We start from the raw sequence: 72,089 nt of genomic DNA, 5'->3' as shown, positions 1-72,089 counted from the left end.
CCTAAGCAATATAATCAGGAAATTAAAATAAGTACAATATTATTTCATTTTTATATAAATGTTTGTGTATTTAAAGTATGCACTAAAGTATTAAACACGCATCATTTTGAAATGAGGGAATATGTGTGATTTTTATCTTCTTGCTCAACTGAATAGTCAGATTTTTCCCCAGGATTCCTGAATCATGAAAACTATTTCAAAGGTTTGGAAATCATCGTTCTGTGATAGACTCATTTTTCTCTTAGGAGGAGCAAGTGTAGGGGCAGAGGCCAAAGGGAAACAGGTGGCTTCTTTTCACACATCACTGGAAAGTTCCAGTGGGGCCAAGTATACAACCTGCCCGCATTGGACAAGGTTTGGGGAAGCAGGGAAGGACCTGTTCTTACCTGTCCTTACTCCACAGCATGCTGGATGCCACGTCAATTGCTGACACACCTCGTCTTCACCAGTGCAGAGCACTATACAGACATCTACATGGGAACAGACCACTTGGAACCCCTTGCCTTAGCCCCAGGTGCTGGCCGAGGGCAGCCCTTGGTTAAGCAGTCCTTTCTACTTTTTTCTTTCAGTTCAATACATAATAGAATTTAGAGATTATTACTGGTACAACAAAAGTCATTTACATCTTAAATACTTCCACTAAAAACAATGCATCACATAAAGAATCTCACTTGATATCAAGTAAGATCACTTCAAAGATGTGGGGAAATTGTGTGTGGAGGGGAACCCCAAAGGAATAAGACTGGGATGACTGAAGTGTGCTCACTCCCCACTATGCAGGGAGAGGAGTGGAGAAGGGGAGACTCACATCTACCAGGGGGCTTTATGGCCACCCTGGGAAGTGGATCTTCCCAGTTCCAGTTTGCAGCCTGGGAAGCTGGGCTCCCAGGAGTCACTTGCCCACTAGTGGGCACAGAAGTGAGATTCAATCCATTCCTGCCTGGCTCCTAGGGCCAAGCTCCTTCTGCTGTGCCACATGGTGAAACTGACTCTGACATGGAGACTGCATCACCAAATTTCAAGGAGTCACTCCTGATCTGAGCAGTTGCCTCCAAGACCACAGAGCATCAGGGTTAGTCCTTGAGGACCAATGAAGTAATTACAGGAAGATCTTGACATCAACAGGTGCTTCCAGTAAACCCATACAGAACGCTCAGTGAATGTGTGCTGTACATTAAGTGGATACTCACCTGTTTTCAGGAGTTTTTTTTATCTGATTTTGTCTCTGTACCTCTCTGAGCCTTTGTTCCCTCATCTGTAAAATGGGGCCCCTGGATCCAGCAGAGAAATGGATTTTATTCTCCAGTGTCCATGTCAATCAAGGAAGGTGGCTATGTGGACGCTGTGCTGAGAAGGCTCCCAATGCCTTGTCCAGGCTTAAAGAGAAAGAGCTGTGGCTGACCAGCAATGATGGGCTGTAAGAAGGGGGCCTGGTGGGATGTCTAGAGTGTACCTGCACACCTTAGAGAAATCAATGTGATCCTTCCTTCTCTTATTAGATGCTGTTGACTTATGATGAGAAGTTGGAAGACCCCTTCCCCACACACAGCAGTTTGGTCATTAAGTCCATACCTGCTGATTTCTTATGGTATATAACGCATAGAGGTAAGCTATGCAAGAGTTACAAAGGTGTAAAACAGGGTCATGTCCTTCATGTAGCTTATAGTCTAATAATGGAGATAAGACTTATATTCAAAGTACTAAAAACAAAGCAGTATGTGTTAAGCCTCCTGAGAAAGGTATATCCAAAGAACTAAAGGGGCTCAAAGAAAACAAGGCATTCCTTTCAATCAGGCTAATCAGAAAAGGTGAGTCCCGAGTGCAAGAAGCTTTTCTAGGCACTATTGGGATTGAGGGTGGTGGTGAAGCATTGTGAGAAGAGGAAAGAGTTGCCAGCCACAGTTCACAAGGTGAGAAAAAGAAAGCAGCTGAGGCTGGGTTTAGGCTGGTGAGGTGCCTAGGGTGTGAAATCCAAGGAGCACTGGCAAAACCCTGGAATTTTGTGTCTTAGATGTCTAACCTGCTTCATCCTAGTCCCAGCCCTGAAATGCAAGGTACAAAGTAGGAATGATAAATGGTGCATTTTAGCTGGAGGGCTGGATACATGCAAGGCAACAATCTATATTAAGCAGGAAAAGTGTGTGTGGGTATAGGGATAGGTGTACACAGTAGCAGAGGGCCGATCTTGAGGGTTGAGGAAGGAGTTTGGACTTGAACTAAAGGCCAAGAAAGGGATGTGACTATTGTTTCCTGGGAAAATTATTCTTGTGTGAGAGCACAGAATGGATCAGGATTCTGAAGGAAAGGGGTTGCAAGGGAGCACCATTAGGAAGCTATGGCAGTTGCCCAAGCATGGAGTAATCGGGGCTGGAAGAGGGCAGTGGGGAATCGAAAGGAAGGAACAAGTACAAGAGGTAGTTTCAAGGAAGCATGGGCAGTATTTGGCCATCAGCTTCATGTTGGGGAAGAGGAACAAAGAAGAAAGAAGAGTAAGATTTGATTCTGAGCAAATAATATTTTAGGAGATGAAAAAGGTATGGTGAAAATAATCCAGGAGAGAAGAAACTTTGAAGATTAAATAATATCAGATGCTGCAGAGGTTACAGACTTTGGTACCTGAGGAGAGTCAAGAGATTCATCAACAGGATCTGGGAAAGAGGCTTCAGGAGAGAGTTGGGGCGGGTTGGAGGCTATCGTCAGCCTTCATAGGGTTAAGGAATGAATTTTGGGGAAATGAGGGCAGGGAATTAAGACTACTCCTTTCAGAATGTTGGTGGTAGAAGGAAAAGATTAAGATGATTAGTGTTCAATATCAGTAAGACACTTTCCGTAGATGATTCCATCTATTTGTAGCTAGTCGGGAAGAAGCCCGAGGACAGTGAGAAGCTGCGGGATGGAGGGTAGCTGATGGAGCAGAGTAGCAGAAGGAAGGAGCAGGGGTCCAGGTGCAGGGCTGACCCAGGAAAGGAGGGGGAGAAAGTGGAGGTAGCAGCAGAAGGACCCTGGGTAGCAGTTGTTAAGACGTGTCCCTGCAGTGGCTCCTTAACTAGAATATCTTGTCTTCTTTCCTTTCTTCCCCTCTTCCCCTGCATGCACTGGCCCTGGTTTCTGACTTGCTGACTCCTTCATTCAAAGAAGTACAGCACTGCCTGTAGCCTGGACTCACCATGACATGGCAATCTTCTCCGGGCAGCCCGAAGCTCCTGCACTTCTAGGCTGAGGGTGACGAGGGCCACAAGGAGGAGGAAGCCCCCCAACTTCATGTTGCTGATGGAAGCCTCTGGTGTAAATGCAGCAGGGCTGAGAGCCCCTGAAATTTATACTCTCTGCTCACTGAGCTGGAATGCAAGACCCGGTGTGGGGCTAGGAACTCAGACCCAAGCCCTGCCCAGAAACTGACATTTCTGGGGAACTCAAACACTGGGCACCCTCAGTAATGAGATATTACCTAAGCCAGGCTCTGAGCCAAGGGAACACCCTCCTCTGATCGGCCAATAAGATGCCTGAACCAGGAAACCTTTAAGTTAAGGGTTAAAGATAACAATAAATCTATTATACCTAAAGAAGAATTTCACAGAAGAGCTCATTACAAATAAATTACTTAAAATGATGCAGACAAGATGGAAAATAGGTATAATTGTAATGCAAAAAGGTTTTCATCCTACCTTCTGTTATTAGTGTTTGCAATTTAAAGACCTTGTAAATATTTTGATAAATATTTTCTGGGTTACATCCTTGTGTACGTAACAAAATGGTATGGCTGAGTCAGATTTATATTCCTAAATCCCTATGACAACAGTTACCCTCTCCCTACCTCCATCCCTTCCTTTCTCCTTCCTTCCATTCTTTAAATATTCTTAATTAAATTGCTAATTAAAGCATGTGGTTTCTGATTAACTTCAGCAAAGGCTGTATCAATGAATTGGGAACATTTTTACTTTGATACATTATTTAAGATTCATAACAGCCCTTCAAGGTAGTTATCACCATCATAATGTCGGTGTGAGTCCTGCAAAAAGCAGACCCCAAGAAAGAATTAATTGTGCAAGAATTTTATTAGAGCAAAGGCCTGTATGAGAGAAAGTGGGGACGGAGGCTGAGAAAGGCCTGTGAGTCTGATGCAAGTGAAGGAGAGAGTGGGGGACACTGGGTGGGAGTGTCCTAGACGGCCCTGCAGGGTAGAGAACTTTTGGCAAGACTGTTGAGGAGTTCTGGAGCCAAGAGGGATGTTACAAGAATCCTGTGTGTCCCTTTTTGACAAAGTTTTTTGAGGCACAGAGGTTTTGATTTTGAGGAGTTCCCATTTATCTATTTTTTCTTTCATTGCTTGTGCTTTGGGTGTAAGGTCCAAGTTGCTACTTCCTAATACTAGGTCCTGAAGATGTTTCCCTACATTATCTTCTAAGAGTTTTATGGTGCTGTCTGTTATATTGAGATCTTCGATCCACTTTGATTTAATTTTTGTATAGGATTTGAGGTAGGAGTCCTCATTCATTCTTTTGGATATTGATAGTTCTCCCAGCCCCATTTGTTGAAGAGACTATTCTATCTCAGTTTAGTGGATTTGGGGGGCCTTATCAAAAATCAGTTGAGCATAGATCTGGGGGGTGTTTTTTGAACTCTCAATTCCATCCCATTGATCATATGTCTATCTTTATGCCAATAACATGCTGTTTGGAACACTGTGCCTTTATAGTAGTCTTCAAAGTCAGGAAGTATAAGTCCTCCCACTTCATTCTTCTTTTTAAGAATTTTTTTTGAAATTCAAGGCCCCTTTTCCTTTCAAATAAATTTGACAACTAGGTTTTCTAAGTCTGCAAAGTAGGTTGTTGGAATTTTTGTTTTATTAAATTCAGTTTTATTGAAATACATTCACACACCATACAATCATCCATGGCATACAATCCACTGTCCACAGTACGATCACATAGTTATGTGCTCATCACCACAATCTCTCTCTGAACATTTTCCTTACATCAGAAAGAACCAGAACAAGAATAAAAAATAAAAGTGAAAAAAGAACACCCAAATCATCCCCCATCCCACCCCATTTGTCCTTTAGTTTTTATCCCCATTTTTCTACTCATCCATACACGAGATAAAGGGGGTGTGATCCACAAGGTCTTCACAATCACACTGTCACCCCTTGTAATCTACATTATTATATAATTGTCTTCAGGAGTCCAGACTGCTGGGTTGGAGTTTGGTAGTTTCAGGTATTTACTTCTAGCTATTCCAATACATTAAAACCTAAGAGGTGTTATCTATATAGTGCATAAGAATGTCCACCAGAGTGACCTCTCGACTCCATTTGAAATCTCTCAGCCACTAAAACTATTTCGTCTCATTTTGCATCCCCCTTTTGGTCAAGAGGATACTCTCAGTCCCACGATGCCAGGTCCACATTCATCCCCGGGAGTCATATTCTGCATTGCCAGGGAGATTTGCAGTCCTGGGAGTCAGGTCCCACGTAGGGGGGAGGGCAGCGAGTTCACCTGTCAAGATGGCTCAGTTAGAGAGAGAGAGGGCCACATCTGAGCAACAAAAGAGGTACTCAGGGGGAAACTCTTAGGCACAATTACATGCAAGTTTAGACTCTCCTTTGTGGTAACGAGTTTCATAAGGGCATGTCCCATGATCGAGGGCTCAGCACATCAAACTGCCAGTCCCAATGTTTGTGACAACATCAACACCAGTCCAGGTGAGGATGTCCAACACATCTGCACCTTCCCCCAGATCCTCAGGGCTGGGGAGGGGGAAGCTGTAAATATATTTTTTATTATCTGCCCAAATTACTCTGGGATGTGTCACTATTTCACTCCAGCCTATGCTAACCTACCGTATCTCACTTCCTACTCAAAGTTCCATGCAATTGTGGTGTTTGAATAAATCGACTGTAGAGTTGTACTGTTTAGAAAATTTAGATCCTGTACCAAATAGATATCTCTTCCCTTGGTCTCATATGGAAGTTGAAGTTTTAAAACACAATCAGTTTCAATCTTTACCCTTTGGCCTGGCTTGCCCTGGTTGTAACCAGATCTGCTTCATTCATATCACTAATTGAAGTCTGGACTCTTTTTCAGCATTTTTTTTTTTTTTTTTGACAGTGGCTGTATGCACTAATACTGACATTCATATCTGCGAGCTCTAGCTCTGAGTTTCAGGTGTCTCAGAGATATGCATTGTTCCAGAGACCAATCAGTTTATACACTAAGGGATCAGCATCTCAAAGTTTAGAGATAGGCATTACAATTCAGGGATAGAGTTAACTGCTGTAAGAGCTTACAATCTAGGGACTATTACAATTATTATGTCCACGTTAGGCTATGTTCTAAGATTCAATTCTGAGTTTACACATTGTAGTTAGTCTATATTGGTGAGGTTGTTGGAATTTTGATTGGAATTGCATTGAATCCATAGATGAGTTTGGGTAGAAATAATATCTTAACAACATTTAGCCTTCCTATCCATGAACACAGAATATCTTACCACTCCCTTTGATATTTTTTGTAATGTTTTGTAATTTTCTGTGTAGAGATCTTTTACATCCTTGGTTAAATTGATTCCTAGTTACTTGACTTTTCAGTTGCTATTGTGAATGGAATTTTTTTTATTGCCTCTTCACTTAGGTCATTACCAGTGTATAGGAATATTACTGATTTATGTGCATTAATCTTGTATCCCACCACTGTGCCAAATTTGTTTATTAGCTCAGGTAGCTTTGTCATCAATTTCTCAGGATTTTCCAAATATAAGATCATCTGCAAATAATGACAGATTTACTTATTCCTTTCCAATTTAGATACCTTTTATTTCTTTGTCTTGCTGAATTGCTCTGGCTAGAATTTCTAGCACAATTTTGAATAATAGCAGTGGCATCCTTGTCTCCTTTCTGATCTTAGGGGGAAGGCTTTCAGTCTCTCATCATTGAGTACTATGCTGGCTGTGGGTTTTTCATATATGCCCTTTATCATATTGAGGAAGTTTCCTTCAATTCCTACCTTTTGTAGTGTTTTTATCAAAAAGGGATGCCGAATTTTGTCAAATTCTTTTTCAGTATCTATCGAGATGATCATTTGATTTTTCCCTTTCAGTTTGTTAATGTGGTGTATTACATTGATTGATTTTCTTATATTGAACCACCCTTGCATGCTAGGAATATATCTCACTTGGTCGTGGTGTATAATTCTTCTAATCTGCTTTTGGATTAAATTTGCAAATATTTTCTTGAGAAGTTTTGCATCTATCTTCATTAGGAAGATTGGTCTGTAGTTTTCCTTTCTTGTGGCACCTGTATCTGGTTTTGAGATTAGAGTGATATTAGGTTCATAAAATGAGTTATGTTGTGTTCTTTTTTCTTCAATTTTTTGGAAGACTTTGAGCAGAAATGGTGTCAATTCTTTTTGGAAAGTTTGGTAAAATTCCCCTGTGACGCCATCTTGCCCTGGGCTTTTATTTGTAGGTAGACTTCTGATGTCTGGTTGGATCTCTTTGCTTGTGATTGGTTTGTTGAGGACTTCTATTTCCTCTTGGGTCAGTCTAGGTTGTTCATGTGTTTCCAGGAAAGTGTCTATTTCCTCTAGGTTGTCTAGTATGTTGGCATACAGTTGTTCATAGTATCCTCTTATGACTTTTTTAATTATCAGGATCCACAGTAATGTCCCCCCTCTTATTTGTGATTTTTTAAATCTGAGTCTTCTCTGTTTTTGACTCTGTCAGTCTAGCCAAGGGTTTGTCAATCTTGTTGACCTACTCAAACAACCAACTTTAGGTTTTATTTATTCTCTCTATTGTTGTTTTGTTCTCCGGCTTATTTATTTCTGCTTTAATCTTTGTTATTTCTTTTCTTCTACTTGCTTTAGGGTTAGTTTGCTGATAGTTCTCTAGCCTCTTCAGTTGTTCAGTTAGATCTTTGGTTTTAGTTCTTTATTCATTTTTAATATATACCTTTAAAACTATAAATTTCCCTCTCCAGCACCACCTTCGCTGCTCCCCATAGCTTTTAATATGCTGTGTTCTCATTTTCATTTATCTCTAGATATTCATCTATTTCTCCTGCAGTTTCTTCTTTGACCCACTGGTTGTAGAGGAGTGTCTTATTTAACCTCCATGTATTTTTGAAAGATCTTGTTCCTTGGGAGTTATTGATTTCTAGTTGTGTTTCATTATGGTCAGAGAAAGTACTTCAAATAATTTCAATCTTTTTAAATTTACTGAGACCTGTTTTGTGCCCTGGTATGTGAACTATCCTGGAGAATGTTCCATGAGTGCTAGAGAAGAATGTATATCCTGGTACTTTGGGATGTAACAATCTACATATGTCTGTTAAGTCTAGTTCATTTATCACATTGTTAATAATCTCAGTTTCCTTATTGGTCTTCTGTCTAGTTGTTCTATCTATAGAAGAGAGTGGGGAATTGAAGTCACCCACTGTTATTGTAGAAATGCTTATTGCTCCCTTCAGTTTAGCAAATGTTTGTCCCATGTGCTTTGGAGCTCCTTGATTGGGGCAAGTTCTGGTTTGCTAATGCTGCCATTATGCAAAACACCAGAAACAGATTGCTTTTATAAAGGGGATTTATTTGGTTACAAAGTTACAGTATTAAGGTCATAAAAGTGTCCAAACTATGGCATCAACAAGTTTACCTTCACCGAAGGAAGGCCAGTGGTGTCCGGAACACATCTGTTAGCTGGGAAGGCACGTGGCTGGCATCCGCTGATCCCAGATTGTGTCCCAGCTCCTCTCTCGGCTCCTGTGAATTCTTCAGTGTTCCTCTTGGCTGTAGCTGTCTCCAAATTGTCACTCAGTTGCTCTGTGTCTGAGCCTGTGTGGCTCTTTTCAAGTACTCCAGTGATCCAATTAACACCTTTCCTGAATTGGCGGGGTAATACCTCCATGGAAATTATCCAATCAAATGTTTCACTTAGTTGATTGAGTCACATCTCCATGGAAACACTCAATCAAAGGATTCCAATCTAATCAATACTAATATGTCTGCCCCCACAAGATTGCATCAAAGATAATGTCATTTTAGGGGATATAATACATCCAAACTGGCACAGGGCATAAACATTTATGATTGTTATTCCTTCTTGTGAATTGTCTCTTTACTAGTATATAGTGTGCTTCTTTGTGTCTTATGACGTCTTTTCACTTAAAGACTATTTTGTCTGATAGTAGTATAGCTACCCCTGCTTTCTTTTGGTTGCAGCTTGCATGGAATATATTTTTTTCCATCCTTTCACTTTAGTCTCTTTGTGTCATAAGGTCTAAGATGAGTCTCTAGTAAACAGCATATTGATGTGTCATACTTTTTATTCCATTCTACAGTCTGTATCTTTTAATTGGGGAGTTTAATCCATTCACATTCAAAGTTATTACTGTGAAGGCTGTTCTTGAACCAGCCATCTTATCCATTGTTTTTAAATTGTCAGATCTTTAATTCTCCCCTCTCTTTTTTCCCTTTAAGTCCTTACTAATATTCTTCAGTTCTGTGCCCTTCTCCAGACCTCTCCTTTCCTTCTTTCTCAGCCAGTAGAGCTCCCTTTAGTATTTCTTGCAGTGCAGGTCTCTTGTTAACAAATTCAGCGTTTGATTTTCTGTGAAAATTTTAACCTCTTCCTCAATATTGAAGGAGAGCTTTCCTGGATAAAAAAATTCTTGACTGGCAACTTTTCACTTTCATATTCTTAAATATATCATCTCTCTCCTCCATGGTATCCACTATGTAGTCAGTATTTAGTCTTATGTGGTTTCCTTTGTAAGTGGTGAATTGATTCTCTCTTGCTGTTTTCAGGACTTTCTCCTCTTCAGCATTTGACAGTCTAATTAGTATATATATCTGAGTGGGTCTAATTAAATTTCTTCTATTTGAAGTTCATTGGGCTTATTTGATTTGCATATTTATATAATTTAGAATGGTTGGGAAATTTTCCCCAACTATATCCTCAAATACTTGTCCTAGACTGTAACTCTTCTCTACTTCTTCTCCGACACTAATTATTCTTATATTTGAATGCTTCATGTTGTCCTTCATCTCCCTAAGATCCATTTCAAATTTTTAATTTTTTTTCGCCATTAGTTCTTTGGTGCATTTGCATTCAATTGCTCTGTTCTCTAATTCACTTATTCTTTCTTCTGCCTCTCTAAATCTGCTGTTGTTTGTCTCTAGTTTATTTTTTTTCACAGTATACAATCAGTTGTTCATTGTATCATCATACAGTTGTGCATTTATCACCACAGTCAGCACTTGAACATATTGATCACTACAAAAAAAAAGTTTTTTAACAAATAATAAAAAAGATAATAAAAAGAAAAATAAAATATCATACAATACAATATGATAGTATGGTCAGACAACACCACCACTACCAAGAATCCCATATCCCTCCCTTTTATCCCCCTTTCATACCTATTTAGCTTTGGTAGATTGCCTTTGTTACAATTAATGAAAGCATATTGCAATGTTACTGTTGACCATAGACTCCAGTCTGCTTTGATTATATTTTTTCCCCAATACCATCCCCTTTCCAACACTCTGCATGGTTGACATTCATTTGTTCTCCCACATGCAAGAACAGTTTTATATTTGTATATTTAGTCACAATCTTTGACCACTCCAGTTTTTGTTAAGTTAAACAGTTCCAGTCTTTACCTTCTATCTTTACCCCAGGTGTCACACATGCTCCTAGCCCACCTCTTTCAGCTTTATTCATAGACATCCTTGTTCAGTATAGTTACAATGTTGTGCTGCCATCACACAGTATTATGTTATCAATTTCTGAGTTTACACAATCAAGCCAACTGAACATTCTGTAGTCCTTCAGCATCAAATGCCTGATCTCCACCCTCTTCTATCTACTGGTAGCCTGTGTTAACAGCTTTTAACTCTCAAAGTTTGCACATTAATGTTAGTTCATATTAATGAAACCATACATTATTTGTCCTTTTGTTTCCGGCTAACTTCACTCCACATAACATGCACAAGATTCATCCACGTTATTATATGTTCCATGTCTTTGTTCTGTCTTATACAGCTGCGTAGTATTCCATCATGTGTATGTACCACAGTTTGTTATTCCACTAGTCCTTTGATGGACATTTGGGCTGTTTCCATCTCTTGGCTATTGTGAATAATGCTGCAATGAAACATCAGTTTACAAATGTCCATTCATGTCTTAACTTTCAGTTCCTCTGAAATTTGATCTACAATACCCTTTACTTCCATAAGAGCTGCAATTTTTAAATTTACTGTTTCAAATTATTCTTTATGCTCTCCTAGGGTCTTCTCAATCTCTTTTCTGTCTGTATGGAATGCATTGAAGTTGTTTTTGAGATTTGTATGTACTTCTTTGATTAATTGCTCCAGATTCTATGTCTCCTTTGGCTTTCTAATTTGGTCATTTGGATTCTCAATATCTTCTTGGTTCTTCATATGCTTTGTGATTTTCTGTTGGCTTTGGGCATTTGCTTATCTTGATAAGGTTATTTTGAGATATGCAGGATTATTTGAGTATGTATATATAATTTGGCAGAGCTACAGCTTGCTGGAGTACACTTTCCTTGTACTCCCAGCAGATTGGGCTCTTGAGCCGCCTCTTTCTCTCAAGCCAGCTTTTCCCCAATTTTGCCTATGCACTATGCAGGCTCCAAACCAGGTGGAAATCCAATCAGTGCACCAGTTCTCTGTGTGCACTGGGAACCATCAGCCTTGGAGGTGGGGTTTGGCATCCACTTAAGGGCACAGGGTGTCATAATTCCAGGGCCTCCGAGTAGATGACTCTCAAGCTGCGGGGCCATGCATCTCATCCCCTAGCTCAAATGCACCCCAGACACTGTCTGCCATATGACTTTAGCCTCTGGGGTTGGGGAAGGGCTCCTGTGCTTGTGTGTTTCACCCTCATTTCTCCCTGCTTATAGGCACTCTTAATCTAGAGAACAGATTATCTGAAACACACTTCCCCACCTTGGCTTTTGGGGTCATTATGCCCTTTCCTTCCTCATGGGGGAGGTGTAACATTGAGCTGTGAATGCTGCATCCACTTGACTATCATCTCACAAGATATCTTACTTAGTGTGAGGTAGGGATGATGCCTGGGCTGGTTGGGGAAGAAAGGACCAGTTTGCAGCCTCTCAGAAGTCCCTTGTGTAGATGGTTGACTTCTCTTAGGGAGTGGAGTGCTTAATATTACATCAGGGGCTCAGATTCCTAATTCTGTGGTTACAGGGAAAGTTCTTTTCAACACCCTGGCATGCTTCATTTGTCAGTGTCTGAAATGCCACCAGTCGTAAACCACTAGTATCCCTGGGTGGGTTAAGGGGCACAGTTATATGTTGTTCACTAAGTAATTTTGTGAACCCTCATAATTCAATCTCTCCTAGCCCAAAGCTGAGACTGCCTGGTGTCCAAACTCTGTAACAGAGTCAGAGCAGATGGAAACTTTCAGAGGCCCTAACACTGTGAAAATGATAGTGGTATTTTCACAATACTAAACTTTGAAATATAATTTTTTTGAAATTGTGTAAAACTCAAAGGGATGTTGAAATTAAGCTAGGCTCTTTTTTTTTCTCCTTGGAGTTACCTGGAGTTAACTGGATGTGCAGCTATTTTCTGCTGCCAGTTAAATAGACATTTAAGCCTTGCTGGTTGATAGAGCATAAAGAAAGTTGATTTTCTCTTGTGAAAACTAAGAAGCTCAATGAGAGCCATGTCCAAATAGAAGCCCACCCCAATGTGAGCCATGGGAGTGATAATTCATAGATGCCATTTATTGACCACTCACTTGATCCCAGGCTTAGCTGTTCTCTGACTTCTCTCATGTAATCCTCCTAGCAAGGCTGTGTGAAGTTTGTCAGTTAGGCTCTGGTTGCACGTGACAGAAGGTGGCTGAAGCCAAAAGCAGGGATTCATTATGAAGATGGTAGGGTAGCTCTTGCATGGGTCTCTGTTTCATGCTCACATCTATTTCATCTCTCTCTCTGCTGACCATCTTCCTGTTTCTCAAACCACATGGAGGGGAAATTGCAGCTACTTCACCACCCCAAAGTTTCAGATTAGCCCAGAATGTACTAGATTTATTCAACACCAAATCCAGAATGTTGTCAAAGAGAATTTGGCCCAGTTTGGGTCAGGTGTACCCCTGAGTGATAAGACAACCACAGGTGCTACAGACCCTTTGTACAGCATACTATTCAAGGAGTTATGATAATTAGGGAGACACTGTACATGGTTTCCAACACAGGAAGGCATTATTATTACATTTTACAGATGAGGAAACTAAGGTGCAGCAAGGTTTCATAACATACTCCAAATAACAGTTAAATGGCACAACCAGAATCCAACTCCAAGGACAATGCTGCTAACTAGTGTACATTATTATCAGGCTAGGTCAAAATCCTAAGAAGCAATTTTCACTCCTCTCTGGGGCAAAGATAAATGGGCTTTTAAGGATGTGGAATTCTACTTCATGTACTATGCCGCTAATTACCCAGATTTCCTTAGCAAAGAACAACTGTTTTGAGCTAATCTGCTTGCTATAGAGGATTTTGTGTGCTCAGTCCAATAAAAGCTATCTGTCATCCAGCAAAAATTATAACTTATGCTTTAAGACAGTTGAGGTACAGCATGTGGCTTTTATTTCCAGCTTTTTACTAACCCACTCCAACATGTGGAAACAAGACCAATGCCAAGTATAGCACTGTAAATAGTTTAGGCTTTGGATGTGACAGATCTGGTTTGCATCTAGCTCTCATCTTTGCTAGCTGTGTGACCATGGGAAAATTAATTTCCCTTTCTGAGCCTCATTTCCCTCATCTGTAAAGTGGTAATCATAATTCCTATCCGATGGGTTTTTTGAACACACTAAATGTTCAAATATATAAATGTACAAATATATATTTCTAGCACATATTCCTCAAAATTGACAGCTATTAATTTTTATGAAATGTAATATATAATTTTCTATTCCCTACAGTAGACAGCTCATAAAAAGCATATTGGTTCAGGAGAAAATATTACAACTTAATACAAATGGGTCAGAATCTGTCCATATGTTAGCCTGCTGGAAATTCTAAGCTGGATCATGAAGACGCTCCAGGGCTTAAGCTGATATTATTGTCAGCGCCACAACTGTATGTGGGTTCCTGGTTCTTTCCATCTTAAGGTCAAAAACTTTAGCATATGACCCATTTCTGTCCAAAGAGTCACAAGCCAGGGGAGGGTCAATAAAGTCACAAATAATCTTATATTATTTTTCTATAATGTGGTGAAGATCAGAGCAATTGTCTAGAGTAGACTGATCCTACCCAAAGTGTTCCTGCTCTCAATGAGGCCCTTTGCAGTGTGAGGGGGTCACTATCAGCAGTGATTAATGAGTACTGAACTGCTCCAAATACCAGCAGAGCTGTGGGGGCAGACACACTGCTCCCTATGCTCTGAAACTAGAGGATGAGACCAAGGCCAAGGATAATGGCAGGGATTGCAGGCTAAGATGGGAAGCCTTCAGAATGTCAAGCAAGTGTCCTCCACCTAGATCTCCAGCTGGACCAGATGTTGAAAGTGTCTGAGCTTAGGAACCAGCTCTCCTGGGTTCCCATCCTGACTCCAACTTAGTAGCTGATGTGACTGTGGACAAGTTACTTAACTCCTATAAATCCCTGTTTCCACACATATAAAATGGACATGAGAATAGTACCTGCTCCAATGTTGGGGTGAGAATTCAAGCGGATAATTTCTATATGGAATTCAGCAAAATGCCTGGAACATAGCAAGCACTCAGTGTTAGGCTGATTAGCATAGTATTATTTAAAAAGGAGTTGTTAATTAAAACTAAATGCACCAGTATTTGGCCTCTGTGACACCACCACATCACCTTGGATAATTTAAGTCCTCTCTATGGGACTCAAGTTTCCTCATCTCTATAAAGAGCTTTTAGGAAGGAAGATCAAGATCAAGTTCCCTCCAGCTTAAAATTTCACTGATATGAGAGCTTTCTATGTGGACAATAGAAGACTTTTCTCCTTAAATAAAAGAGTTTTCAAACAAATTATGTATTATTGTTATTGTTGAATATTTCCTATGTGCTCAGCAAGACATCATAGTGAGTATCAGGGAGAGCATTATTATTTCAAGGGAATAATCTCTACATCAGCATAATATCTTAAAGAATGGTATGCACCAGCTTCATGGGTGTGAAACCTGTGCAGCTGTACAAGGTCTCCTTCTTAAAAGGGCCCTGCCTTTAGTTCAGTGCTCTGTTGTCACCATCTGGAAATTCTTAATAATTTTAAATTATTATTAATATTTTATTATTATTACTACTTTTATTAGAAAGGGGTCCTGCATTTTCACTTTGCACTGGACCCCAAAATTACATAGCTTATCCTACACCAGTCACAGAATTTAGCAGAGATGGCAATGGGAATCTCAAGTATTAGTTGAACAAGGAACCTCTCTGTGGAGACAAAGAAGATCCAGAACTCAGCAATCATAATATAGAAAGGAAAAATTGCCTTTAATCCCATCATCCAAAGACAACTTCTATTAAGTGTTTGTATAGCTCTTGTATATTGTTACAGATTATTTTCTCTCTGATATTTACATATTTTTTAAAACACACTGTCATTGTCACTATATAGGGGAGTTTAAGGAGACATGATGACTAAATGGGATGTTGTCTCCTGGGACAGAAAAAGGGCGATAGTAAAATCTAAGGAAATTTTTAAAAAGTATGGACATTAGTTAATAATAATGTACTGGTTCATTAGTTGTGACAAATATACCACAATAACTAGCAATGTTGAGTACTCTTCCAGCTCAGTCCACAGCTAGAGTGAAGCTTTAGAACAACATGCAGAGCATTACAGAGACAGAAAACACCTGTGGTTGTTGGTTGGTTTTGCACCTTCACATAGTGTGTGAATTTTAAACTAGCAAGTCAAGCTTTAGGCATGAAGCTGGGGAAAAAAACTATCCCCTCTTAAGGAGCTGGGTCTTTACTCAGCAAATTATTTAGTTTTTTTAAATGCTATTTTATTAAGATACATTCACATACCACACATTAATACGAAGTGTAAAATCAGTTGTTCACAGTATCATCATCACATCATCATACAGTTGTGCATTATCACCACAATCAATTTTTCAGAACATTTTCACTACTCCAAGGAATAGAAATGAAAATAAGAATAAAAATCAAAGTGAAAAAGAACACCCAAAACATCTCATATTCCTCCCCTCTAATATTCATTTACTTTTTGTCCCCCTTTTTTCTACTTATTTGTCTACTTATTTGTCCATACAGTGGTTAAAGAATGTGAGACACAAGGCTTTCACAATCACACAGTCACACCATAGAAGCTATATAGTTATACAATCGTCTACAAGAATCAAGGATACCAGAATGCAGTTCAAGTTCAACAGTTTCAGATATTTCCTGTATTAGCTATTCTAATACAGTAATAACTAAAAAGGGATATCTACGTAATGCATAAGAATAATCTCCAGAATGACCTCTCAACTCCGTGTGAAATCTGTCAGCCACTGAAACTTTGTTTCATTTCTCTTCCTCTTTTTGGTCAAGAAGGCTTTCTCAATCCCACAATGCCAGGTCAAGGTTCATCCCCAGGCATCATGTCCCATGTTGCCAGTGTGATTTACACCCTAGGATTCATGTCTCATGTAGAGGGGTGGGCAGTGAGTTTACCTGCTGTGTGGGCTTAGAGAGAAAAGCCACATTGGAGCAACAAAAGAGGTTCCTTGGGGGCAACACTTAGGCACAATTATAAGTAGGCTTCGTGTCTCTTTTGCACTAACAAATTTCATAAGGTCAAGCCCCAAGATTGAGGGCTTGGCCTCCTACAATGATAGTCCCCAATGCTTGCAAGAATATCAGAAATTCTCCAAGTGGGGAAGTTTAATATTTCCAATTTTCCCCAGTTCCTCAAGGAGGGGTTACAAATACATTTTTAGTCTCTGCCCAAATTACTCTGGGATGTATTGGGGCTTCATGCTAACCTGTACAAACCAATCAGATCTCACCCCCTATTCAAAGTTCCATGTAATTATGGTGTAACTGACCATAAAAATTAAATTATGTAGCATGCTACAGAAAATATACATTTTCCATCAAATAAACATATCTTCCTCTGGTCTCTTGTAGAAGTTGAAGCTTTAAAATACAGTCAGTATCATCCTTTTTACTTTAGTCTGTTTTACCTTGTTCTAAGTTCATTGGTTCACACCTCTAATTGAAGTCTAATCTCTTTTTCAGCTTCTTTAACATTTTCTTTATGGGGTAATGCTGACATTCATATCTGCCAAATTCTGGCTCTAAGTCTCAGGTGTGACAAAGATACCCAAAGTTCCATGGGTTGATCAGGTTATACACAAACAGCTCATCATCTCAGAATTTAGAAATAACCATTACATGTCATGAATAGATGTGACTGCTGTAAGAGCTTACAATCTAGAAACCTTTACCATAAGTCTTCCCTGATAACCTGTGCTTTCAGATTCAATTCTCAGTTTGCACATTATAGGTAGTCCACATTAGTGAGGCATTATACTGTTTATCTTTTTTTTTTTTTTTTTTTTTTGGCTTTTTTCACTCAACATGCTGTCCTCAAGGTCCATTCACTTAGGTGAATACCTCTCAACTTCATTTCTTCTTGCTGCTGCTCATTCCATTGAATGTATACACCACAGTTCACCACTCCATTTAGCAATTGATGTATCCTTAGTTCACCTCCATCCATTGCAAATTGTGAATAGTGCCACCATAAACACTAGTGTGCAATGTCCATTCATGTCCTTGTTTTCAGTTCTTCCAAGTATATACCCAATAATGACGGTGCAGCACCATATGGCAACCCCATGGTTAGCTTCCTGTGTAACCACCACACTGCTCTCCAGATGGGCTGCACCAGTGTACCTCCCTACCAACAGTGAATAGGTACATGCCTCTCTCCACATTTTCTGCAGCACTTGTATCCCTCTGTTTCTTTTCTAACCAGTTTTATTCACACACCATACAATCCATTCTACATAAAAGATCAATGATTCCCAATATAGTCACATGGTTATGCATTTACCACCACAATCTCTATGAGGAAATTTCCATTTCTTTCACAAAGAAAGAGGAAAAGTATTTAAAAAATGAAGAAGAAAAATATAAAAGATAGAAGAAAAATAAAAATAAAATAAAATACAATGAAAAGGTCAGACACCACCACCATCAAGAATCATATATCATATATCCCTAATAACCCTCTCTTACAGACATTTAGCTTTGACATATTTCCTTTGGTACAATTAATGGAAGCATCTTAGAATGTTACCATTAACTATAGACTCTAGTTCACAATGATTGCATTTTCTCCCCTGTACCATCCAATTTTCAACACCTTGCACTGTTGACATTCATTTGTTCTCCCTCTTTTAAAAACATTGTATTTGTACATTTAATCATCATCATTGACCACTCTAGGTTTCACTAAGTCATACATTCCCAGTTTTTATCTTCTTTACTTCTGGTGTCATACATGCGTCTAGCTTTCTTCTTTCAATCACACTCACACTCATCTTTGTTCAGAGTACTTACAATATTCTGCTATCATCACACAGTATTATGCTATCCACTTCTGGATCTATACAATCAATCCTTTTTACCCTTTAGTACTCTTTCAGCATCAAATGCCCCATTTCAAACCTCTTTCTATCTCCTGATAACCTGTGATCTCAACTCTCAGATTTCCTTCATCAGTGTTAGTTCATATTAGTGAGTCCATCTGTCTTTTTGTTTCTGGCTAATTTTGCTCAACATAATGTCTACCATCTACAATTTGACTTTTGGAATTTATATGTCATATGTTATTTTATCTTATTTTATTTTCCCTCTCACTCTCTTTTGATTCTCACTGATATTCTTCATTTCTACATTGTTCTCCAATCCTCTCTCTCCTGTCTTTTTCCTATCACCTGTAATTCTCTCTTTACTATTTATTGTAGAGCAGGTCTCTTTTTCCCAAACTCTCTCAGTGTCTGTTTGTCTGAAAATATTTTAAACTCTCCTTCATTTTTGAAGGACTATTCTGCCAGATATACAGTTCTTGACTGGCAGTTTTTCTCTTTCAGTATCTTAACTATATCATGCTACTGCCTTCTCACCTCCATGGTTTCTACTGAGAAATATGCAAATAGTGTTATTCAGCTTCATTTGTACATGATAGGTTGCTTTTCTGTTGCTGTTTTCAGAATTTTCTCTTTGTCTTTGACATTTGATAATCTGATTATTAAGGGTCTTAGAATAATTCTATTCAGATCTATTCTGTTTGGTGTTCACTGCACTTCTTGGATCTGTAATTTTAAGTCTTTCATAAAAGATAGGAAATTTTCATTGATTGTTGCCTCCATTATTCTTTCTACCCCTTTTACCTTCTCTTCTCCTTCTGGAACACCCATGACACATACATTGATGTGCATCATGTTGTAATTCAGTTCCCTGAGACCTTGGTCATATTTTTCCATTCTTTTCCCTGTCTGTTCTTTCTTGTGTAGGATTTCAGATGTCCTATCTTCTAGTTCCTGAATCCTTTTTTCTGCCTCTTCAAATCTGCCGTTGTATGCCTTTGTTTTGTTTTTTATCTCTTCTATTGTGACTTTCCCATGAGTTCTGCCAATTTTTTCTTCAAACTTTCAAGTTCTTCCTTAGGTTTGCCCAATGTCTTCTTTATATCCTTTATCTCTTTGCCATATCTTCCCTCAACTCATTGATTTGATTTTTGAATTGGTTTAGCGTATTTGTTTGAAGACCTTTAATTAGCTGTTTCAACCCCTATATCTCATGTGAAGTGTAAGTTTGTTCCTTTGACTGGGCCATATCTTTGTTTTGTTTTTTTTGTTTGTTTGTTTTGTTTTGTGTTTGAGTGTGATCATAATTTTTTGTTGTCTAGGCATCTGGCTTCCCTGATTATCCCAATCAGATTTTCTCAGATGGGCCCAGGTCTCAGGAAGAGTGTGTAATCAGTATCAAGTTTCCTTGAGGATGAGACCCAGAAAATTGTCAGACTTTCCTGTGAGGCCTCTAGATGCTGTGCTCTTCCTATCCTGCTCAGCAGGTGGCACTTGTCAGCCTGCAACTCCCCACCAACATGAAGAGGTGCATTGCCTTTAATTCTCATTAGACCCTGTCTCTTCCAGGGGCTGAGAGTGCCAGAAACCAAGCTTAAGCTTTTCAGGTTTTTTGAGTTCTAGGGTTTGAGTTCTCTGCAGGAGTGCAGCCACTTGAGCTGGGCCCTGCCTCTCCCTTTTCTTAGGGAAGATAAGCCCTTTAGGTTTATTTCCTACACTTGGCCTCTTCCTTTGTCTCTCTAACTATCTTACCTGCACACTTGCCTGGGTCAGTCCTGACAACTGAAAATGCCTGAGGCTTTCTCTAATGAACTACTTAGAATGAGGGGAATAAAAAGAGAAAAAAGAAAGAAATCCCCTTTTCAGAGCCAGTCCAGCCCCCCAGCACCCCCCAGTTACCAGTCAAAAAGCAGAGTTGGTGCCCAGTTCTATGTGCCCCTTTTCTTGGGACACAGCCCTTTTCCAGTATTCTGAGCTCAGCCTACTCCAGAAGCCTCTGTTTTTATTTATTTATATATTTTGTTTCCATCAGCCCTGCTTTCTCTCTGCTGGGAAAAACCTCTGAGTTCCTTTCCTGCTTGCTCCGGGTTTCTCTGTGCTCATAGCTTGTATTCAATAGTCCAAATTTGTCAATTAAAACCACAGTTGGAGCTTGGTTGAGCTACCTTCCCTTTCTCCTAGTAGACTGCTTCATTTTCCCATAGGGAAGCATTCCAACTCTGCCTGTCATGCCAGTAGCGGAGGGGTCAGCTCCACAGTTTGGGGAGCTTTAGTTACAGTTCTATGCTGCAATCTCAGCTGTTTCACCCATTCCAGACTGGGTGTATGATGTGTCTCCAGTCAAAAATGTCCCACAGCAGTTGTTCCAAACTATTTACTAGTTGTTCCAGAGGACTAACTGAATTCCATACCTCCCTATGCCACCATCTTGCCCCACCTCTTGATGATTTAGTTTTTATGAGTACTGCTACAATAACAATAGTTTACATTTTATATAGCACATTTCAATTTAAAATCCTCAATTATGTCAAATCTCAATGAACCTCCTTACAAGTAAGACCTCATCTTAAAGATAGTGATAATTAAATGGAAGGAATCTTGAAGAAATATTGAAGAAAAATGGGATCTGAGAGATATAAGCATCTTCTGTTAACATTGTTATGGAGAAAGCCCAGTGGACCCCTCAAAGCAAAAAAAAAAAAAAAAAAAAAGGTCCTTTTAAGATTTCACCTTATCTTTTGAAATTTGAAATCCCCACCAAGGCTGACCCAGATAGCCAAATCAGCCCCAAGTTCACAACCTTTGTGCCAATACAAAATAAATCCACCTGCCTTAAAGCTGCCCCTATACAGTACACAAACCCTCTTCCTATCAATCAGTCTAGCTAACTTCCTTTGTATGTTTATAAAAATCATTTACCTCCTTCAGAACACTGAACCTAATTCCGTTCTGACTTTCTTTGTTGCTGCAAAACTTTGGGGTCCCGAATAAAATGCCATAGTCTGCAAACTTATTCTGACTCATCTTCCACAAGTTTAGGGCTCCACTGAGATACAGAAGATGCCCCCTGGGGCTTCAGGCTCCAGAAACCACCAGGGGGGGTGCCCAAGAGAAAATTCCCTTTTGTGTCTGCTGCCTGATTGCAGTGATTCCACATCCTCCCAGATAACCCCTTATATATCTGAACTCTGCCATTTTCATGGAGTTCAACTGCCTTTAACTCTGGACTTTGATTTAGGTACATTTGGCTTGGGTTTGGTTTCTGTTCTATTGTTAGACCTTCCACATGGTTCTATTTCATTTCTCCATCCAGCTTTAATTTTCTGTCTTTCTCCCAAGACATATTGATTGGGAATCCATAAGTCCTGCTGAATGACTCCCAACCTGGGTCACGTGGTGAGGGGCTTGCCAGTCCTCTCACTCCTGGGTAATGAGACTCCTTTCCAACCCACTATGCTGCTTGTGCTCAGTTCCAGACACCCACCTGGAATTTCTACTCACTGGGAGATTCTGCTAAGGTCACAGCAGTTTCCAAATGGCTGACCCAAAAGGCCCAGGGCCTGAGAGACATTTCACCTGACCACACAGCATAACAGGGCCTTCGGCTCTCACATCCTTCTCCACTCCTAAATTCCTGCTTCTTACATATACTCGTGCCATGGACTGTCTCTTCATGGCTGGACCTGTCTAAGGATGATTTGTCTTGGAGTAACTTAGAAGTTAGGAATTAAGAAATGATTATGATTACCAAATCATTATATAGATATTTATTTTTATTTTCTTGTATATTAGAATAGCTGGTGGGAAATACCTGAAATTTCTGAACTATACTCCAGCTGCCTTGATCTCTGATAAAGATTGTATAACTATATAGCCTTTACTCTGTGATAAAAAAAGCTTGAGACTGACACCCACTTGTACCCCCTTAACCTGTTTTGCAACTTTAAGAGTTTTATAATCACTAAAGACAGCCCCTAATGTTTATTAATGAAGGGTCTTGAATCAGCGCAGAACTAAGTCACCCCAATACTAAGCCTACATGCTAGACAGAGCTGGATCTAAAAAACATTGACCTGAAATGCACAGTAGCTGAAACTTTAACTTATAAGTGACATATACCTCATTATAAAACTGAAAATCACACCCATCCTCATATTAAGATGACTATTTTCTTACATGCATTCTATGACTAAGCATGTAATCAATCTGTGTATGCACAATTATTAGATCATCTCTAAACTTGTCATCTGAAGCCACTGTGCTTTTTATCCTAGAACTTGCCAATCTTTTGATACTATAAAGCTATCAGAGTTACTGAAGTTCTGGGAGACAGATTTTTAGGCAGATAGGCCATCCAATCTCCTGCTTCACGCATAGCAATAAATTCTTTCTCTCTGAAAACCTGGTGTCTCAGGAATTAGTCATGTGAGCAAATTGGGAAGAGCACCTGCTGCTTTTGATCAGTATCATTCCTAGTGGCCACTTTAAGAAACTTGGTAGAAACAAAATTGTTCACCTTAGAGGCACTTTAATAAAGAGGGTTGGTTGGGGATCCAAGATTGGAACTTGGAGGCTGCTAGAGGGCAATCAACCTTCACAATAGCTTCACTTAGTGATTCATATAAGAAATAAAAGGCCACAGGCAGACCAAAGGGGAAAGAACTCCAAACCAAACCTATACCTCTTCCATCTTCCTGTTGCCTACACCTTCCCCCATAGCTGCCCTAACTTGTTCCTCTTGACTCCCAAAGAGAAAATGATCTGTTCCAGCCTCCTATAAAGATTAAGCCTTCTATGGACTCTGGCTGATGCTAGAGCAGAATTTAAACTTTGGACCTGTGTGAGTTTGAATGTATTATGTCCCCCAAAATGACATTATCTTTGATGCAATCCTGTGTGGGGCAGACTATTAGTGTTGATTAGATTGGAATTCTTTGATTGAATGTTTCCATGGAGATGTGACTCAATCAACTGTGAGTGAAACGTTTGATTGGATAATTTCCTTGGAGGTGTTATCCTGCCCATTCAGGATGGGTGTTAATTGGATCACTGGAGTCGTATAAAGGAATTCACAGACAGAGGGACACAGAGCAGCTGTGAGTGACATTTTGGAGAGCGACTGAGAGACACATTTTGCCATTGGAAGCTGACAATGACATTTTGAAGAGGAACTGCAGCTAAGAGAGGACAAAATGCCCTAAGAGTAACATTTTGAAGAACACCATTTTGAAACAACCTGGGAGCAAGCAGACAACAGCCACATGTCTTCCCAACTAACAGAGGTTTCCCAGATGCCAATGGCCTTTCTCCAGTGAAGGTACCCTTTGCTGATGCCTTACCTTGGACATTTTATGGCCTTAAGACTGTAACTTTGTAACCAAATAAACCCCCCTTATAAAAGCCAATCCATTTCCGGTATTTTCCATAATGGGCAGCATTAGCAAACCAGAACAGGACCTGACCTGAATGAAGAATTATAATGAAAGATCCCCCCAAATAATACCAGCAGTTATTCATAGAGGAATTTAGACTTCCTTTGGATGCATATGATCCAGGGCTACCTAACCTATATCAGCATGTACGTATGTTGGTCAAAACCTCAAATGCTAAATTCATCCTGGGTGGCAAATCTGGTTGGACTGACCCAGAAAGGGATCTATTAAGAGTCCTCTTTCCACAAGAAATCTATGAATCAAATAGGTGATAAATAGGGCAAAGTTTTTCTAAGATTATAACTGAGAAATGAAGATTTAACAAATAACCATGATGATGAGTCATTATACAGATGCTTTCTTCTTACTTTCAAGTATATTGCAGAATAGCCCAAAGGAAATACCTGAAATTACTGAAATCCACTTCATTGCAAATTATAAAAATCTCATGTCTGGCCCCATTTGTACCCCCATTTCTGTTTTACAACTTTACAGCCTTATAATCACAAAGCTTAGTTCTAGTTTAGCTCCACTCTTTTATATTAATAAATTGTAGTTGTCCATACCTGTTATTTTAATGGTAAGAACTCTATCTCCCCTTATTTGAATCCATAAACACCCTAAACTCCTCAGACTCAGGGAGACAGTTTTGAGGTCCAGAGGCTGTATCTGTTCTCCTTGCTTCAAGTTGCAGTGAACTCTTTTCCCTTTGAAACCCTGGTGTGACAGATTACTGTTATGCACATCAGGAAGAGAACCCCACATTTGATTCGTGACAAATTACATATCAGGACAAAGAAAATCTTAAAAGTCTCCTCCACAAATTATGAGGAGAAAGTTTTAGCCCTCATAATAAATAAATTACCTCAACTTATCCCATCAGCCAAGAATAAAAATCTGAAAAAATTATGAGTGGAACCAAGGAGAAAAAGTCAGCTCTTTTATATAAATAGTAAGTTTTGTATTATTGTGTTTTTATGTCTAATCATGGCTGAAAAAGTTCTAATTGAAAGTATAAGCTCTCTGTCTGTTCATTCAATATCTTTGTATGTCTTCCAAGTTATCAATGTTAAGTACAATGTAAACATACAATTTTATTCTACAGTGTAGGTTCTTCCTAAATTTATACAGGTTTACTGATCAAATATACTAGCATTTTAAATCTAATAAATGTATCAAATGATGAATAATGTAAATCTTTATCTAAAAAAATTGAGTTATTAATCTGTGTCACCACCCAAGGGGGCTTTTGCAGCTGAAGGACTAAAGAAGGCAAAGTTTGAGACAGGAGCTTTCAGTTGGGGCTTATTCACAGGTAATGGAAGTCATTCAAGTTGCTCTGCAGTCAAGAGAAGCTCTGAATGGCAGCCGGTCCAGGGTTCAATGTTAAATACTCCTCACTTTGGGTGGAGGTGGTGGGAGGCTGATCAAGCCAGTTATAGGGGCTTGAGACAAAGACATTCCTGTGGGTATGAGAGCATAAGCATGGGAACAGGGGTCTTGTGACATAGGGAAGGATAGATTTTAGTCAACAGGGAAGAGGGGAGGATTATAGGTCATCTTGTAGGTAATAGTATCTCAGGGAATTCAGGAAGGAGGTAAGCTGTAGATTACATTTAGCACAGGATGCCTGATTTTACAAGGAGGGTAGGTCGAACCTTAACTGACCAAGGTCATGCAAGCTGCTGTGTGTAGTCTTCAAAGCCCTTAGGGAAGGCCCTGTGCTTGGGACTCCCAAAATGCACCCCCAAACAGTAATTTGTGTTGACCATAGGACAGACATCACATCCATAATTCAGAAAAACAAAACAGTAAACAACAGAGTACAAGTAAACCAGTACATATGGACAGTAATCCTATTAATAAGTGGCACTATGGCCAAGTTAAATTAAACCATTTGGACAACGGATCATCAGATAATGTTCAATACTTTGTATATGATTTTGCATGTGATTAAGAGCATGTGTTACATTTTGTGAGTTATCAGAATATACACAACATTGAATATTAATTAAAGCACAATATTCCAGTTTGTTAATGCTGCCATTATACAAAATACCAGAAGTGCGTTGGCTTTTATAAAGGGGGTTTATTTGGTTGCAAATTTCCAGTCTGAAGGCCATGAAAATGTCCAAGTTAAGACACCAACACAAGTATACCTTCACTGAAAGAAGGCCAATGGTGTCCAAAAAACCTCTGTTAGCTGGGAAGGCACGTGGCTGGCATCTACTGATTCTGGGTTGTGCTCCACCTCCTCTTACAGCTCCTTGTGCATTCTTCAAAATGTCTCTCTTGGGGCGTTTTGTCCTCTCTTAGCTTCTCTGGAGCAAACTCTGGGCTAGCATCTCGAAAGTTTCAGCAAAAGTTTGCTTTCAGCGGCCATCTCCAAAATGTTTTTCTCAGCTGCTCTCCAAAATATCACCCGCAGCTGCTCTGAGGTCCTCCTGTTTGTGAGCATTTATAGGGCTCCAGTGATTAAATCAAGACCCACTTGAATGGGTGGGGCCCATATCTCCACGGAAATAATCTAATCAAATGTTTCATTCACAGTTTGAGTCACATCTCCATGGAAACACTCAATCACAGGATTCCAACCTAATCAACACTATTACCTCTACCCCACAAGATTGCATTAAAGAACACGTCATTTTGGGGGACATAAAATATCCAAACCAGCACACTAGTATATACTTATACACTGTATAAGGCAATTTGCATTAGCACCCACCTCTGTGTTGCTTTAATTCCTTGGCCCCAATACCTGACAATGGTTAGATGGGGCCTCCAGTTCACGGTCTTTTTCTGTATATTAGGGTATATTCAGCTCCAGTATACACTAGAGTCAAAACTCTATGCTCATTGGTCGGGGACCAGAAAATAGTTCTATATGTGACCTCTGATCCCTAGTGTCCCCATGAATTGCTCTCACTTGGGGATCTTGGCCCCACCCTTAATCAAGGGGAAAGGGGGCTTCCCAGACCTCTTCAGCTGCAGGAGAAGGCTCCTTATGAGGCATGGGCTGGGGATCACAGGTTTCGTAGCTAGAAATAGTATCTCTTCCAGAGTTCTAACCTCTGGCTTAGTAAACCTTTACTCCTTAGCGTGATGGTTAGGTTCATGTGTCAACTTGGCCAGGTGATAGTACCCAGCTGTCTGGTCAAGCAAGCACTGGCCTAACCATTGCTGCAAGGATGTTTGTGGCTGGTTTATTAAATCATCAGTCAATTGGCTGCAGCTGTGACTGATGACTCAACAAAGGGCGTGTCTTCCACAATGAGAGAATGCAGTTGGCTGGATTTAATCCAATCAATCAGTTGAAGGCTTTTAAGCGAGACAGATAGAGGATCCTCACTTCTTCTTCGGCTGCCCAGCAAAGCATTTCCTGAGGAGTTCATCAAAGTTGCCGGTTCATTTCCTGAGGAGTTCATCGAACACATTTGTCAAAGATCCCAGTTCATTTCCTGAGGAGTTAATCGAAGTTGCCAGTTCGTTTCCTGGGGAGTTCATTGACATCCTCTTTGGAGTTGCCAGTTTGCTGACTGCCCTATGAAATTTAGACTCGTGCATACTCACAGTTGCATGAGTCACTTTTATAAATCTTATATTCATAGATATCTCTCATTGATTCTGTTTCCCTAGAGAACCCTAACTAATACACTTAGGTAACCTGCTCCATAGCTTACTTAACTGACACAGCATTTGGCTGCCCATCAATTTCCTCTGTTTTTGTCCCAGTGTCCACTAAGTCTGTCCACTTTTTACACGACACCCGGTTTGGGCCATCATGCCCCCTGGGGACATAACCAGTAGCTCTAACTCTGGCTTTGTTTTGCCTCAGGTGGTCTGTTTCTCCTAGTTGGGCAATTACCTGGGCCGCTTCAGACGAAGGTCTTCCTATTAATAGACTGAGAGTTGGCATTAATGTTCCATACCATTGGTTAGGAACAGTATACAGAATTGTTCCACACAGCCCTGCAGTGAAGGGTACATTATCTGGCCCAATGGCACCTGGCACATATATTGAGTGCTTCATTCCTGGCCCAAATAGTACATCTTGGAGCTCATCTATAGTGCTCCACTGAGGAGGCGGGTGGGGTAAATTGCCTTCATTAGGCCAGACTTCTGTACACTAGTGTATAAACCGATCAAGTAGTTGAACGTGTGTCTGTGCTAGGGGCTAGTGCACACATGCGTTGGCATAGAGTGGAGTGGGTGGTGAGTGAGGATAGTTTACTCATCTCATGCCCGGAGAGCAAGGTGCCATCAGCACCATTGTCCCACAACTGCAGCAGCCAATTTGCTAGTGGCTCCCTAGGTTTTTGTCTATATTGATTCCTAATATCTCTTAATTCAGCTGCAGAAAATTCCCAATGTAATGAACACCTTTTGTTCAGTAGGTGCAGTAGGGACTGCACTAGCAGCCCCCTCCCTCTCTTCACCTGCCTCACTAGGAATTGTGACATGCTCTGATTTGGCTTTGTATTGGATCAGAGGATGAGCAAACTTACAGTTCTCCTCTTGGTCCCATTCTGATGGTGGGTCATCCTCATCTGAGGAAAAATCCACCAGATCCCATATTCTGGGGTCCCAATCAGAGGAGGTTAAAATGCACCTGACTTGGAACTTATGCATTTTCCAGCCTTTCACTCTAGCATAGTGACAGACTGAAGTTTCAAGGTCTCTATCTACTTGCTTTAATCTTTCATTCAAAGCATTCTTTAATTCTGCTTGGGTCAACCTCATCTTTCTCTACCTTCAATTCCTCTTCCAAACAGCACACTGCCACTTTAGCTGTTAACACCTCCTTCATGACTGGGTACACAGCCTCTAACAATGGCCATCCTATTGTGGCAACATTCTGACAACACCTTTTCTCTTTCTGAAGTCCCAATAATCCTGTGGTCTGCTGCAAGATGGCTGTTAGTCTGGACAGGGAGGTGCAGGCACCTCCATACTCTCTTGGCGGGCCCCATTCTGCATAGATGTTGCAGGCCACCCCATTTTACCACCCATGAACTTCCCCTTTCTTTTCCTCAAGTTCATATCATCAGTGCCTGGGATTTCTTTAGTCTCCAGGCTGGTGTACCAATTGCCATGGCCCGAGGGGGCTTTTGCTGCTGAGAGGCCAAAGAAGACACCAGGCATGTTCTGAGACATGAGCTTTTATTCATGGCTTGCTTATAAGAAATGGAAGTCAGTGGAGCTGCTATGAATGGCAGCTGGGTCAGAGCTCATATGAAGGTGCTCTGCCCTTTGGGGGACTGCTCAAGCCAGACAAAGACATTCCAATGGGTATGACAGCATAAGCATGGGACATAGGGAAGGATCAATTGTAATCAACAGGGAAGAGGGGAGAATTATAGGTTATCTCATAGATAATAATATCTCAGGGAGTTCAGGAAGGAGGTAAGCTGTAGATTACATTTAGCACTGGAGGCCTGATTTTACAAGGAGAGTAGGTTACGCAAGCTGCTGTGTTCACAGTCTTCAAGGCCCTTGGGGAAGGCCCTGGATCCAGGGCTCCCACATTCTGACAAACTTCATTTCAACAGTTATTGTGTTTTGTAGGATGTCAGCTTGAAGACAATATCCATGATCTTTTGGGGACCTTAAGTATGTAGGGTAGGCAGGATGCATTTTTGTTGAGGAAAAATGGTCATTTTGTCCTGAAGTAATGTGACCGGATGTTGCAGAATGAGCAACAAGATAGTTTAGGACACAACCTAAATGGATACAGAAAGTTATAGAACATTTGTAGAAATGAATTTCATCAAGATCAATGCTGACTAAGATTAGATAAGCTTACCTATAAGATTTTTTTATTAAAAAAAGCCTTCATATCAAACAGTATATCCATGCAAAACTAGAATTTGTTGTTCTCTCTGTTAAAATGATGAAATTTTCTTTGATTATTGGCTGCTGTCAGTGAGAGGTTATAAAAGATTTTTCTTAACCATCTGAGTAATCTGCCTAGAAAACAAAGATTCTATGTCATATCAGAATAATATCTTCACTGATATTTATTTTTACTTTTTCATCCTTTAATGTTTAAAAGATCCAGTCTAACCACTTTTAAATGAACTATATTCTATATCCACCACCTTTTTTTACTATCCCATTACCTCCTATATTTACTTTTAAAATATTTTGTTATTTTGGTTAAGTAGGTAACCAACTATTGTTTATTAGTTACCTACGATTCTATTTAGCCAAGTGTTCAAACCTCTAGATATCAGTGAAAGACTACTTTAGAATCTAGATAGAAAGGGCCTTATTAAATTATATTGCCCACCAATACAGCAGTAAAACTATAAGGAATGCATCCCTGGATCCAACTGTCACAACTAAAACGTGCTCCAAGCCCTTGAGAGGTTACTCCCATTTTGAATCTCAAGCTAAAATTGGCATAAGGATTCCACAAGCAGATGACATCTGATGTAGACAGCTTCTGCTCAAGATGTTGGAACAAGTAGATGACATCCAAGATCAAGGATCAAGAGAGTCCTGAATTTCCTTATGTCATTCATTATCATTCCTTTTCACCATCCATCTAAATGTTCTTATTCATCCTATACCATTTATAAAGTCCAACCCCATCCCCAATGATACCCTACCTTCACCATGATTTTCTTTTATTTTTCTTCTTTACCCTATTTCAGCCCTATGTACTCCTACCTTAAACACAATTCCTTTGTCCTTCTGCTACCTGGAGGTTTTAATAATGTGAGAATATTTGCACTCAAGGTACAAATTCCTGGTGGGCTGAAATGTCAGACAAAGGAAACTGAATGTTAAATGGGATTAACGCCAAGTGATAATGAAGAGAATGATGTTTATGATTCTGTTTTTGCAGTTTACACCTCATTAGCTCTACATGCCAATACCCCATTCCTTGAAGGGAATAGGTATTCTTACTATGCTCTGTAAGATGATAAACCCTTGCCCAATCAATAGGAGACCAGTTTTCATTTCTATAAAATCATTTGCTGTTCCTAGAACTCCAAAGCTACTTCTATTCTAGCTTCCCTTGCTGAAGTAAAATTTTGGTGTCCTGAAAAAAATGCTGTAGTCTGCAAACTCGATTCAGATTTGTCTTTCCTTTGTCCTGCCTCAGGTTTCAGCTGTTTGGTGGCAGCTGTGAATTTGCAGGTGCAAGTCGAACTTTCACTATGTGCCTGGACCTTTACATGGATAATGATACACCGAACAAGCCTGATCCATTTTGCCATTAAAGCTTAAACCCCACCCCTTTATTTTTGTGCCTCCTGCTGTGCAATTAAACTTTATTGGGGATAGTCATGTTTCTTAAGACTTGAACACTTCTTTAATGCAGAAATTAGAATGTCCAGGCCAATGTAATAATCAAAACTCTGATTTACAATAAACAGTTCTTTAATTCAGAATCTAGAATGTCCAGGCCAATGTAATAATCAAAACTCTGATTTACATTAAATCTTTTCTCCTCTCTCGCTTTTGGTTGGAAGACTAGGGGAAAGGGATTAGGTTCTTGTGTTCTCTAGTCTTTGCTTGCTCCTGTCCTCCCTTCTTTAGCTTCCATTTGGCTCCTTTCAGTACAGAAGTGGGGAAGAGAGGAGAGGAGAGAGGCAGGACAGTCTACTTGGATTTGGTCCTACAGGCCTGGGAAATAAAGATGGAGTCCCTGGATAGGCCTGGCAGGAGGATCAGCTGCCTCTTTTTCCTGAGGATTCTTGAAAGCCTCTTTAGGGTACCCAGGGGGTGCATTGTCTTGAGATTGCGTGGTCTCTGGTGGCTGTATGTCAGTCTGGGTCATTGATCATGAGCCTTCCTAGCCCCTGGCCCTCTTTCTCCTTGCTACATCCAAGCAAGGGGAGGGACACTATGACCATGATGTGAAAACAGTGAATGAAAACTACTCTTGAGAAATTTTGCAGTAAGAGCAAAGTGAAAAAGAAGGCTCAGGAGATATTCCCTAAAATAGGTGAGAACCAAGTCTGTGTGTGGACAGAGAAGAAGCTAGTAGAGGAGTGGGCTTGGCGATGCTAAGGAGAGAGGGGTGCTATGAAGGGCAGGAGCAGAGAGGCACAGGGGAGGGGTGGAGAATGCAGTTGGAAGGGCAAGATTTGGAAATGAAGAGGAGAGTCTGTGAGCAGAGGTAGAGAGATATGGAGGTGGACAGATAGTGGTGGCAATTGAGCCTATTCCCCGGCATTTCCTCCTCATGTAGAATGTTTTTTGCCCCTGCCTTTCCCAAACCATTCCCTTTTACATCTCAGTACACAATGGGCTCCATTTACTTCTTTCCAGCTCCTGCTTCTGACACTAACTGGCTGCCTGGAGTGGATAATCAACTTGAGAGTCCAGAGGGAGCCTGGCAGGCTGAAACTTTGTGCTAAGTGGTGGGAGGGCTCAAAGAAGTATGTCTACCAACATCTGTTACTGAGTGAAGTCTCCTTTGATGACAGTGCAGGTGGGCAGAGATGGGCTGAGATTTACACCTTCCCTCCCACAGAGCTGGGCCAGCATGTGGGACATGGGTCAAGGCACAGGTATCTGGAAGCTTAAGCTCTGACAGGCAGCCATCCTTTCTGGATAATGCAGAGCTGCATTTAGCATTGAGTGATAGTTTATTTTCAAACAAGCTCTCTGAGCCAGGGTAATAGCTTCTTTTGCTGAATAATCATGACTAATAAGAGAGGCCACTCTGATGACAGCATTAAATAGAATGGGAAGAAAGGGAACCTGCATTTAATGGGAACTTCCTATGCATAAAGTTTTACAAACACACATGTACAAATATATATATTCCACCCCTTTTATTTATCAAAAATATTCTCGGGGGTTATCTCCATTTCATAGACCTTAGATGAGGAGATAAGAGAGTAACTGGTCAAGGTTTACATAACTACTTAAATACCTGGAAATTTCTGGCTGCAAAATTAAAGCTCTCTTCTCCACACCACCCTGCCTATGCCTTTTCTTTACACACTCCTCTTTACTAGATTTTAGATGCAAATGTTAATATAACATAGCTCAGGGCTTGACCTAGGAAAGGGGATTGGCATCCTCTCTTCTTTACACCCCCGTCACCATAGAACTACCTAGAATCCTCATTTGGTCACATCACCTGAAACGCCAATAATGAGAGAATCCCTTGGGTAAATAAGCTTCCTGCCATGTTCAGATATGGAAAAATCCCATATCTGATAGCAACTTTTACTTCCTCCTTCCGACTTACACAAAAAAACTCAAGCTTCTTTTATTACAGGTTCTCAGAAATGTTGATCCAATTTTCATGTATAAGTTTTCAGTTTTCATTTTGCAAAAGCTCTTCAGGAGAACAATCATTTTACAAAAATGACTCTGCGGAATGCTTGACCAATAAAAATAGGTCTGCTCCACCTTGGCCACAATCAAAGAGGTGAGCCTCTATATGTATGGGAGACTGGCTGGCTGTTCACCATACTCATTTCTCCATCCTAAACACACAGCTAGACCACATTTCCCAGCTTCCTTTGCAGCTAGCTATGTAGCTGTGACCATGTGACTGAGGTCTAGCCAATAAGGTGAGCAGAAATGATGTGCACCACTTCGGGTTTACCCCGTCCCTCCCATCCCCACTGGCCAGGTACATCCTCCTTTCTCTTCCTCCAACTACTAGCCTGAATCACAGAAGGAAATGATCCTGGAAGCCATGTGTTGAAGTTGGGGAAGGCCACATGAGAGGAGGCTAGTTCATGAATTACTACTTAGAGGAAAGTTGCTTGCTGTCAAGAACACAAATTTTGGATTCCACACCAGGGAGAAATAAACTTCTGTTGACTTAAGCCATTAAGATTTGGGGGGTTTATCTGTTATATCAGCTAACTAACAAAAGGGGAATTCTAGTCACATCACTTTTGACAAACTACTTTCTTTGTTTCCCTCTATCCAACCCATATTTTCCCTCTACTTCTGAAGAGAGTCAATAATTTGGGGGTTCCAAATTTCTTGAAGTCACTAGTATTTTTTCCTGAATAATGGTGAGGAGCAGCTGTTATGGAATACTCCATTTTTACTGTATTATTGAGTACCAGCCCATACTTTAATGCAGGCTGGCAAGGCCTGAAGACTTTGGGGTTGTCGGAAATAAAGCAGTACCTGTAAGGGAATAAACGCTCACTCGGTTCTGGAGGAGAAAAGAATTTATTTACGATCTTGCAAGATAGGGCGTCCAGCCAAACACGTGGAAGGCTGGCACGCCAGAGGAAGAGAATGGCGATCTTTAAATCTCCTACTCCTAATTCGCAAGTCCCTCCCCTGTTTCCCGATTGACTGGGTACTACAGAGGTTACAGCCTATCTGAGAACACTAACTAATTCATCTTTTGAGATTTTAATTTGTACAGCCAATCCCAGAGAGCCAACTAGCTCATTATTGAGATTTTGAACTGATCAGCCAATCCCCCCCAAATTTTTATTTTTTTTTTTTTTTGCTGTGAGTTCCCACCTCTGATATTACCTCATATCTCTTTACATTCCAGTAACTATGGTTACTTTTCCATATAAGGAGCAGACAGATTCTCTCTTCTCTTTGTCTGGGGCTTGTTTAAACTGGTTTTGCCTCCATTTCCCTTATTCCATGCTGTCTCTGTGTGAAAACGAAACTTATTCCTTTCTTACAGGGGTCACACCACATGTGCATATTGTTGAGGTAGGACAGGGAAGATGTGTGACCCCTGAGGTTTCAGCATGAGACTGAAAAAGTCAAGTCCATTAAAGACAAGAAAAAAAGGTAGAGTGAACAAATGATTTGGAGTTGGACAAGTTTGAAATAATTACAGCTTTCTAGGTCACCAGTGCCTACCCATTGTACAGATCCCAAACCATACCTGTCAGAAAGCAGATACCTCCCCAGGGAGCCTTCAGTAGACTTTAGAGGCAAAGACATCACAAGCCATTGTTGGGTGAGAGGTTACTATTCTCACAAAGCAACCTGAGGGGTCCCCTCTCTATCTTTCAAAGTTTTCAGGAGGACCGAAAATCCAGAATCTGTACCTTGGGCACTATTTAATCACCTTATCCCAGATAGAGAGTGTAAAACTGAGCCCGAGTTTTCAAGTTCTTGGTCCCTGAAGCATTACCAAGATAATGTAAAAGGTTACTAGTTGAGCTTTAGTAAACCCTTCAGCTTATAAGGGCTCAACGCTACCAGTGCTTCCCACCGTGGAAAAATGATGAGCACAGCTGCTTTCTATGAGGTTAATTAGTATTAATTCCACGGTGAACACACACATGGGTTTCATTTTTGTATAAGTATAGGAAAAGTGGAAGTAAGGGAGTCATTAAAACCTGTATTAAAATCCATGTTCTAAGACCTATTGGTGATGTGACCTTCATGATTTACTTAATCTCTCTAGGTTTCTTCATTAAGAATTCGAAACTCCTAATATTCAACTCATGGGACTATGGTAACTAGTAAGGATTAATGGAGGAAAAATACCTAGCACCATATAATATTACAAATAAAATATTTCTATTATCCTCTAAATGTGTCCCTTATTCCAGTTTGATTTTAAACTCCCAAAAGAAGGACATTGTTCTTTACAATCTCTATGGGGCTCTGGCACCATGAACACAACCACAATTACAGTTGTCTCTGTCTTAATTGTCATCCTCCAGACCAGAGACCCAACAGGGCTCTCAGTTATCATGCTAACTCCTGAAATCATTGGGATAACTTTGTGTTCAGCAGGGAGGATTCCTCTCTGAGATGTTGTTCAGTCTACATGAGCGACATTACCCAAGTTTCAGGGTATATGCTAGAGAGAACAATTATGGCAGCCAGAGGAGTTTTTGTAGGATTTCTGGTGCAAGGTAGGGGTGAGGCATGGAGCCAACCACATCAAAGAAGAGTGCTTTCTAAGGAAAGAATGGGGGCTCAGTGCAGAAGCAGGTACAGACAGTTGTGTTTGGAATTTTAGGTGTGGAATGGAGGGCAGCTGGATTGGATCATGGAGTCAAGCCGTAGCTCTCTGACAGAGCAACCCAGTAGCAAGAAAGACATCTATAATCCTGGGGATGATAATGAGAGTATAGAAATCCTTGATTAGATGAGAAGGGGTATTATCTAGAATGTGGATGGAGGGGTCAGACACAAATAGGAATTAGAACAGTTTGTTCTATCAATGAAGGATGCAAAGCAGAGTAGATGGGTACTAACATATGAGGGTAGAAGAAAAGGGAATTTTTGTCCACTTGGACGCATTTTATCCATGAAGGATCTCGTGAGATAATCAATGAGACCTGAATGGTGACAGATGGGGTGGTAGGTAGGGGTGACAGAGATTTTAAAATATAGAAGAGGTGAGAAATAGTCATCTCAGAGAGTGGTAAAGTGAATAGGGAAATGTGGTGAGATTTCCAGGTAGTTTTGAATACCTGACTTTGCCTGCTTGTCCCAGGAGAAGGATGAGAGACGAGGGGTAGAGCCAAGTCACTCCAGCCAAGCCCAATCAAATCAGCCAACCTCACATGCGTCAGAGAGTCCAACCAAGGTCAGCAGAGCTGCATAGTTTAGCCCAGCCTAGGTCAGTCAACCTCCTAGGTGATCTGCTGATCTTGAAAATGATTGTTGTTTTAATGCACTGAGTTTGCAGTTAGAGCATTGTGACAATAAATAACTGATATAGGGAGAAAGGAAAATAATGGAAGAGAGGAAATTGTGGGGTTTGGAAAATGAAAAAAGGGTAGAGTCAATGGATTGGGTTCAATCACTTGTTGGAGGTGGGAGTACTAATTACATGAGCTAGAAATCTTATATGGAAACCATGACTTTTGTTAGATAATGCCACAGAAATTGTTTTATTCTGAAGGAGGACAGTTTCCAGTCACTTATTATTCCCCACACAATTGCAAGAAATGAACAATAAAGTTATTTTAGATCTTTATCCTGTGGTACTGGAGTTTCAGGAATAGAAACCAGCCAGGAAAAATAGTAAAAAGTCCTTTGTTCTCATCCCCAGTGTGGTGGTTTGGAGCTGTATGTACCCCAGTAAAAACAGGTTCTTTAACTTAATCCATTTCCATGGGTGTGAACCCATTTTAAGGAGGACCTTTTAATGAGGTTACTTCAGATAAGGTGTGGTTCAACCCAGTCAGGATGCATCTTAATCTGATTATGGGAATCTTTACAGGCAGAATGAAATTCTGGTAGTGAGTGAGGAAGCCATGGGAAGTAAGAAGCTGAAAGCCAACAGAACCAGGAAGCGAACGGAGAAGCCACAAGAGGCAGCCCACCGCAGAGCACCAGCCTTTGGGAAGAAAGCATTGCCTAATCACGACGTGATTTGGACTCTTCCCTAGCCTCAAAACCATAGGCTAATAAATTCTCATTGTTTATGCCAATCCAATGCATGATATTTGCTGAGAAGCCTCAAAAACTGAAACACCAGATACTGAAATAAAGACAACGTTTAGATTTGGTGACTGAAGGACTCTAAGTTTCATTATCTATTCAAACAGAAAAGGATATCCTCTTTCTAAAACACAAAGATTATCATAACACGTTCTGAAATGTCCTCCATGGGTTACTCAGGCTTCAGTGAGCAGTGGAGAGGTGGGGTCCCTTCTACACTGGCAAAGACCAGCAGGTTCCCATTCCCCCTTAAGCAGCTCCCTATTTATCTTATACTCATGTCTCTAATAGGGATTTAGCAGGAGCAGTCATACCCATTACTGTAGCATTTTTGTCCTTTGGGACAAGATCCATCTCCTGTGCATATTTCAGCACAAAGTCCAACAGATGTTACAGGCACCCTTGGACTCGTTATGCCTCTTTGTCCAGCTAAAAAACAAAACAGTCTTTGCAGAACCCCACACTTGCCCCTTGAGAAGGAAGTGGGATCTGGTGCTGATAGAGTGCTGACGTGCGTCAGTCCCTGGCAAGGCTTTAGCTCCTTCCCTTCTTGAAACCCCAATCTCCTCCTCTCAACCTTGAAGACACACAGAGCTGTTTCGTCTGGAGGAAAACGTACTGCTGTCCAGCAGCTGCAGCATCCTGGAAGAAGAGGAGGTAGCATTGCCACTACTCCTCTTCTCTTTGCCTCTTCCAGGACTAGATAATTAAATTCCATTCGCAATTCTCCAGTCAACCTCCTAACAATTTTTTAATTTGGTTTTATTGAGGTATATTCACATACCACACAGTCATCCATAGTGTACAATTAACTGTTCACAGTACCATCCTATACTTGTGCATTTGTCAACCGAATCTATTTTTTGAACATTTTCCTTACACCAGAAATAATAAAAATAGGAATAAAAAATAAAAGTAAAAAATAACACCCAAGTCATCCCCCACATCCCATCCTATTTTTCATTTAGTTTTTGTCCCCATTTTTCTACACATCCATCCATACAGTGGATAAAGGGAGTGTGATCCACAAGGTTTTCACAATCACACAGTCACCCCTTGTAAGCTACATATTTACACAATCATCTTCAAGAATCAAGGCTCCTGGGTTGCAGTTTGATAGATTCAGGTATTTACTTCTAGCTATTCCAATACACTAAAACCTAAAAAGGGATATCTATATAGTACATAAGAATGCCCTCCAGAGTGACCTCTCGACTCCAACTGAAATCTCGCAGTCACTGAAACTGTATTTTGTTTTATTTCTCTTCCCCCTTTTGGTCAAGAAGACTTTCTCAGTTCCACGATGCCAGATCCAGGCTCATCCCCAGGAGTCATATCCTGCATTGCCTGGGAGATTTATACCCCTGGGAGTCAGATCCCACTTAGGGGAGAGGGCAGTGAGTTCACCTGCTGAGTTGGCTTACGTACAGAGAGAGGGCCACATCTGAGCAACAAAGAGGTACACGGGGGAGACTCTCAGGCACAATTATAAGCAGGTTTAGCCTCTCCTTTGTATAACAAGCTTCATAAGAGCAAGCCCTGAGATTGAGGGCTCGGCATACCAAACCGTCCGTCCTCAATGTTTGTGAGAACATCAGCAACAACCCAGGTGGGGAAGTCCAACATTTCCACGTTTTCCCCCAACTCTTCAGGGGGACCCTGCATATATATTTTTATTCTCTGCCCAAATTACTTGGGCATGTATCACTGTTTCACACTAACCTGTACAAACCTACCAGATCTCATTTCCTACTCAAAATTCCATGTATTTATGGTGTTTGAATAAATTGACCGTACAAGTTAAATTAGTGTACTACAGAAAATATAGATCCTGCACCAAATAAACATCTCTTCCCTTGGTCTCACATGGAAGTTGAAGTTTTAAAACATAGTCAGTATCATCCTTTACCCTTTGGCCTGATTTCCCTTATTCCTAATGAGATGTGCTTCATTCATATCTCTAATTGAAGTCTGGACTCTTTTTCAGCTTTTTTAACAGTTACTGTATGTTCTAATGCTGACATTCATAGCTGTCAAGCTCTAGCTCTGAGTTTCAGGTGTCACACAAATACCCAACATTCCTGAGACCATTTAGGTTATACACAAAGGGAGCAGCATGTCAGAATTTGCAGATAGCCATTACAATTCAGGAACAAACGTGACTGCTTAAAAGCTTACAGTCTAGGGACCATTACAATAAGCATTCCCTTGATAAGCTGTGCTGTAAGAATCAATTCTGAGTTTACACATTGTAGTTAGTCCACATTGGTGAGGCATCATAGGGTTTGCCTTTGTTTCTGGTGTAGTTCACTCAAAATGCCATCTACAGGATCCATTCATCTCGTTGCATGTCTTACAGCTTCACCCCTCACAGTTGCTGATATTCCACTGTATGCACACACCACAGTTCATCATTCTGCTCCTCAGTCGATGTATCCTTAACCTGCTACCAATTTTAAGTCCCTTCAGGTGCTAATCACCTGACCCCTACAGCCTGCCTATGTCCCTACCTGAGAGGGAGCCCCGATCCTGCACCCAGTGCCACTGTCATGGGTTCCAGGAGCCAGCAGCATCAGCATCACCTGGGAGCTCATTAGAAATTCTTGTTCCCCACCCCAGACCTGCTGAAACAGAGACTCTGGGGGTGGGGCCCAGCAAACGGAGTTTCAACAAGCCCTCCAGGTGATTCTTGTACCTGCTGATGTTGGAGAACTGCTGTACAGCATCCCCAAAGCAGCCTAGACTTTCAAATGAGAGGTCTGGAAAATGCAGGCTGACTATTACACTTGTGAATCAGGTGAAATAGACCTGGGGGATGCCTTGTCTCCACTCTATGCTGGGGGAAGCATCCTTCATTAGTGATTCCCTGATATGCTCACCTGCCACCCCACCGCCACCCACAAAGAAAGTCTAAGGTCGACCCTGGAGACTGAGACTCTGTCCAGGTGTGCTAACAAGCTGTTCCTCATGACCCATGTAGTCTTAACTCCCCTGTTCCTCCCTGGTTTCTAGACCTCTTCAGGCCCCCACCAAGTTACAGTGACAGCAATCCAGCCCAGCCTTGCAATCAAGAAAGTAAGAGAATCAGAGTTTCTGTAGAGAAATAGCACCTGCTAGACACAGCTGGCAAGAGGCAGCCTGGGCAGGAGTAACTATTGGTGGAATGAATGAGTGGACATGTGAATTTCACACCAGCGTGGATACTGCTTTGAGTGTGAGAGACAGGCTAACTTGTTATAATCGTGTTCTTTCCATCCCCTGTTGAGGAATGTGTCTTAGAATTGTATTTATTGATTAGGGATGATATTTGAGGTAATGTTTGTAATCATACATACACGCTAATTTTTTAGATTTTTGTTGGTTTATGTTAATCTCTATTGCTGTAAGCTCTTTAAGTGCATAGATCTGTCCTTAATTATCTCCTAGTACTCAGTACATTGCTAATAACCACAAAATGAACACTTATCCATTATTAAATCTGAAAAATTATAGATCTCTATGTTTGCATATGTGTATGTATATGAACTATGGGAGGTTTTCTTTTAAATGTTAATGTGGTTAACTGGGTGGTGGGATCATGGTTAATGCATCATTTTTTTTCCTGACTTTTCTATTGTAAGCATGCATTATCTGTATAATATAATAAAAGAAATGGTTTCTCTGCTGAAACATATTGGGACCGGCAGCTCCATAGCCTGCTTCTCCCTAGGACCGGGAAGCTAGAGCGTGGGTGACCCGCTAAGGGGAGGGAAGTCTGGGCAGAGCTCAGCACACAGTCCCCCGGGTTGGGTGTGGTCTGGGGACCCGGGCAGGGCTCGGTGCTTTTACCTGGTTCCTGGGCTGGAAAGCAGATGCCACCACATCCCGTCCTGATACACTGTTCCCCGGCCCCACAGACCTGTTTCCTCTGGCAGTGGTCCTCACAGATTCTAATCTTAGAAAAGACTCAGAGAACACAAATAAGCCTCAGGTGTGAGTATCTGGCAGCGTGGTGGCTATTAGGCAATAGACCCAGTTTGCAATGCTTATATTATATGGTGTGTATATTATTTGGTCATATCATATATGATCTTTGGAATAGGATATAATATAGAAATAAGGGTATCTTAATATATTTATAGAGGATATTGGAATATTGTTTACCAAATTATTAACAGCGATTATTTGAACAGGATGGAATTATAGGCATATCTAGTCCTTTTCATTCATATTTCTATAAAATTTTAACTTTTGCAAAAAAAAAATTAAATGTAAATAAACAAAAAAAGCCCCACATAAGAAAATAAAGAAAAGTCAGAAACATAAGCTTCAGCTTTTTGGCTAGTCAGTGGGAAATAGAAGGTGATTTTCATACTTACGGGCAACTACTTGTGACCCCGTTTAGCAAAGGCAGGGTTGTTGGAGGCAGCTGGTGCTCAGAGAGGAGAAATGACGTGCGCACCCTCAGGGCTCCTGGGTGCTGGTGCTGGCAGGTGAGTCCCGGCTGACCTGGTCCTGATGTCCATCGTGAATAGGGACCTTCTCTGGGATCCCGCGCAGATACATATACCCACATGGATTCTAGAATCTCTCAGATTGGTTCTACTGGGGCCCCGAGGGGCCAAAGTATCTTTTGGGAGGGACAACGACTGGCTTTGGGGGGCTAATGGTGGCCCTCAGGGCAGAAACCCTGAGGACGGGGCAGCAGGTGTGTCCACAGCCCTTCCTGGTTCACCGTTTTTCCCAGTCACAGTCCCTGTCTTTTCTACAATGGTGCCACAGATGCCTGATGAGAGGAGAGTCTCAGCTAAAGGGTGTATAATTGAGGCCATTCCCATGGGGAACCGTGATTGGCGGACTTCCTTAAAGGTTGGGTGTCTGTATGTCTCTTAAAATAAATGATACGACCAATAAAGTTAATAAATAAAATAAATTAAAAATAAATCCAGTGTAGTCTTTCAAAATCCTTCAAAGTGTAATCCTTCCAGGAGCCAGATCGCTAGGATGTGAAATTAACCCTGACCCTTCCTATATTTGTGGCCTTGGGCTAGTTACTTAACTTCTTGATGTTCTTGTCTGTAGAATGGGGATAATAATCCACACATACCTCAGGGTGAGTAGTGAAGACTGAAAAACTTGATATTTGTAAAGCACTTAGATAGTACCTGGCAAAGGAAGAATAAGACCTATAGAAATGTTTATTCATTAAATAAAATGATTGAAAACAATTAGTGACTTATATACTAGCTGCCGATTTCATAATATTTACGAAAACAAATGTTTTTAAGATTTTATCTTCTAGTTTCACTTGTATAGAAAATCAAATTCATTACTGCAATTTGTTCAATGGCCAATAATGTCAAGAAAATAAAATAACCATCAAAAGGCATTGGTTAAATGAATTACAGTAAAGTAATTCACTGATAATTATATAATCTGAAAAGAATGATATATTTATATGTTGACATGGAAAGATATCGTCAATTAATATTAAATGGTAAAATACGTAAAATATTATGCTAATAGGATACTTTACATGAGAGTATACGGCATATGTTAATTTATGCAAATGAAGATCCCAGTGGAACACTAATCAAGCTACACAGAGCTGGGTTAGACCTTGCTCTCCCACATATTATCTATGTGACTTAGATAAATCATTTAACTACTGTAAGCCTCAGTTTCTTCACTTATACAATGGTGATATTAACTACTTTGTAGGGTAACTGAGATTTAAAAGCCATAATCTCAGAAAGGCCTGGCAATTAGTAGGAAAGCAGAAGTTAGTGTATCATTCAACAGTGACTGCATTTATTTTGGGGACATCTGTTAAAATATGAGGTTGGTAAATCCTTATACACACCAAATATTGTGGAATGCCATGTATTTCAGTACATGCCACTATTTTTCAAATACATGTCGCACTTTTTGTAGCTAGTAAAACACAAAGCAGTTATTAGCATTATTGGGTCAATGGGATACTACAATTATCATGTAGGTTGCTTGACTTTTTTTTTTTTACATTATAAAGGGTCCTCACGGAGCAATTTGAAAATATGAATCCAACCTCTTTAGTGTTCAGGGCTTGACAATGGGCCTCCAGAAGGAGCCAAAAGTAACAGCAGGAGAGGACATATCAGGGCCAGGATTTTCCTATTTCTCACCACCATGTGAGGGTGATGCACCCTTTTGAGGAAGGGCATCTGCAGAGATGCAGCTCATCTGGCTTTGGTTCCTCAGGGTTTTTCCCCACCGTTTAGTGAGCACCTGCTATGTGTCAGGTTCAAGGTTGAGTGATCGACACCCACAATCTCATTTATTCCTCCCAAGATCCTGGTGAGGCAGGTGTTCTTATCCCCACTCGACAGACCCTGAGGCTCTGGGAAGTTGAGTAACTTGCATGGGACCACAGAGCCAGGAAGAGGTGGACACAGAATCTGAACAAAGTTCATCTGACTTCCCAAGCTCTGCTTCCCTCTGGGGAGGGAAGTGGACACCATCTTCAGTGCAAATTGAGGGATGCTGTCAGGCATGATGGCCTCCCAGTACCACCACTGGCAATGTCATACGAATGAATTCAGGAAAAGGTAGAGAGGAATTATGGCAAGATGATTAACAGAAAAAGTATTGGTTCATTCCTTAGTTTCCTCATCTGTAAATGGGGGTGCTGTGAATACCTGTATCATAAAAGTCTCTGAGGATTAAGTAAAATAATGTATTTGAAAAGACTTGGCAAAGAGAGATTGCCAAACATGTGCTTTTTCATTCTCTTCCCACTCTGGGGAATGCCAACTTATGGCAAAGAATTGCTGAAACATTCCCTAAAAACAAGTATTTCACACACATAATTGAGGTTATTTTTTCTTTAAATGTATGTGATCTGAAACTGTAAGCCCATATAAAATTATTATTATTATTAATTATTGTCAAATAATGGAAAAGTAAAATATATCCAGCATTTTGGAGTTTATCAAACTTTTTGACATAGAAAATATGTCCTCATAAAAGCAATTTGACCATCTATCTTTGGATTTAAAAAACATGCAAGCTTTTTGACTCAGAAACATTTCAAGGAATATTTCCTAATGAAATAATCAAGGGTGCACAGAAAGATTTAGTTTTAAGGGATCTTTTGATAGAAAAAGATTAAGGAAGACTTAAAGTCCATTGGTCAAGGATTAGTAAGTAAAATGTGGTATATCCACATGATGAAAATGCTTTGAAGTCTTTGAAAAAAATGCAATTGTAGAAATATATTCATGATCATGGAAAGCTGCTCACTATCTTGTTGTGTGAAAAAAAAAGGCAAGTTTAAAAATATATGTTGAGTACGATACCATGATTATTTTGCAAACACACCCCCATACTTTCTGAACCAAATGTACGGAAGGATATGAACAAACACGTAACTATGTTTCTTTCCTGGTAATGAGATTATGGGAAAATTTTACTCTCTCTCTTCTGTAGTTTCTGACTTTTCTGCAATGAATACATATTCCTTGAGAAATATGAAATGATAATTTTTTTAGACTCCTCATTGAAAATGTTAAAGGACAGGGTCTTATGGCCAGCCTTTTCTTCAAGAAGGAAAAGGGCAGACGGAGACCTGAGGCATCCCAGTGTATTTCTGTCATATTCCTCAGTGGCCACAGAATTGTAAAAATCCAGACAGCACCAAATGCCTAATCCCCCTGGGATAGCCTTACCCATAATGATGTCAGGCCTTAACTATTTGAGGGATGTAAGGGAAGCAGATGTGACCACAGCCCTTCCTGATGTACTCATTTCCTTTCCTACAGGCCCCGTCTTCTCTGCATTGGTGCACACAGCTGCCTGCCAAGAGTTGAGGCTCAGTAAAGCCTTCATGTCTCAGACATGGGTGCCTGTGGAGAACAGCCAATAGACTCATTTCTTAAGACGTTGGGTTCATTATGCATCTTTAATAAATATATCATTTATAAGCTATCTGCTGGCATCATGGGAAAAAAGTTTATAACCTATGACTTTATCACAATTGATAAAATACTTTTCTGTTTAAGATCTGATTTGACTCTCCCAGCAAGTAATGCCTAATCCTGAGGATTTGGGTGCTTGCAGAGAAGGTGCCTCCATGGAACCAGGAAGCCTAGGTAACCCTTCAGAGCATGGGCTCCGGAGCCAGATCACCTGGGTATGAGATCAGCAATGCCTTTTCCTACCTGTGTGAAGCTGCTTGACTTCTCCGTGCCTCAGTTTACTCATCTAGAGAATGGGGATAACAACAGCCCATATCTCAGGTTCGTAATGAAGATTTCAAAATTTAAAAGTTTTAAGATCTGTGAAGTGCTCAGAACAGTGCCTGGCAATAGTGAGTCTGTAGAAATGTTTGTTAAATAAAATCAGTGTACAACATTGACATTCTAAAGATGCACTGCCCAATTCCAAAACAGCCATTAAAATAAATATTCATAACTTTGGACCCAATAATTTCTGCTCAGTATGCATCCTAAATAATTTACACAAGTGTACAAAAATATTTATATATGATCACATTAATTAGAGCAATTTGCATAATGGCAAAGAATGTCAAACCATTATAATGCTTACCAAAAGGGGATGGGTTCAATGAGTTATGCTAAACCCATTCAGTGACATCCATATGTCCCCTATAATTAATGAGATGTTTCTATAGGTGACTAGGAAAAGATGTCCCCAATGACTGTGAAATGAAAATGCATGTGATATGTCCCTTATATTAAAGTCATATTACACACATTTAATTTTGCATGTATAAACCACCATGGGGAGCACATGCTACTTCCATTTTGTTGCAAACACAGACTAGGCTTAGAATCTTGGCATTACCACTTGTTATCTATGTAACCCCAAGAAGTCATTGATCAGTCAGAGCCTCAATTCCTTAATCTAAAAAATTGGGATGATATCAATTATTCTGCAGGATTGTTTTAAGGTTTAAGTGTGATAATCTTGCTGAGCATCCCTGGTGAGTGGTATTTGTTCCCACAGTGACTCTGCTTCTTTGGAAGTCAGTAGAGTTAATGCATAAGGCTGATAAATCCATATAGAGGTCAAATTTTTCTACAGACTGAATAAATAATGGGCTGCTATTCTCAAATATAAGTAGAAGCAGTTAATAAAATAAAATTCCTAGGAACATTACTTTCTCTATTATGTATGTTTTTGAACAATTGACTAATAAAAGAAAACTATCATCTATAGGTTTTGACATCTATGAGGCAATTTGGGAATATGTATCAAAAGCCTTAAAAATGTGCAGGCAGTATCCCAAGCCCTAATAAACAGTAGTCCTGAAATACCTGGGTCCCTATCTGAGACTCCGTAAAAGTTTCACTCACTAACTTTATCTTTCAGAAACTTAAATCCTCCAGAGTGTTCCTGTGCCAAGCGTTCATAGCGACGTCGCTTTTTGATCCTTCGATGTCGGCTCTTCCTGTCATTGTGAAGCAGAATTCACCAAGCGTTGGATTGTTCACCCACTAATAGGGAACGTGAGCTGGGATTAGACCGTCGTGAGACAGGTTAGTTTTACCCTACTGATGATGTGTTGTTGCCATGGTAATCCTGCTCAGTACGAGAGGAACCGCAGGTTCAGACATTTGGTGTATGTGCTTGGCTGAGGAGCCAATGGGGCGAAGCTACCATCTGTGGGATTATGACTGAACGCCTCTAAGTCAGAATCCCGCCCAGGCGGAACGATACGGCAGCGCCGCGGAGCCTCGGTTGGCCTCGGATAGCCGGGTCCCCGCCGTCCCCTAAAACCCAGAGGCACTAGCCTTTTCAAGAACATAGACTAAATATGTCCCCTTTTCTCATAAAGTTGACACCCCCTTTTCAACATGAACAACTTAGGCATCACAGCCTAGGTGTCCCTGAAGATCAGGAAAGTGATTAAACTAGAGGAAGGGGTGGCAACAGACAAAATAGGATTTAACAAAGGATTACAAATACTGAATCTATATATATATATTATTTTTTAGATGCTAGGGTATTAGAATAGCTAGAAGGAAATAACTGAAATGGTGGAACTTAGCCCATAACATTCTTTGAAATTTGCTCTAAAGCTACTCATTCAATTGTACTTCAGAATTATCACCTTTCTGTATATATATTTCACAATAAGGAAATAACTGAAACCGTGGAACAGTAATTCATAACATTCTTTGAAATTTGCTATGTAACTACTTGTTAAATCATATTTTGAAAGTTATCACCTCTCTGCATATATGTTATATTTCACAATAAGGAAATAACTGAAATTGTGGAACTGTAACCCATAACATTCTTTGAAATTTGCTAACTACTTGTTAAATTGTACTTTGAAAGTTATCATTTTTCTGTATATATGCTATATATTTCATAATTTTAAAAATGTAAAAAAAAAAGGAAAAAAAAAGAAAAAAATGTGCATTAGGAATAAAGACCAGAATGATCTCAGAGCCAATTTGCACAAGACCACATGGCTAGGAAAGGGATTTGATCCTGTTTCCAGCCCTCGTCACTATACCCTATTGCCCCCCACTGTCTGTGGAGCTTGGCACTGTCTCCACCTGGGCATGAGAACACTGAGGATGGCCCTAGTTAGCTGCCCGAGTGAGAAGCCTTCTAGCCTCCTGCCTCAGTTCCTCAGGATGGGGCTGAGGAAGCCTGCTTAGGGCAAGAGAGAAGAAAGGCCCAGCCAGTGAAGCCGAGGTGGGGAAACCCACCAGCACAAGACTTGCTCTCTTATGTCTGCAGCCATCAGAGACAAGCAGGAGGTAAATCTGAGCAGAAGAAACCGGCCCGTTGTGGAAACCTTGGTAAAGCAGTAACACTTCTAGGAGATGGCATAGGAAACATCTTCATGATGTTGGGATAGGCAAGAATTCTTATATATTACAGAAACATTACTAACTATAAAAATAGAGAAAGTGGGCCTCTTTATAATTAGGACAATTTCTTCATTGAAAATGTTGAATGGTGAAAGACTCCATTAAGAGAGTTATAAAAGGGAAGCTACACAGTGGGAAAAATGTTCACAATTCATAAACACAACAAAGGACTTGTATCCAGAATACGTTCACAAACCAAAAGGAAGAATACGGACAATCTAACAGAAAAATGGGCAAAAGGATTGAACAGACACTTCACAAAGGAGGAAGCTGTAAATTGTTTTAAATTCTGAGAAGGTGGTTTTAATGGTGTAGAGCTAGCATAATTTTTTAATCCCCTCCCCCCATAAAAACTGATACAACAATTAAAATAACAAAATTCAAAACACATAGACAACAAAACTGGGGGACAAGGTATTCCCTCCAACTCCGAAATATGAGTGGTTGGGGAGAGGACCAACCACCATCAGCCGCCAGACATCCAAGGTCTCCACATCTGCAGGAGGAAGAATCTGGGGGAGGCAATGAGACGACTGATGGAGAAGACGAAATATTGTTCCCCTAAGACTTCCTGAGGATTCCACTAGAGATTCAGCTTCAGCCAACCAAAATAACTGGAGAGATGTTGACACAGGAACTGGGGGGGGGGGGGCATTAAAAATATATTTACCTGTGGGATTAAGGCTAAATAATGGTTTAGGGAGAGAATATAGGAAATAGCCATATGCTCTGACAGTGTAAATACAAGACACCTATCAAAAGCTGCGGGAGGGGGTAGGGAGAATATATTAAACATAGATTAAGCTTGATGATTGCCTTCGAATGATTAAATGGGAGTAAAAGGATATTATTTCAGATCAGCTGCAGGAGGTAACATGGGGAAGGAAGAAAGGAAGAAAAGGCTAGTAGTTAATTTTAATATTACTCATAGTAGGACACCTATAGATAAAAATCCAAAAAGTGAAGGGATTTAGGGTAGTAGTTAAGGTTTTCATTTAAGGTAACCAATTAGAGCAAAATTACAACTCTTTCTAAATACCAAAAGTTGAGTAAGGGAGAAAGAGAGATTACTCAAATAAAATATAGACCACATAGTGAAAAACCATATATCCAATAGGGAGGGAATAAAACATGTATTGCTTCTAACAACAACAAAAAGGAAGGCTAAACCATACAATTAAAATCATGTTTACCTATAAGGCATGGAAGGTAATAAGATGGAGGGGACAAAAGATAGGCTTTTAAAAATAGACATTGTGTCATCGATTGACATAGAAATTGTACAAATATTTTATGCAATGATACAACAAATTTAATAAAAATATCATCCCTAAAAACAGAAAGTAAAATGAAACAAATGAAAACAAATGTCTACTCAAGAGGTGACATAATCACACCAAAAGGAACTATATTTTAAATGTTTTAAAACTTTGTAATTTGACAGCATATCACTATGAGATTATACTCAAGGACAAAAAGAACTAAAAAATCTTAAATTGTTTTAGTAATCATATTGTTGGTATTAATGTTATTTTGAGACCCTTGTAGGTATATTGTGGGATACAACAAATAATAATTATCCAGTATTCTAATTCTATCATGCCAAAGTCATTGGCATTGGAGAAAGGATATACAGATGTAAAATAGAAGAGGTTAAGTAAAAATCATGTATCTTGAACTAAAATTGGAAGTATTACATTCTTGAAATGCCATTTCCTGCTAAAAGGTCCAGGGCTCCTAAGAGAAATGGCTAATTCCAGGAGCGGAGCAGGAAGTGTATGAGACAAACTTGCAACATCATTTGAAGAGCCTCGTGCTACCCAGTGATGGAATAATTTGAGCATCAACAAGGATAATAACTGCAATCCCTTAATATACATTAGATACGTAAACCTTCAAGTTCATAATAATACTAAAAACCCATTTAGCTGCAGTTGGGTATCAGCTCATTATTTTGAAAACTAGTAAATAAAGGGAATAAATTAAGCACTTGTCCTGTCATTCCTAAGTGAACTGTACTACTAGGTAACCAGCCAGAAAACGAGGAAAACTTTCTCTGTAGAAGAATCCCAGCTAATAAATAAAGGGAAAAAAGAATTAGAAAAAAATCTCCATTCTTGCAATTCCTAGTGAATTAATAGATCCAGGATCTAGGTATTGATTTTCAAAGGTTGCTAATGTTACAAAAAGAGAAATAACAAGACATTATTGCTTCCTGATAGATGAACACAGCACCTATGAAATAATCATGCTAAAAACAAACAAAACAAAACAAAACAAAACAAAATCTGAGTCTAATAAACCTCTAAATTTAACTTTTGATTTGCAGGAAATACAAAGAGGACAGAATATGTTAAATTCCACACTGTGGGGATTTACTCAGCAAAATCTAGACCAGGAAACTCGACAGGATATATGACTAGGTTTGTGTAATAAATAAAATTGCAAGGATAAAAAGGCAGAGAATCTATAGATTTAAAGAGACTTAAAAGATTTATTAATTAATCACAGTATGTGGGTCTTATTTGGATCTTGATTCAAAAGCCAAATGCTTAAAAAACAGAAATATTTATGAATCAATTTCAAATTGAACATTGGGTATTTGGTGACATTAAGAATTATTGTGAGTTTCTTAGATGTGATAATGCTATCATGGTTATTTTTTAAAAGGAGTCCTTATCTTTTAGATATATATACAGAAATATTTATGGATGAAATGATATGATATCTGGAATTAACTTGGAAATAATAGGGATGAGGAGAAATGGGTGGGATTAGATATGAAAGAAAGACCACATGTTAATAATTGTTGAAGCTGGATGATGGATATGTAATGTATACTATGTATATATGTAGTTATACTATTATGTCTCCTTTATTTGTGTTTAAAATTTCCCATAATAAAAAGTAAAAAAAAATATATAAAAATGTTGAGGGATGTCCATGATATGTTAAATGAGTAAAAAATATGAAGCTGCCAAAATATTCATACACACAGGCATAGAAGTGTGAAAAGATATACACCAAAAGATTAACAATAGTGTTTCTCTGGGTGAGAGATTGTGGGTGGTACTTACTTATTTTTGTTTGCCAAGTCTGGCTGTTCAACCGTAAGTATGTATTTTTTGAAGGAGAAAAACATTAAAAGTTACTTTTAAGATGGAATCCCCATACTGAAAATTTGCAAACAACTGAAGGTAATGGAAATAATGATGGGGGAGTCAAAGGAAGTCTATTTTGTTCAAGCATTATGAGGAAAATATTCAAAACTATACATGAGAGTGCATTACTATTTAACACGGTTCCAGGAAGGTTTGGAGGACAAAGCACATACAGCCTCTGAGTCAGAGAAATCAGACAGGACCCCCAACCCTTACCTCTTTTGAGGGCTGGTGAGCAGACTTAGTCACCAATGGCTGATGGCACCATCTTCTTGCCCCACAGTCCTGGTCTCCTTGGCACTGATCCACACAGATGCCTGTCAGTGCTAGACAACAATTGAAAACTCTTAAATTCAATAAGTAACATAACATATGTAACTATTATAATAATAGTAGTTTACATTTTGATCTAGCACATCACTTTTTAAACATGACCATATATATACATATGTAAAATTTCATCTGATCCTCCCCCAAAATAAGATATGCCCTTAGGACTAGGGATTTGTAGGAAAGAAAGCCACAAAGAAAGCAGGCTAATGTTGTATCCAGATGGACTTTTGTTAGTAGGTATCATTATTTGGATTTTGTAGAAGAGGACATTGAGAAGTTAGGTGACTTGCCCAAAATCACACATCTGGTCAATGGTAGGGTTGGGGTTGAATCCAGGACTATCTGTCACTAAAATACATATCCTTATTACCTGCAACTCAACAAAATTGACTTGGGATACCCTGTTGAGTCCCCAAAGGTCAAGAAATCATTTCTGAAGACAACAGAGCATTTCCTGGATTCCTCCCCCTAAAAAAGTTCTCAGGGTGGCTTCTTAATACGGGCAGTGAAAGAGTTTAATGAAGAAGATGGAAGCTGCACCAAAGCCTTTGACAAAACAGCAACATCTACATCACCAATCACAAAAGAATTCCATATTGTGGGTCAATACCAAGTGGTTGATCTGCCTCAGTCAGGGAGTATCTTTATCTGACACTATCAATATCTCAATCTCTCTCAGTCTCATTTTTCTCATCTGTAAAATGGGATTGTTGTGTGTGTGACTTGGGGAGGTGGGAAAGTGCTGGGCTAGATTGGCAATTCCCAAATGTGGTTGATTATCAGAATCACCTGGGAACTTTATAAAACAAAAGTACAGAGAGTAGAAGGCTGGTCCAGACCTGATGACTCAGATTTTCCAGGGATGGACCAGAAATGTGTATTTTAATGAGTGCCCCAGGTGATGCTTATACAGAGCTGAACTAGAAAATCTCCAAAAGCCAGTCTGGCGCTAACATTTTAGGATTCCATATACCACTCCAAATTGGTAGAGGAACATTAAGGACCATAATTCTGTGCCCATTTCCAACCATTCATTAATTCATTCATTATTCATTTTTCAATTAATTAATTTATTCCCCTTCTCCCCAATCCATTCACTCATTCTAAAGAAAACACACACACACACACACCAAAAAAAAAAAAAAACAAAAACACAAGCACCTACTATATATAATGGACAGAACTAAATGTTTCTGGAAATACAGAGATGTAAGTCTGGTTCCATGTCCACAGGCACTTTCAATCGAGTAAGGGAAATAAAAACTTGCTCTCATATAACTAAAATTGCAGTATGCATGCAGTAAGTGCCATAAAAGAAGTACTGCAAAGAGATAAAGAGTGGTTTAACTCTTATTGTGCTAGAGATTTACCTGGGGTTTTAAAACACACATACACACACTGACAAGATTGTCAAGACTATTCAATGGAGAAAGAATAGTCTTTTCAACAAACAGTGCTGGGACCATTGGATGTCCACTTGTAAAAGTGTGAAGTTGGACACCCTACCTCACACTACATATAAAAATTAAGTAAAAATGGATTGAATGCCTAAATATAAGAGTTAAAACTATAACACTCAGAAGAAAACATAGGGGTAAATACTACATGACCTTGGATGTGGCAATAGACACCAAAAGCATGAGCAACAAAAGAAAAACTGGATAAATTTGACTTTACCAAAATTTAAAACATTTGTGCATATAAGAACATTCTCAAGAAAGTACTACAGAATGGAGAAAATGTTTGCAAATCATAAATGTGATAAGGGTCTATATGTACCCAGAATATGTAAAGAGCTATTACAACTCAACAACAAAAAGACCAACAATCAAATTTTTTTAAAAAGGCAAAGGACTTGAATAGGCATTTCTCCAAAGAAAATATACAAATGGCCAACAAGCATATGAAAAAGTGCTCAATCTCATTAGTCATCAAGAGAAACGCAAATCAAAACCAAAATGAAAACCACTTCACATCCACTAAGATGGCTCTTAAAAAATAAATAAAATAAAATAAAATAAAATAAAATAAATAAAAATAAAATTGAAAGAAAGAAATAGGGAACTTGACATTGCTGGTGGGAATGTAAGATGATGCAGCTACTGTGGAAAACAGTTTGATGGTCACTCAGCCCTCCTAGGTATAGCCCAAAGAATTGAAATCAGGTACTCAAACAAATACTTGTTCACGAGTATTCATTGCAGCACTATTCACAAAAGCTAAAAAGTGGAAACAACCCAAATGCCCATCATGGATGAACAGAGAAACAAAATGAGTTATATCCATACAATGGAATATCATTCAACCATAAAAAGGAATGTAGTACTAATACATGCTGCAATATGGATAAACATTGAAAACATTGTGCTAAGAAGCCAGATACAAGAGGATGCATATTGTACAATGCCATTCAGATGAAATATCCAGAGTATGTAAATCAAGTAGATTAGTGGTTTCCAGGGATGAGGGTAGAGTAGGATAGAGAATGACTGCTTAAAGGGTACATGATTTCTTTTTGGGGTGCTGAAAATGTTCTTGAGTTAGGTAGTGGTGATCGTTACATAACTCTGTGACTACCCTAAAAACCACTGAATTGCACACTTTAAAATGGTTGAAATGGCCAATTTTATGTTATGTGAATTTTATCTTAATAAACACATGCACACACACAACTGGACACCCCTCTAGAGAGTCTGATTTAATTGGTCTGGCATAGGGCCCTTATATTAGTATTTTTAAAAAGCTTCTCAGTGATTTTAATATGTAGGCAGAGACCCCTTGCTACCTAAAATGTGGTCTGCCGACCAGGAATATTGGCATCACGTGGAAGTTTGTTAATGCATAATCGGCTGAATTAGAATCTGCATTTTAACAGGATCCCCAGGTGGTTCTTATTGCACTGAAGTTTGAGAAACAGCGCTCTAGTCTAGAACAACTGAGTATGTCTAGTATATTTATGGTGGTGTCATAAAAATGAGGCTCTTCATCTTTCTAAACCCCTTGCAAATGCCCTGAAGTACTTAAACTCCTCTTTTAATAGCACCTACTAGAAAAACCCATTTGGATGCATCCAATTATCCATCTCCCCCTACCCTGCACCTGAGGGTATCAGAATAAAGTTACCCAACTATGGGTTCCACCATAACTCATGATCAACAGCCTCCTCTAGGACCTTAGTGCTGCCTGCAATTTTACTACAATTTCTAACACATGCTCCCATTCTTCATAAGGACTGTTGCAAACCTTGCCCATTCTCCTCAAATCTCAATCTCTTAAATCCCTCATGCTCAGCAGGTGACCTTGGCTCCTAATTTACAGAGAAAATGTTTTAACCTCAAATTCAGTTTCTCTAATAGGCTAATTGGGTTTATCTAGTTCTTGAATTAACTTTGGTTAGCGTTATCAATCTAGGTCCAATCAGGAGAGAGTAGCCACAATGTAATTTGAACATGGGAAGTTTAATATAAAGAATTAAATATAACAGGGGATTAGAATAACAGGGATAGGCTAGTAAGCAGTAAAGAGAATTCTAAAGAATATAGGAGTGGCAGAGATAAGGAGCAGTCACAAACCCTAGGGCTGAGATAAAACACCCCAGGAAGACTTCCCCCACCCCCACCCACCTCTCCAGACCTCTGTTGGAGAGGGCAAGGCCAGGGCTCACAGAATGGCAGAGACGGGAATTTCTGGAAACCCACCCACTAGGGTGCTGGGAAAAGCTGTTCATGGGGAGGTCTCTCACCAGACGCTTTGCTACAAAACTGCCCAAGAGGGTGTTGGGTGAAGCCCCCGACCCCAGAGCACTGCCAGGTGCTGCTGAGAGCTGAGCACTACAGGAGTTGAGCCCTGGAGAAACACCTGCACGGCAGGGGTTAGAGCCACTCTGCCACAAAACCATCCAGAGTAGGGGTGGGAAGGACGCCTGGGGAAGCTGCTGGCCACGGCGCTGCAGGAGCCGGGCACTGGAAAAGCTTCAGATGCTTCAGGGAGCATACCCTTCCCTCTGAAATGTCTCTCCAGTGCCCTCTACTGACAAAGCTTCAGAGCCACTTGGCAGAGGAAAACTATTTAAAGGGCCCGTATCTATTTTCACAGAACAGTCTAAAAGGATATATTAGGAGCTGAACAGGCAATAAATCAGGGAATAGTTTGTGTCTTTCAAGGAATTTGGTCATTTCATCAAAGTTGTCAAATTTATTGGCATAAAGTTGTTCATTACATTTCCTTTTCCTTTTACTAGCTGTCAAATCTGTAGGACATCACCTGTCTTCTTCCTGATTCTGGTAATTTGTGACTTCTCTAGTTTCTAATCAGTCTGGTTACAAGGTTATCAATTTTGTTGATCATCTCAAAGAAGCATCTTTTGGTGCCATTGTTTTTGTTTTCTATTTTATTGATTACACTTATCATCTTTATTATTTCCTTTCTGCTGCTTACTTCAGTTTTAATTTGTGTTTCCTTTTCAAGCTTCTTAAGGTGGAAACTGAGGGCACCAATTTGAGACCTTTCTTCCTTTCTAATATAGGCATTGAAAGAAATAAATTTCCATTTAAGGCATCCCACAAATTTTGATATGTTGTTTTCCTTTTCATTCAGTTCCAAATACTTTCTATTTCTCTTTTGATTTCTTCTTTGATCGATGAGTTATTTAGAAATGTGTTATTTGGTTTCCAAATAATTAGGAAATTTCCAGATATCTTTCTGTTACTGGTTTTAATTTAGTTCCATTGTGTTCAGAGAACAAACTTTCATTTGAATCCTTCCTTATTGTTACTTGTCTTGTGATCCAAAATAGAATCTAGTTTGGTAAATGTTCCATGTGCACTTGAAAAACAATTATGTGTCAGGCTGTTGGGTGGGGAATCCTATAAATGCCAATCAGGTCAAGTTGTTTGACAGTGTTCTTCAGGTCTTCCTCTTATGATTTTCTATCCACTTGTTCTGTAAAAGAATGAAGTTCTGATACATGTGACAGTTTGAAATGAACCTTGAAGACATCATAATGAGTGAAATAAATGGACAAATGTTGTATGATCTCACATATATGAAATAAATAGAATATGCAAATTCATAGAGATAGAAAGAAGTTTACAGGGCACCAGGGGTCAGGGTGGAGGTGAGGAATGGGGTATTAATGCTTGATGGGTACACAGTTTCTGTTCGGGGAGATGGAAGAGTTTTAGTCATGAATGGTGGCGATGGTAGTACAACCCCGTGAATGTAATTAACATTACTGATTTGTGTACTTGAAAGTGCTTAAAATGGGAAATGCTATGTTGTATTATATGCTACCACAATAATTTTTTTTTTAATTACCTTGACCATTAGCTAAAATAGCTCAACAATCCTTAAAGCAGGTGTGAGCCATCAGTTTATAGTCCTGGGTAGGAGGGGATATTTTGGAAAGAAGAGTTTTTTTGAATCACAAAGTTTTTGAAACACAAAGGGCTACTACTTGGACCTTTTCTTTGCTTTTATAGATCTAACCAATGAAAGTCACAATTTCCATTAGCTCTTATTATTTAGTGGATTTTTAAAAAAGAAATCTACCAATTTTGAGGTCCTTTGCTGTCAGCAAGTGGATCTCAGAATATATATAATTCGTATTAGCAATAGAGAAATAATGACATTTATGAATATAACGTTTTTCAAATATCTTTTGTAAGGCTTTTGTTAGAAACAGAACATATGTGCCTTGTCTAACAATAACACTCATTACATTGTCCAGTCTGCTACACAGCAGGCAAGATGAGATTTCACATTAAAATAAAATGTTACCATTTTGCCTTTGTTTTTTCTACAGCCAGAGTATAAGGCCGCTGCCTGCCAATAAAGAAAAAAAAAGGAGTCAATGACTAGTTTTATATCTGTACAAAACAGAAATAATTTAATCAACAACAAAGATCATAGAATTTTTGCTTCTTTAAGAGGATCTTTTATATTATACAAGTCTGAGGAATATGCTCTTTCATTATCACTGTTCCTGGCAGCTGCCTCCTCTACGCTATTTCTCTATCACCAAATACCCAAGATATTTTAACTCCCGGGAATTAGAGTGCTGTTTCAGAGAAGAGTGTTTGATTTATATTTGCAATATTAGTAAATCCATTGAGATGACTTTCCCAAAACAAAGAAACCATTTACTCCATGAGGATTTTGAAGTCTTCTCCTTTTGCCATATAGAAATACGTTTTGGATGAGTAAGATCCATAAGATCTCCCATAATGGGAAATGAAAATGTATAAACATTGTGGAAAACAGAGCCTGGAGTTTCTCCTCTCCTTCCCGCATACTTGAGGTGGGGGCCTGGAACACTGGGCCCCTGCTGAGATAGAACACTATCAAGGCACGCCTCATTAAAGTGTGCGTGGACGTGAGAATGCAGCTGGGGAACTATTTTTCTGTTATTGTCCTTGAGAATAAGATAAGACCCATTTTGCAGACAGATGTAGACAACCTTGAGAAAATGTCTACATGCACAGTAAAGCATTTCTCTACCCTAAAAGCATAATAAATAACGGTCTTTGTAACGGGACAGACATACTTGCCCGACAGGTGGTGTGTCCCCTGCTCCCAGTCTCCAAGAGATACTTTTGTCTCTAATCTTAATTTCTGCATCGCCCCCAGCAACAAGTGGCGCCCAAAAAGGGGCCAGAATCTCAAAGTGGCTGGTCCGTTCCGTTCCAGGGAAGGCTCGTTTAATCAACTAAGATGTATGATATCGGCGCAGGAACTCGGGTGGAGCAGAGGCCTCACTACTTGCCTAGGTAAGAAGACTCCCGAGCATTTTGTTAAAGCAGGGTTACTATGGGGAATGGAGACAGCATAACCAAGTATCAACCTTATGTCTATCTCCTCCATCAGCTCTTAAAAGCTGGCAGTGCTAAGGCTAATGAATCTCATATTCTAAAGCTCTTGCAAATTGTAGAAAAGTATTGCTCTTGGTTTCCTTCTCTTGGCTCCCTGGAATCTAGTGATTGGGATAAGGTAGGTAAAGAGTTAAAGAAATTGCATATACAGGGTGTCCCTTTGCCAGTCACTATTTGGTCCACTTGGATCTTAATTCAGTTTTAAAGCCCCTCTTGATGGAGGATGAGGAGGAGAATAATGATTGTCAGAAGGAAAACTTACAAATTGAGAATTTCCAATCTCAAGTTATTATTTTGGGTGGCTGTCCCTCATTTTTAACTGGTTCATGCTCAAACAGCAAATCAACTTCATTCAGTCCCAGACATTTCCCAAATTTTCCCCAGGAAATAACCCAGCTCCTGGGTATCTGGGCATCAAAGCAGCACTATCTTGCACTCTTACACTGTTTTTAGCAAAACAGGAGAAAACAAAACAGAAAACCTGTTTTCTATTGTTTTTGTTCCTTCCAGTCCTCTACCCACTTGGTTCAGATATGAATCCATGGAATGATTATTCAAATTACCAGTTACCAAAATACTGTGTTTCCTCCTGTCCTTTGGCATCTAAGTGTTTTGTTTTGTTTTCTTTTGTTTTTCTGTTTCAAGTTTACCTTCTTGAGTCTGCCCTCAGGGTGTCTTCCCAGGCTGCTTCCCAGTCAATCATGCAAATAGGCAAATGGAGCAGGCTGCCTGCCTGGGTGCCCACAGATTATTTATTGAGTTCCTACTTATTCCAGTTTGAATCTATTATGTACCCCCAGAAAAGGCTGTTCTTTTAACCCAATATTGTGGGTGCAGCTCTTATTGTGTGTGGGATCTTTCGATTAGGTTGCTTCCATGTAGATGTGACCCACCCAACTGAGGGTAGGACCTTGATTAGATTATTTCCATGGAGGTGTGACGCCACCCATTCAAGGTGGGTCTTGATTAGTTTATTCATAATCAGAGGAGGGACATCCCTGGAAATACATGGGAAGATGGGGAGGTAGAGAAGGGGTGGAGGAATTTGCAGAAGACCAATCAGCAAGCCAGTGCTGGGTCATGCATGGTGCCTGTGCACTGTAAAACACCAGGGGTGTTCCTGGAACTGTGTGATGCAGTGGCCCTGACAATGTGGCATAAATGCTACTGTGACTTTATTACCCACCCAAGCTGGGAAGTCCGGGTCACTGACAGTATGCAGCTGTGCTATCATTTGCAGTTGGAAGGAGAAGGAGAATGAAACCCAAGGTCTGAGGGGCATTAGATTCCAAACTTAGACCACCAAACCCAAGGAGGAGAGGAGAGATGGAATATACTAGAACTTGTGCCAGCTAAACAAACCAATTAGTCCCAGGTTAGCTCCTCCAACCACTAGCTGGAGATGATCTCCACTCTGGGGGCTCTCTTCATTTAGAGAGATTTTCACCACTCCGAAACCTGCCCCGGAAAGGTCACAAATACCAAATTCTTATAGAACTTGCTTAAAGCTCCCTTGTCTCAAGCCTTCAGAAAGACACAGACATAAATGGCCAACAGTGAACTGATGGAGATCATTCACTGCCTGCCTCCATGGCTTCCTTGACACAACCCTATAGAAGGTCCAACCGTGGAAGAAGGGAGGAATCACTACCTCCAGCTTAGGTTTCAGTCTCTAAGCCTCTGGCATTTTCAGGGCTTCCCTTGGTGGGAGAGTGGTGAACAGAGCTGCCTTCCAAGTGTTGACTCAGGATCAATTCCATGCACCAAGGTCATCTAACTTCTTGACCCCTCAGTTTGTTCAGCTGTAAAATTGTAACACTAAGTAAGACTTACCTTATTAAGTTGCAGGGGGTATTCTGAGATAATCCATGTCAAAAGGCCTGCACACAGTGGGTGTTAGTTAAGTCTCTTCCTCTATTGAATATGGCTTCCAAAACCTGGGGGACCACATTGCCTGGTGAATCTGTATGCACATCATTGTCTAGAGAGTGAATAAATAACAGGTATCTTACTTTATGAAACTTCTCTTGAGGGTGCTGTCGTGAATGTGACTCAACACTAATGATTTCTAGTCTCTGTGTCTCTCTAGTCCATAGTTCAAATTCTCAGAAAGGAAAAAAAATAGATTGAATCAAAGGTTTGTATGTAGATCATTCATCTAATGTCAAGGAAGCAGTGTCACTTTGTGAAAATATGGTCACTAGGGTTTTTCCCAAAATAGGGAGCATTACTGTGAGCCTTATAGGTAGCTTAAGAAGACTCTACCACATTCCACTCCTTGGCTGCTGTCACATTCACATTCACGTACACACATATGTATGCATATGCTAAGATGCTATTTAATCTGACCTTCTTCTCTTGTACAACCACCAATGCACTCAAACCTCCCCAACAGAGGAACCCAGAGACACACCCAAATTGCTGTATCTAGTGGGTGCCCTGTGTATACTTTCCTCCTAGTCCAGGGTCTCTGAAAAATTTCCATTACTCTTCTTATTTCCATCCTGATCTCATCTTGATATTGTATCTACAGCTCTAGAGTAAATGGCATTTTTCCCATGATCAACAATAAGATTGAGTTAATAAATAAATAAATACTATTTAAAAATACAAAATAAGTAATATGTATTATGGTCTAGCACTATGAAGAAAAATACAGGGGGATGAGGCATTCCCTGTTTTGCAAATGGTTATGCAGCTTTCGCCAACATCCAGTCCACATTTCCCCAGACCTTAGCAAACATCTCAAAGGGCACAATTTCTTCTGGGTAAGGTGAACCAAACCTTCAGTTCTGAGAGGCCTGAACACTGGAGATACTACCTGTGGAGAGTGGCATGGGTCTTCCATTAACTCTATCTCTACTCATGGTGGCCTAAAAGTGTATTCCAGGAAAACATCTGGGTTCTGAAACTTTTTTGCTTTTGCTGGTCAAGGGCAAGCACTGCAGCCATAACTGTAACTTTCCCTTTTTAATTGTGTGCACCTGCTTGTGACATGACAGTCAACATAGACAGACAGTGGTCCTGGCTTCCAATTCTATGGCTGCCTCATTGGGAAAACTCCTGAGTGTTTCTTCCTTGGATACTAAAACTTATGAACAATAAGCCCAGAATAACAGGAGTAGGAAACAAAGATTTTGAGAATGGGGAGACTGCAAGATGTGCTACTGTAGTCTCTACTTTTTTTTTTTTTTTTTTTAGTAACATATCTACATCCTGAAATCTCCCCTTTGACCACATTCAGTGGTCTCTACTTCTCGGTTCCTAGATTTGTGCTCCTTTGGGAGGAACAGGCACTGGTTCTGTCTTGATTTCCTAAGGCTGCCATAATAAAGTATCACAAACTGAAAGCCTTAAAACAACAGAAGTTTACTCTTTGACAGTTCCGGAGGCCGGAAGTCGGAAGTCAAGGTGTCGGCAGAGCCAGGCTCCCTCTGAAGGCTCGAGGGAAGAATCCTTCTCTGCCTCTTCTAGCTTCTGGTGGCTCCAGGCTTCTTTGTCTTGGAGCAGCCTAAGCCAACCTCTGCCTCCATCTTCACATGGCCTTCTCCCCCGGGTCTTTGTGTCTCAAATCTCCGTCTCCTTTCTCTTATAAGGACACCAGATTTACGGCACACTCTAAATGCAATATAATCTCATCTTGAGACCCTTAACTCAATTACATCTGCCAAGATCCTATGTCCAAATAAGGTCACATTCCCCTGTACTGGGAGTTAGAACTTGGACTTATCTTTTGGGGGCACACCATTCAATACACAACAGATTCGGACACTATGCTTCATCCTACATTTATTGGTGTCCCTCGCCGAACTGATACCTTAACTGAGTGATCAAAGGTAATTCCATTGCACTATAGCACCAGTAATTGCAGGACAATGTGGGACCTGTTCAAAACACTGAGTCCAAAGAACAGGAGCAGGCTGCCTCTTCCCATATTTCACTGCGAGGCAAGTTTCTTAGAGGCAATTTGCTCGGAATATCATGGTGGTAGAGAAGGCCACGGCTGATGGTGCCAGTGGAAGCAGGACGGCCAGCAGAACAAAGCCAAACTCCTATCACGTCAGAGCTGCACTGCCATTTGTCTTTTATATCCCTCTGTAGCCAGTGAAGGTCAGATGGCTTTAGAGGTTTTAATCAGAGTGGGAGAGCTGAGGAATCACATGGCATTCATTAGGATAAACAGGTCAACATAAAGAGAACCTGTGCTATTTTGTGTTATCATTTTCATTTTGTGAGTAGGCGTATTGCAAATATCTGGAAACCAGAAATACTAACTTTCAACAATTCATTAGTGGAAGGTTAGTATTAAATATGCAATGGACAATTTTCCATTAAGTTTGTTTGTTTGTTTTTATTTCTTGCTCTGTTGGATTGGTTGATTGAATCCCTGAGATAATCAGTGACTTGTAAGAAAGGCAAAAATGGATAATGCTTATGATGATTAAAAAAAAAAATTGTAAGAACAGTTAAAATACAAGTACACAACTACATCTTTCCGCCATCAAACACAATATCAGCAATTTAATTTCAGGGAAAAATCTTTGACAATATTAAGTTGTTTTTAATAAGCTGTTTAGCTATGGGATTTTATTTATATTAAATTAGTAATTTGTCTGGGTTTTATGTTTCCTTAGAAGCTACTTTAGGAGTTTATGACTATTTACCTTCATGCATATTTAAGTTTAATAATAATTAAAATAATTTATATCACCTCTGGTGGACCTCAAAAATGTTTTCTCTTTAAAGGGTCTCATATATGTGAGTTACTGCTTTGCATTCTCACTCTCTCCTTAGAGTCTCACTTCTATCCCTCTGCCATTTTTACCTCATTGGAATTTTTTTTTTATCTCCTGTCCATTTCAGAAGAGACTCTTTGCTTAATATTTGCACAAGTTACAAGTTTTTTTGAATGCTTTCCCCCAGAACCAACTTACTGTTTTTCCTAAAAGAATATTAAACGTGTTAAATATTTTTAAAATGCTTGCAGTGTTTAAAGTTTGCCCCAGTCTCTACCCACCATGTTTCCAAAAATCTTACCTTCCAAATTTCAGCTTTGGCCTCCTGGACACAGCTGCCCCGGAGCCCTCATAAGGTTTACTAATTGTATTTTGCCTCTGGCTCTGCATGTTCTTTTGCATATCTTCCTTTGGGAGCCTTTATCACTTCCGGGTGAGAAGAAGGCCTGCCCTCTTGGTGGAGGGAAAGAAAGGTCATGAGTTTGGCAACATACAGATGGCTGCCAACTTCTGAGCACTAACCTTGGAACAGATTCTCGATAAGCTTTAACATCCTTATTAGGTTTCCATTTAACAGACAACAGCCTCATTATGGAGTAGTTATTATCCTCATTTTAAAAATTTGAGCAATTTGAGTCTTCAAAATTGTTAGAAAATTAGACAAATGTCAGAGCCATGACTTGAATTCTTACCTGTGTGACTCCAGAGCCCATGTTTATGGCCCATGTGATATAACCTTATTATCACAAATGAGGAGTGGCCTTGAGAAATATCTAGGTCTCCCATAGATTTTTTTTTTTTTTTGAAATGGCAAAAAAAAAAATCATTCTTATAAAAAATTCAGGTTGAACAAAACACTGCATTTTTGTAACTGAGGATAGTACTTTTATGACTTACGATACTCCACCGTTGTAAGAAAAGTACCTGATTCTTATTGCAGAAATATCTGGCCTCGATTGTGATAATTTGGAAATACTCAATGTTTTTACAACTTGGCAATCTCAGTGATTTGGTTAGGATTATCTTCAGAAAATTCAGTATCTTGTTTACTGTTCCAATTGATTCATTGAGTTTTTTTATTCCAAGTACCATATTTCTAGGATTGGCTCATTTTCAAGTCTTTTTTCTTATTGTCCTTTTGCTCAATTTAAACATTTAAAAAATCTTTCAGAAGGTTCCAGCGTTTTGAGTTCTTGGGTTGTAAAATCTTGTATGTTCATACACTGACTCTTTTCTCCACTTGGGATTTATTTCCTTGTATGGCTTTGTAATGTTTTTGGCAGTAAGCTTTGTGAGTTGCTTTTGGTGAAACCTCTACGTTTTAGGATGTGGAAACATCCCTACAGGCTGGCTTTTTGACTGCCAGGAATTTTATAGTCCATATTACTTTTTCTTTCTTTGGAGTAAATCATATGCAGTGCAGTGACCATTTTGACAGTTTTCCTTGCTGCTTCCTGACCTGATGAGAATAAAAATGTCCTAGTTGCTGCTTCATAAAGGAGTTCTGTTTCCCTATATGTTGGTAGCTCCATTATTTCCCTAACTACAGGAGGGAGGACCGTGACTTACACTTTTACCTGTAATTGCAGCTATCTCTCAGCCCCAGGCATTAAAGCCCAAGTGTACTATTATAAAGCTCCCTTTTGGCACCTTAATTTAGACCATGACCATGGATTTAGTTTTTGTTTTATTTCAGTTTGGCATTATTATATTGACCTCAGTTTGGCTTGAGTCTCATCATTTTGTATAAATTTCTAAAATGATCACAACATGCTGCCCTATTTGCTAGATTTTCACCTACTCTTGACTGTGGGTATTTTGGAGGGAAACTATCAAAGGTAAATTTGCTTAGAATATCTGTATAAAATGGAGAAGATCATTTTTTGTAAATTAAAATATAAAAGTTATTTCTACAGAAAGAAAAAGTTGTAAATTAAGCATTCATAAAATTAAACTGAAACAGCTTTTGAAAAACAATCACTATATTTCAGTGCTACCACTAGATGAAAATGTTAAGGCATTTCAAGTCATAAAACATACATCTTAAAATAGCTTAGATGGGCAATATTTGTTCTTTTTGAAGGGACCATCTTACTATAAAAATGGCTACCAAGGTGACAGATGTTACCGAACATACTATTTATGAATCTTGCATAGACTGCAGTCAGAGTACTTCGTGAAAAGTTGTGGCCTTCCCAAATTTCCCAGAAGTCTGACCTTCAAGTCCCAAACTTCTTTTGTCTACATAACTTACAAAATATAGTATTCATGCAACGAGGTGAAGGGATCCTGTAGACAGCATTTTGAGTGAAGTATGCCAGAAACAAAGGCAAACACTATAATGCCTCATCAATATGGACTAACTGCAATGTGTAAACTCAGAATTGAATCTTAGAGCGCAGCTTATCAGGGGAATGCTTATTGTAATGGTCCCTAGATTGTAAGCTCTTACAGCAGTCACATCTATTCCTGAATTGTAATGGCTATCTACAGATTCTGAGATGCTGATCCCTTTGTGTGTAACCTGATCGCTCCCTGGAACTTTGGGTATCTGTGTGACACCTGAAACTCAGAGCTAGAGCTTGGCTATGAATGTCAGTATTAGCACATACAGCAACTGTTAAAAAAGCTGAAAAAGAGTCCAGACTTCAACTAGAGATATGAATAGAGCAGATCTGGTTAGGACTAGGACAAATCAGGCCAAAGGGTAAAGGACGATACTGACTGTGTTTTAAAACTTCAACTTCCATGTGAGACCAAGGGAAGAGATGTTTATTTGGTGCAGGATCTATATTTCCTAAACAATTTAACCCATACAGTTTATTCAAACACCACAATTACATGGAACTTTGAATAGAAAGTGAGACCTGGTAGGTTTGTATAGGCTAGTGTGAAATAGTGACACATCCTGAAGTAATTTGGGCAGAGAATAAAAATATATATGCAGGGCCCCCCTGAGGAACTGAGGGAAAATGGAGAAGTGTTGGGCTTCCTCACCTGGATTGTTGTTGATGTTCTCACAAACATTGAAGACTGGCAGTTTGGTATGCTGAGCCCTCTGTCTGGGGCTTGCCCTTATGAAGTTTGTTACTATAAAGGAGAGGCTAAACCTGCTTATAATTGTGCCTAAGAGTCTCCCCTTGAGTACCTCTGTGTTGCTCAGATGTGGCCCTCTCTCTCTCTAGCTAAGCTAGCTCAGCAGGTGAACTCACTGCCCTCCCCCCTACATGGGACCTGACTCCCAGGGGTGTTAATCTCCCTGGTAACAAGGGATATAACTCCCGAGGATGAATCTGGACCTGACACTGGGGGATTGAGAACATTTTATTGACCAAAAGGGGGACGCAAAATGAAACAAAATAAATTTTCAGTGGCTGAGAGATTTCAAATGGAGGTGAGAGGTCACTCTGGTGGGCATTCATATGCACTATATAGATAACCTTTTTTAGGTTTTAATGTATTGGAATAGCTGGAAGTAAATACTGAAACTATCAAACTGCAGCCCAGTAGATTTGACTCTTGAAGACGATTGTATAACAACAAGCCTTGTGGCTCACACTCCCTTTATCCAGTGTAGGGATGGATAAGTAGAAAAATGGGGACAAAAACTATACGAAAAATAGGGTGGGGGGGATGATTTGAGTATTCTTTTTTACTTTTATTTTTTATTCTTGTTTTTACTTTTTCTGGTATAAGGAAAATGTTCAAAAAATAGACTGGGGTAATGAATGCACAAGTAAATGACGGTACTGTGAACAGTTGATTGTACACTACAGATGATTGTATGATATGTGAATATATCTCAATAAAACTGAATTTATAAAAAAATGTAGTATTAACTGAGTGATTTCAGTAGCAGAACTTGAAGATATAATACTTAAGTTTTATTTTGTATACAAAACTCCAGTCATAAAAGCTAAACTTTGAAGCTCAGTTTCAATGACTTGTGATCCAGATATCACCAGCTTCTCAATATATACTACATGATCAACATAATGGGAGTCCATTGTCCACTTCTCTTACTTTTTCTCTTTCCCTTTTGGTTTTCCTTTTTGTGGCCTGAGGTCACAGTTCCTTGGGTACAGTCAAAACACTTCCACCATGGCCACACTGGTTTGAATTGACTGGCCTACCTTGGTCATCTCTTAACTTACTGAAAACATCGTGATAAAGGTCACGCAGTTTCTGTTTCATGATTTTAACTGCTTTGTTACACTGGGCTCACTTTCTCTAGTGTTTCCTTTTTGCTTGCAAGTTACATGCATCACTTTCTAGATTCAAAATTACATCTAATTTGCATTTATATCAAATTCTGAGCTGCTACTTTATTTTCCTTCTTTTGATATCAGGGATGAGTGACACTTCTAAGTCTGTTCAGCCAGTACCTTCTTAGCATGCTTTTGAAAGAATCAACAGGCATGCAGACAATCTCATACTTGGAAAAAGAATTTGCAGAGCTTTAGCACGTGGTTCATCACAGCTTAGGTATCTATCTGTGTCATCCAGGTACCTACAGCTTATTTTCTGGGACTTCCCAGGCCATGAAAGAGATTCAGCAGTGTATTCCGGCACACTGGGCTGTAAGTGGTAAATGTAATTATGAAATTTTTATGAAATAATGTGCTGAAATGCAAGTTCTCCATATGAACCGGAATCACTCTGATCTCTGTGACAAAGATTACCCGGCTCCGGGTAGTAGCCTTCTACAGCTCCTAAATCATGACGGGAAAGAGATTCAAGGTCACAAGTATAAGCTATAGAACCTTCAGCGAGAGGATGAAGGGGACTCCAGCGTTCACCTCCCGGAGCAGGTGGCCCTAGAATGGCGCTGCAGATTCCGGCTCCCGACCCTTCCGGTGCAACAGGCCGGTGCGCCTCCACTGTCCCGAAGCCGGGAGGAGGCTGAGCGCGAAGGCCGTGCTCCACAGGCCGCCCAGGAGCACCAGCTCCTCAGTGCAGGCGGCGGAAGCAGCGGGTAGACGTTCAGGTCTACACGTAGCCCCGGCGAGCTCAGCAAGATGGTGAGGTGCGGTTGGGAGGTGCTCCATCTCCTGCCGCGGCTTTGACACGTGTAGGGCCCGCGGGCCGCCCGCACCTGCAGGGCAAAGCAGGAGACACGAAACAATAGACCCGAACACGCAGCGGCCCTTGCAGCACCCCGAGCCCCAGCCGGGCGCAAAGGCACTCTCGCTCGGCAGTCGGCACCGTACCTGGCGCCGCCGGGACTCTGGAGAAGGGGAAGAGACGTCACCTGGGCCCAGCGCTGCAGCCCCGCAGCCCGATGCAAGGCCGAAGGTGCACGTCCACGCCCCCCTGCCCCATCCGTCCCACATGGATTTTTTTTTTTTTTTAAATAACCTTTTTGGTTTAAAATAATTTTAAAATTACAGAAAAGTTACATACAAAGGACAGTGTTCCCATATACCCCACCCCCAATTCATAGATTTTTGACAAGGTCTACAGATCGACTCGACTAAATGCGAATATATATATTTGTAATATATATAAAATTTTAATTTTAAAATAAATCAAAATCCCAGATAGAAAATCATCATTCCCAAATCGTGTATCTTAAAAAGCACACCAGGAAGCAGCCATCTGACCAGGTGCTCACCAGGTGCGGGGCTGAGAATTCAGTTTGGGATGCAGTTTTGCTTCCAGAACCTTGCACTTTTTCACAGATTTTAGTAAAAATTTATTTTCAGTTTGCCTTTTCTTTTGTCCTTCCAGCCCCACTGGCTCAGGCATAATCCGTGAGGACTGGGATCATTACAGTCCCAAGCCTGATCAGCCCCCCCCTCCCTGGGAATTGGGCTGTGTTCACCATTTGCACTTTCTTCTTTTCTTCAGGGAGAGCCTGTTCCTGGCTGCTCCTTACTCCCTCAAGGTTAACTGGGCACCTGGCAGAGCCACCTGACTGGCAGACCCAATTGTTCCTGAGGTGGTTGGGGATGGAGCCTGCAGGGAAGAAGTTTCGGTGCCCAAGTCAGAGACCAACTCCACAGCGATTGCAGAAATGGTTTTTTGCCTGTGTTATTTCACTTAATAACTCACACTCTATCTGAGCCGGGTTGAGAGAGAGGCTGTCGTTTACCTCTCTCACACCATATCTGTCCAGAACACAGTGTGACAGGCGGGGTGAGGATTGATGAGAACCCACACCTTTCTGGCCCTTGGAGGGGCTCACATCTTTGAGAGCACCTGGAGAGAGTGCTTGGCAGCAAGCAGAGCACACTAGGAAAGCCATGTGGAAGGACATGAGTTGGATGTAATTGAGCACCTGTAGAGCATCCCTGGAGACCCCCAAAATATGGGCTTAAAACTAATGGCATAGGGAAGGGACTGGTGTGAGATAAGAGCTGCAGCAAAATGTGGGTATGAATAAACAGAATGCGACCTCATTCCTCTACCTAATCTACTGAGGCAAGGGGACATTGGGCTTCCACAGACATGGCAGGAGTTGTGTTAGAAGAGAAAATGAGGTACCTCTGGGATTTCAGGCTACAGAATTATCTATCATAACTCGGGGTGGAGAAGTAAACAGGAAAAGACAGGAAGGGAACCGAGTGAAATAAACGTAGCTGTAGGACTCACCACCTACTACCCCACGTCCAGAGTAAGCTTGTTCAGAGAACAATTCCCCACAGAGGGGTGCTCAGTAATTAAGAGTAATTCTCTAGCCCCAGTGGGCTATTCTATCCTGTTCTCAGAGGCCAGTGCTACGTGATAATTTTGGAATCTGCTCAAAGGTCCCTTGGGGGTTATTTCTGAGACGGATTATGGATTTAGGATAGATCCTTTGTCTTCTCTTTCTTTACAGTTTTCAAAATGTCAGGAAGGTACCTCTCATTGGTAGAATATAAGCAAAACTCTTGCAAAGTATTCTGGGAAATGTAGATCCCAGGTTTCTCCCTTTGATACAGGGGACAGTTTATAAAATACTAGGGATGATGCTGAGATACAAACAATCTGGAACAGCATACCCCAGAGTCAATTAACCATTTGTATTTACTGTACTTCATTGAATCTAACAAGCAATCAATTTTAAGATGCGCCACTGTCCTGTGCAACTAAGAAAAAAGGAACTTTACCAATGAACCATGAATTAAGTTATGAATTAAATTTAACTGTTAAACTATAATCACCACCTATTTTAAAATTTATCCTGATTTCAAATGTTAAAATGTGAAAAAAAAAAGTATACATCTTACTATAGGTGAAATACAGGTTTTTCCAAATGACAACATAACATCCACCTGACCCACAGGATGGTTATCTGTTGCATAAATGAAGACAGGATCACTCTCTGCACAAAGACAAGGGTGACCCTCTCCCCAAAAGGTGAACCACAAATCCCACTGGAACTGTTTATGCCTCTGTAGTGTTCATGTCTCTTCATGTTGAATCACAATCTCCCTAAAGCCTAAATTATAAGGTTAACCACTGGTTCTAAGCATGGCAATAGTGACTTGTTTTAGCTAATGGGACAGTGACAAATGTGAGGCAAGCAGAGAATAGAAAATGATTTGTGTGGTTAGGTCTTTCTCTCATTTATGTCTCTTGGGGCCCTGCTAGTGTCATATGAAGGACCCTGGGCTAGACTGCTAGGTAATAAAACACATGTGGCCCAGTCACCTTGACTGTCATTATGCCAACAACCAGACATGTAAATGAGGCCAATGTAGGTCACCTATCTGCCACCTGACCAGATGACTGCAGATGCTGGAGCAAGTCCAGCAGAGGTGAGCTCAGGTGGACCACACAAGACTGTCCAGCCCACCTACAGAATTGTACAGAAATCTGGGATTAGTTCTCTCTTCTGGCTGTACTTGAAGGTAGTAATAGCTGTATTAGAATATTGAGAGGGAAAAGAGTAGGGCCTTGCAGATTCTGATGATTCTGATGAATTCAAGTCCTTTGATGCCCCCAAACCCAGAGAGTGTCCTTTACCAACAGTCACAGTCGGTCTCCTAACTGAGGAGGTTAGCACCCCCTTGTTTGAAGATTTTGGAATGATTTTACCTGAGTCTTTTGAAGAGCCATAGCTCACCACCTCTCATTGCTTCCGGAATACTGGGGGTTCAAGAGTCATATCCCAGCTGAACCCAGAGGGCCAAATCACCTTCCCAATGTGGTGGTTTTTAAGCCACAAGTTTTGGGGGTGATTTTTTTTATGCAGCAAATACTGGGGTGCTGCCAAAACAAAGTGAGATGCTGCCAAAACAAAGACTAAACTATATGGCATTATGAAAGGTGTCAAGGAGACTGCTCAAAACATCTGCAAAAAGGATGAGGAAACTATAAGAGGATGGGGAAATACCAACCCATGTTACATAATAATGAAATAATTGGCAAGGCTATTGCCTGAGGTAACTTGGCAGACAGAAAATTTACTTACTGAAGTTGTACACCTTGGGAAGGTGATTTGGCCCTCTGGGTTCAGCTGGGATATGACTCTTGAACCCCCAGTATTCTGGAAGTAATGAGAGGTGGTGAGCTATGGCTCTTCGAAAGACTCAGGTAAAATCATTCCAAAATCTTCAAACAAGGGGGTGCTAACCTCCTCAGTTAGGAGACTGACTGTGGCTGCTGGTAAAGGACACTCTCTGGGTTTGGGGGCATCAAAGGACTTGAATTCATCAGAATCATTGTAATCTGCAAGGCCCTACTCTTGTCCCTCTCAATAT

At 40.1% G+C, this 72,089-nt stretch overlaps 1 pseudogene; it reads right to left on the bottom strand.

The window, feature by feature from the left end:
• Window positions 1-47,106: 47,106 nt before the first annotated feature.
• Window positions 47,107-68,735, bottom strand: LOC119514718 (annotated as a pseudogene).
• Window positions 68,736-72,089: the final 3,354 nt, after the last annotated feature.

Source organism: Choloepus didactylus, chromosome 18 (assembly GCF_015220235.1).
Source record: "Choloepus didactylus isolate mChoDid1 chromosome 18, mChoDid1.pri, whole genome shotgun sequence".
NCBI lineage: Eukaryota > Metazoa > Chordata > Mammalia > Pilosa > Megalonychidae > Choloepus > Choloepus didactylus.
Note: the sequence above shows the minus strand (reverse complement) of the source record. Positions and strands in the feature narration are given on the sequence as shown.